The following is a 50,580-nucleotide window of genomic DNA, read 5'->3' on the forward strand; positions in this document are numbered from 1 at the left end:
ATTTCGGTTCTTAAGCTTAAAAAATTTATATTGAAATTATTATAATTATAAAAGTGAAACATCTAACTTCATTTATCTTAGTGTTATTTTGTTATTTGTTTTATTGATGAAAGCATGAAAATGATAGATAAAAAAATAATTTTAACGTTTTAGTTTTATTTTTGATAATGGTGAATGACATCATCATTGGCAGGTCATAGTTGGTTGTTGTGGATGAGCAAGGAGAACAACGACGAGAGTAAGACAAAGGGAGAAAGAAGAGGTTGATGTAGATGTTGGCGCTCGACGTTTTTGTCAGCATTGATGTAGATGTCGAGCAATACTTTCGAGCAATGTTGATACAAATGCAAAGCAACGAAAGGGTCGTTCGGCAATTGCATCGACGTCGTTCCGTAACTCCATCCTTCGGCTCCAACTAAGCAAGACAGCCTCTATCCTCTCCTCAATCATCTTGCATCGTCGTTTTGTGCTCGTTCGTCGAGGATTTGTGAGGTTCTTCGCTTAAGGCATCGCTATGGACTTGGAGGTGAAGAGACAATAGCTAGAGGACGAAGAGGCCATAAAGTGCAAATGGAGGATAATAGGATCGAAATCGTAAAAAGTGCAAAGGGGGTGGACTCGTCACGGACCTGCGCTAGAGACACAGGAGCTAGCGTTAGGGGAATGGTAAGCTGCACAAGTTACCTAGTGGACATAGTGAGCCATGAGAAAGTTGATGCTATGGGCGGATGCATCGTAAGCCCAATAAAAGAAGGTTGCGTCCAGCTCGCTATAGACCATCGTTGATGCTATGGGCGGATGCATCGTAAGCCCAATAAAAGAAGGTTGCGTCCAGCTCGCTATAGACCATCGCTTTTTCGTCGCTCTGCTGCATTGATGCCTACATAGTTGTCGAGTGGCACCAATGCATATGCAGAGCATCCGCATCTACGTCGCCCTCGAAAGCATAATTACTTTTATCATTCGTCATCATCGAAAACATAATTCGGATGTTAAAATTACTTTTTTGTCTATTGTTTTCGTGCTTTCGTCGATAAAATCATTAGCATTAAAATAAATAGAACTATATGTTTAACTTTTCGTAACTATAGAAATTTCAATATAAATTTTTAAGTTTAAAAATCGAGATTCTAAATCAGTCTAACTACATAAGAAATTTTATAATTAGCCTGCTAATATTCTTAGTAATAATATTTAAGAGGATATATTTAACTGGTAACTATCAAATTTTGATTGTCTAATATGATTGGGTATTAGAGTGTCTTATGTTAAGATGATGTCAGGAGAGTGAAATGTTTTGTCAAAATCTTACCAGAACTACATCGGGGGTATTAACCCGATAAGATCCCTTTCGATTAAGTTAGTTTAGGTTCGAAGGATTTCATCCAGTGTTGAGTTTTAGAGGATAATTAATCCAAGAGAATAAGATGTCTAACAGCATAATTGTGGTCCTATATATAGTGTGGAACGCGATAGTCAGGTAAAAATTATGATTAATATATGAATAATTATGCACATCGTTTAGTCATAAATGGGACTATGAAGTCATGCACTAAGTCCGGAGGCATACGAGTAATGGTGTATCAGTTCAGCCTTTCATTGATGCCACGTGGTCGATTAAGTTACCCTCCTTGGTGTCATGCTTCCTGTTTTATACGTTCTGCCCCCTATGTGCCACGCCGACAGAGAGGGGGCGAAGCATCGACTGCAGTAATCACATGTCAACTAACAATAAGATGTTGTAAGTGTTGGACAGATGAGGAGGACACGATGATAGCTGTCCACGTGTCATGACCCGTATCAATACGCTCTTGCAAGTTTACTCTCATGAACGATAAACATCTCCAATTATTCCATATTTTCCTTCTATGCATTTCTCTCTGTCTACTTATATTTATCTATATTCTTTCATTATTTTTCTATTCATTTAACATCTATTTTGATTTTCATATTGTGGTGAAACCCGGAATAGTACTTACTGTATAGAAATCGCACTCTAATGTCATATATATACTCTCTCGGACCGGCAACAACCAAAAGTTGACCTTCTCAAGTATAGAAATTTCCATTCCCTTTGCCTAGGAGAAATAAACATCGAATTCTTAATACAACTAGGAATTGACCTTCTCAAATCACCCTGCCACCTTCACCAACCCTTTGTTGGAGATCTACCAAATAAGGGAGGTTGAATCTTCTGCCCGGTGGAGAGAGAGACCGGTAGACAGCATTCTGACCTTCATCAGTAGTCGTATACCTGAGCCATTTAGGACCAACATTGATACCTCTGCTCCGTTGGCTGAAGTAGCACGAGAGTTAGTAACTGCCGTCGGCTTTAGTAGTGTGTAAAAGATCTCCATGCAAGCCTTCTATAATCAACCCATACAATCCGAGTCAAGATCATAAACACCCCGGCAAACATTTGTGTGACCACGTTGCTCCGCTTCTGACGGACAGGAGAGCAGCCTCACGCCGGCGTTAATTTTAGTGCGCACCTGAATTTTCCGGGAAAGTACATCTTTCCTCATTGTTGGACTATCCACCAGTGATTAAAATGAAAGGCCAAAGTAGATCGCCTGTTAAAACAGAACAATAGCACATTGACCATGCAAGATTACTTTGGCCTTCTCGAAACAAAACGAAGGCCGAATCCCTAACCGTTACCACGGCAGTTCTGTTAATGCAAATCACATAAATTGGGTAGCTGAACCACCCATTTACAATCCTCTACAAAAGGAACACAGCCTTTGCCCTTGTTGCTCCATGGATTAATTACCTCTTGGTTCGGATGGAGATGTAGAGGAATATCCACAGTGGCCAACAGCATCTGTTAACTAGAAGGACATAAATTAGGGCTTGACCTGCCTTTCCAATACAAACCTAGAACGTCGACAAAGCAAAGACAAGATGTTCAAAGAGAGTTACTACTGAATCATTCTACAGAACTGATTTCTGTGGCTATGGACCCATTAATTGTTGTCAGTACCATCAATTTTCCAGGAAGACTTGTTGCTCAGATCCTTTTGAGGCATGTTTTCCTGAGTGTTTGATTGCTCTAGGTTCCTGCTTTAGCGGGGTATGATAAAAGAGTTATCTGACTTGTCCACATATATAATGAAGTAGAATCTGATGTTTACATATTAAAGGAAGCCTTTTGTATCGTCTATGGATGTGGTAATTGGCCTTTTTACATATATTATCAATGTTGAGGTACCTGAACCTGTTGGAGAAGTTCCTCAAGTTCAACAGTAATTTCTGAGAATGTAGGCCGTTTAGCAGGATTTGCCTCCCAGCATCTCTGCATCAAGTCCAGCAATGTAGGATGTGTTTTCTGGGGAAGCACAGGACGAAGCCCCTGATATTGGAAGTAAACACGATATAAGCTTCTACATGACAGAACACCCGCAATCAACAGCATATTTACGTTGTCCAATACCAACTTCTAAATAATTTTTTAAACCATGTAAAACATATGGGCGCTTCAAAACAATTACAGAAATTTATTACAGAAAAAAGGGAGAGATTATATTGATGTTGCATGGATATGGACTTGCAAATTGGCTTTGGACATTTAATATATCTCATTTGGCAAAAGATTGATGACCTATGGATACTAGAAAATTTGCTTGCCATAAAGGGATTATGTTCTGATTCTGAAGAAAATACAAGTCCATGAGAGCTTCAACCAAGAAAACACATGAGCTTCAGCCAAATAGTCCTGACCTGGTTGGCAACAAATCTCCCTTAGTCCATGTTTCATTTTTTATAGTGTTTGAGTATATGAATACTCTTCTCTAAAAGACAAATGGGTCAATTTTAATTGTCATTACTAATGATGCTAAACCCATAGATGATAAATTTGGTATGTGACAACCCCAATATTAAGACATATCGGGCATAATTTTTGGTATCCAATTCAAGAATACAGGACACATTGCCAAATTTTCAATAATTCAATATTACTTGCATGACAAAAACCACTTATTCCTAGATAAATCACATGAGTTAATCTGGTTTTATTTATTAAAATACAGACCTGCCTCACTCCTAGGGCAGCTTGCAGAGGCGACATGGACTCATATGGGATCTGTACATCAACACAATTATAACAATACCTCAATAAATCAGATGGTATGACCCTCGATTGACGTTGCCTAAGAAGTAAGTTTAACTGGGAAAACTTTAGTGCACCTTTGATGTTGCGAGCTCCCAGAGCACGATCGCAAAACTGAATACATCTGCTTTCTGATCATATGGTTGATGATTTATGACCTAGAGAGATACATAGAGAAATATATGAATCACAAAAGAATATGGACCAAATATTTGAAGTAGTACAACAGGAAGAAATAAGAGAACTATGCATATTTTAGAAAAGCAAAATGCTGACATGTATAACAGCCATTTTTGACCTGAAAAGGGGAACATATATAATATTCCAGATCTCAATCACTATGAAAGTTTATTATCTCCATTACTTCTATGACACAAGACAGGCTTATATACTCTGATATATGAAGTACAATATGCAATTTCCCCTCTTTTTAAGTTTTTATATTACCAAATACCTTTGTTTTTTTAATGTTAAATAATCTTCAGTCTCCACATAATTAATCGCATTCTTCCTTATATGACATCCTTCAAAATAAATTCCATTTAATTATGAAAATCAAAGGACAACAATTGCAATGCCCGCCACATTCATCTTTAAAGGATTCTCCATAGACACTATATGTTTCAGAACCACTATCACCTGATATATATTACATAAATAACAATAAAATTGGCATTAAAATTTTAGGTAAATGGAATTGTTGTTCATTTTTTTACATTGTTCTTCTAAGTTCCATCTTCATTCTTCCTGAGCTTTTGGGACCGATGAGATGGGCACCCAGTGTGTGTGTGAGAGAGAGAGTCTGAGTGAGAGAGAGAGAGAATGAAGAATGATGCTAAAAAAATGCTTAATTTATTGAAGAACCACCATGAGAAACGAAATCAATGTTTGCACTTATTTCTAGGCCAATGTGTAAATAGTGCAATTGGACATTTATTCGCTATCATATTTAGAAGTTCTAGTTTCTCCTAGTTCTTCTATTTCACAAATTCAAATGTAAAAGCAGAACTTGTAGCAGCATATGATAGAAAAAGCGAATGGTGAGAAGTGATTGCATCATTAGTTATCCACCCACATCCAACCATAACCGAAAGTCTTGTTCCGGAATACTTGCAGACCCAAAATTGGTAACCATGATAAATGAAAATTATGATTATGCAGATGAATGTTTATAAATTAAAAGTTGTGTATTGAATAGCACTGAGACTGGGCATGAATGGAATTTTAGTGACACTAAGAGAAAAAATTTCGAAGTATAATTCTAATAGTGCCATGCAAGGAATATGTAAGAGATGAGAATACTGAGATGGATGTACAGACTTATTACATAACATAGAAACAAAATTTTTCACTTATGAATCATTAGATCTAGCCCCAATAGAGGATAAAACAAGTTCTAAAATAATATGAATGTTATGACTTGATGAATTCTTTTTATTGCAACAAGTTGTAAAGCATATCAGAAGAATTAGAAAATTGCGTACTCAAAATTAGTCGGAACATTATTACACCCTGATAGAGATGAGAACATTATTACGTAACCAAAATTAGTTGGAACATTATGACTTGATGTTGTTGTTGTGGTCATGATACATAAAATCTGAAGAATCAGAAAATCAAACATCTAGTTCTTGAATGCATATCATCTTTGAAATTATGATATTTTCCATTACACAATCTAAGTTTAGGCAGAAAAAGACTAAAGACACACCTCAGGTGCCATCCATCTATATGTTCCAGTTTCTGCTGTCATAATTCCTCCTTGATTCAGAATTCGAGCAACACCAAAGTCTGCCACTTTCACAACCTAAATGACCAATAGGTAGAAAGAAATTTTAATGAATAAAAGGACTACTTCATAGCACCTGTTGGTCAAAGAAAGCATCACATGTTTGTGAACATGTGCTTGCCGCATGAACACCAACATGAACATATTGCGGAAAGGAATAATAGATTTCAAATAATTAGATTTTCATTTTTTAAATGTAACTGAAATTTTTTTTAGCCATGAAATAAGGTTCTATTTTGATTGCTGAGAATTAAAGAACAAAGAAAACTGGAGTACAGACAAAAAAGGAAAGTAACCTTTTATTTGCCTACATGTGAATGGAGAAAAAGCAGATATATCATTAAGCATTAGCATTACAACTAAGTTAAATAAAAGAAGCATCACAGCTCTCTGAGAAAATGCAGCATGAAAAATAATAAGCAGCCTTAGATTTTAACGTCATGGAGTAAGACACATGGACTTTTGTCCATCATTAAGTTCTACTAATATCACTAGTCAAACTAAGAAACAGCAAATCCATTTCTACAATTTGTAATAAAGTCCCTTTAGTTATTCCAACGATTTATTGGTTCATCTATGATCTAACCAACATGATCTCACAACTTGAGACCTGTCTAGATTTTAGAAGACCAGTGTACTCTGTATTTATGCTCTTTACAAATCCAAGGACTAAATCACTTGCAGGATACAACATAGAGACAATATGCCTTCTGAAACCCTTAATGAAATCATTAAAATTAAGACTTAAAAACAAAGGCCATAAAGTAATATTAAATTTCTTATACAAGAAGTGCAGTTGTCAGGCACACAAGAACCTACTAAAAGGGCATACCTAGTGCACGAGGCTCCTACGAAAATGAGATATAGGGAGAATCAATATATACAGTCTTACTTTAAATACTTAAAGAGGTTGTTTCCATGACTCAAACCCTGGTCTCCTAGGTCATAGAGCAATCTTACCGTTGTACCAAGGCCTACCCTCAACATTAAAAGTAAAAGATAAAATTATATATATATATATATATATATATATATATTTGTGTGTGTGTGTGTGTGTGTACCCTCAACATTAAAAGTAAAAGATAAAATGATATATATATATATATATATATATATATATATATATATATTTGCCTGTTAAACAGCTTTTTCCGAAGGTTTAACCTAAACGAATCTGAATCCAAGATCATATATCAGCAATAACAGTACCGAATTTAATGGTTTAGGTCTGTTGAATAATGTTTGTCATATTAGCTCCAGTATTCCTCACATATTTCCTATGCTGGTTTACTTGTTTCTGTTCTTTATTAACCTACCAAAGAAACAAACTTCTTAGATATCTCATATCATGTATATCAACCCTCCCTAGACTTTGCATTGATAAGAACCTTGTTCACACTTGACAGTACCATCCTTTTGGTGTAATACCAGAGCTGATTGTTCAACACAATGTGCAGACAAATGGCACTTACAGTTGTTGCCACAAATTATTTATTGCAAAGATTAGATATCTACCAACACTGTTAAACTTGATCAAAGACTGAATTCATATAAGGGAAACACATTTAGACAATTGTGAAAAATTACAATTGACCAGAATGAAGACCATATTCTGGGAAATTATAGCACAAAGAGCTGAGTACATACAAGATTGCTATCCATAAGGAGGTTGGCTGTCTTTAGATCTCTATGAATAATGTCATTTTGATGTAAATAGTCCATTCCCTTGCAAACATCAATCGCAAACCTCAGCAACATAGAGAGCTCAAGGATGTTATGATGCTTATGCAAATAGTCATACAGGTTTCCTCCATGCATGTACTCTGAAACAAAAATTCAATATGCAACAGTATAAGCACAACGCAAAATACAAAGAGAATAAGCATAAAAATAAGACACTGAAAGTAGTTCTGCTAAAATGAAAGAAACATGAGAATGAGAACAAACTTCTAACAATGGCTCATTAACGGATACTCCAAGATAAAACAAACTCATAATAATTAAGGAAGTTTCTTAAGTTTACTGATCTGCTAGATGCAGCCTTTTGAAGATGACCAGAAAGTGTGCAAAAATGAATCCACAATCAAGAAATCGATGAACTTCTGCATTTGAATACAATTAATTATTATAGACAATGATATGTTTTAGCAACATAACCTACACTGTTTACATTTCAGTTACAGAAATATACCCTGAGGAACTAATAGGGCAAAGGGCATTTCTATATGACTAACCCTAGTGATTGTGCTTCTATAACAGAAATACCAGAATGAAAAAGGGAGATGACAAAACTCGTGACTGACCTCAAATTCCATGAGCTTTCTATTTGATTAAAGTTTTTTTTTTATTTTCTTTTGCATTACCTAATATTTCACTCGCATAGTGGCTACTAGGGGTGTTCAAAGATGTTTGAACCAAACCATTAATAAGGGTCAAACCAAACCAAATTGAAAAAACAGTTTGGTTCGGTTAAAGCAAGGTACTTTGAACCATAACCATTTTGGACCTACCAAACTGAACTGGTTCAAAACTGATTAATCTGGTTTGGTTAACCAGTAATCCAATTTTTTGTTTTAAATAATTATATATATATAAACAAATGAATTGGTTTGGTTCAATGAACTAGTTCAGTTTAATTGAACCAAACTAGAATTTTGATCCAATTGGACTTACATTCTCATAAAGTTTATACCACAAATATCATTCTAAACATTCTAAACAATTGAACATATGCACAAGTGGTTTTTTATTTTTTTTACTGAAAGATGTCATAAAGGAATAATGACTACATATGCAATCCTTTTTTGTTGATGATGAGGATATGCAGTGATGCATACAAATCAACAAAAGGATTGTTAACAAAAATGATGATAAAAAAATAGGGTTCATACCTGATACGAGAGAGCAAGACTAAGAAAGGGACAAGGAGGAAGAGCCACAGAGACGAAGGAAGAGCAGTGAACTCACCAAGTCTAGGAAGGGATTTAGGGTTTTGGGGCCTTTGGGTTGAGTTGGTATTTTTTAAATTAAAATTGGTTCGATTCGGTTTGAACCGGTTAATCAAACCAAAGAAGAATACCACCACAAACTAGAACCATTTATAGCCTTCAAAATCGAATTATTCATGAACTGATTCGGACGAAACTAGTTTGGAACGGTACAATTCAGATATGGTTCGGTTCCGTTCAATTTAAACACCCATAGTGGCTACAAACCAGGGCTACAATGAAATTTGTCGCTAATCTTTGTCATGGCATATACATAATAGTGCTTTACAAAAGCAATTCCTTTGTATGATATGATACTAGATATGCGATGTCTGTTTTTAGACAAACAGTTCCCCATTTTTGTTCATTATTTTTATATCTTTTTTCATGTCAATGTTGTAGGTCCCATGGAAGTGAGAATTTTATGAAAAAATTTGATCTAGCCAAACCTAGTCATACTGTCCCTAGCCAATCCCAGTATCAAAAACTGACCTTGTGAATTATTCTTTGTTCAACCAATGGTTTTATGATATTGATTCAACTAGACGTGAAATTAAACATTTTATATTCTTCTTACTTTCTTATTACAGAAACGTTACATGTAAAAAAAACCTTATATTGTTTAAAAGTGAAAACTTAAAGCAAAAAAACAGAAGTAACAAGGTGAAATGTCAATGAATAACAGTTTAAGAAAACACTCCTGAAGTGGAAGTCCTTAGAGAGAACAGATCATATATAGGCCAGGATAAATTAGTCTGGATGATTCAATACCTATTTCAAGAAATAGCAAAGTCGGAAAAAAAGAGCAAGTTAATATAGCAAAAAATCTTCCACTTTCAGGTTTTTCTTGAAAGACAGAACAATCATTTACAGTAATGAGATACTCAAGCTCCCATGAGATGTGCTGGCCATATATACTGATTAACCATTCAGAATACTGAATTGACACCAATAGACAATTACCTGTTACTATGCAAAACTGTGAGGGCTTTGTGCATGCACCAATAAAACGAACAACATTTTCATATTGGATTTTCCTGAAAAGATTCACAATTATCATAAGAACCTTGGCCAAGAAAGCATCACAACAGCATATAGAATGAGCACTAGAAGAATAGATCAAGTGATGTGTGGGATTAGCAAAGGATAGCGAAGAACCAAAAAAAGCAATTTAATTGTTGTGATAGAATTACTGTCTATCAGAGAATGCAATGGTAAGTTGCTACACCCAGTAGCATGTTACCAGACTACAGGACATGATAAAATTTCCATGGGCAGAGATATAGCATTTACTTTAAAATGGACACTTCCTGATGGAACTCTAGGAGAAGAGGTTCATTTAAATGATCAGATCTAATAGCTTTAATCGCAACATCCTGATCCAAGTAGCTGCCATGGTACCTGTAACAATAAATAATAATAGTAATAACATATCAATACAAGTGCACTTCTGGCCCATCATATAAACTTCAGAAAAATACAGTATGTTATTTGACTTACAGTTCTCCACAGGATCCAGATGTAATTTTCTCTCCCATTTTCAACAATCTTCTGTCAATTTCCCACTCATCAGCTTTCAACTGCACAGCAAGCATCCTCTCTGTATCTGAAGAATGAGATGAATCTGACCAGGAACCCTGTAAAACTCAAAAAGGAAAAACCAAGATGAAAACTGTTCTCACCACAAATTAAGATGAAGCCTCAAAGAAGCAAGCATAGCTATCAAGTACCCACGATTATTAGCGCATCTAAAGGACAAACATGGACATGGACTAAATTTCATAGAAATAACAAGCTATCACTGAAGCAAAGACCAGAGAAAGAGATTTAAAAATCAATAAACTTATAGCAATGCAAATAATGCTATACACCTATTTTTCCAATCATAATCCTGTTATATACCCTATCATCAAGGACTAAAGTTTGCTCTTTTTTGTTGGCACTGAAATGCAAATAATGCTTTAACTAGCATAGTTTAATTGTTAGGAACTAACACAGAATATATTCCATAATTAAACATCATTTATCCACTTCAGGTTTGATATCACTGTCACATAAGAACACACCAACAAAATGTTTTCCAAATAATTGTCAACTTATAGCAAAACCTCAAAATTCTTAGTAGACAAACAACACTTATGATAGACAAGAACCTCAGTGGACCTACATCTTATTTGCAAAAGCAAGACATACCTTATCAATCAGTTATACAACCAAAAAAGCAGTTACATAAAGATTCCAATAAACCCTTAGCACAATAAAAGACAAGGTTGGAGGACCATTCATTTGATGCAAAGAGCTTCCATCATCTCCAAGGCCCAAAGGAGTTCAAAATTCTGTAATAAAAAAGAAAAAGGAGCCAAGAATCTTGAAAACAGAACACATCAAGGATTGTCTTATCAGTTGCACACTCTGTGCCAATCAATTTCATTGCGTATCTGGTAGGATTGGTGTATTAACCATGCTCCAGGTCAGCACAAGACATCAGTTCAGTAGCAGCCATTACCAGCCAATGTGTCATTCATGCATATTGTATGACATGTTGTTTATTGTATTCAGGGTCACAAAAGCTAAATAAAAAACATGCTCATGGAAAAATATGCAGGATGAAAACAAAAGAGAAACCTAGATGAAAGAACGAGAGAGAAATGGGGAGGGACAGTTTTGTAAGGAACCAATGAGAGAGAGACACAGAAGGACGCTTCTAAAGAAAGAGAACTGACAGTGTGAGAGAATGCTGTTCAATTTCTCATAGATTGGACTTTCTCATCTGTTTGAAGCAACCTGGTGATGTGAAAGCAGGTCATAGCTTTAAATGGATGGTGCTTTATCAATAGTTACATTAAAGTATAAATTCTCTAATATCTGGAAGTCTCTAATTTTTTGTACGCACTTTAAGATCATTTCATTATAACAAGTGAAGTCACAAGTGAAAGAGAGGACAAACCATGCCATAAATAAACAAGGACAAATGTACACTAAATCAGAGCTAGTTTCAAGCCTTTTCTTTATATAGTGCATAAAAGTACTTCCACATTAGAACATCAAAACTTTATCAATCTAAAACCACAACATATCTCCGATGACCCAATATATGCTGTAGATTTTCAGAAAGAAAAGATGTAAGCTAATTAAGAATTAAAAAAAAAACATTGCAACAGTTCTTCAAAGCTTAGATAACATATTTAATCAGGGAAAGAACAGAAAGCAAGTACCAGCACCTGATATAAGTTTTTATAAGAAATAAAACTATGACAGATATAGCAAAAATAATTTATTTATTTATTTGATGGAAAACAAGACAATAGTAACAGTAATTAAAAAAAGGAAGGAGCTATATACCTCATTTCTATTAAGTGCTGTCTCAATCTCCTTGTGCAAATCATCTGTTTGCTGAGCACAGTATTGCAAAATCATCAATTCTAAACAAAAAGGGGAAAAATAGCATAGAATAAAGGAAATAAGAATCATGATGCCACTTATTTATCTAGATATGTCAAAATGATATGGCTGCCAACTAGAGAACAGAGAAATGTTCATTGGTCCAATGGCTACGAAGCACAAGGATTGCATAATTTTAGCAAGACAACAAGAGAAGGAGAGAGAGAGAGAGAGAGAGAGAGAGAGAGAGAGAGAGAGAGAGAGAGAGAGAGAGACGTAGTTTAGTTAGTATCATAGAAGCTCTTTTTTTCATCTTAGCAAGAGAAAATCATTGACGGTATTGGATAAGTTCAAACTGAATATTAGGTTTGCTAGGATTGGATCACACCATCATCAAAGATTTGAAGACAAATAAGACAAAGGTCATCTTCAGAGGACTGTACAGTTAATCATCATTCACTCCTCTAGAAGAGGCTTATTTTTCACAAGTTTTGATGGAGTCAACCCATCACATTGGCCTCATTCAACAGATCTTACTAACATTTTGCCAAATTGGCAGAAACTACTAAATCATCCAAAACAAGATTCCAAAAGGAGTTTCATATCATAACTGGCAGCCAATTTTTAAGTGCCAAAATTAAGTGCTTTTAGTAAGATGAAAAAGCGCAAAATCTTCTCAATAGTCAAAGCACATCAACAGAAAGTCAAAGATGACCAAAATTATCACCATCACAACAGGACAGGCATTGGATTAAATGGACAAACTAAGTGGCTTCCAGTGTTCATCGTGATGCAGCACTTTCAGTTTAGTTTACACAGCTACAAGATGCACGGAGTAGGCTGACCCTGTCTAGTCCAGGTGTATGCTATCCTTCAGTCAGCTTTAAAAATTGTCGCCTTCTCAAAATTTCTTTCCATACAAAGACATGTCTGGGCATAAAAAAAAACAAATATGAATCTGACAGACGGATTTTCAATAAAAGCCTACCTCTTCAGACCATCCATCAACAACAAATACATCCAAAGAATATCCATCTGTTGTTGAAAAGACATGAGCCTCCCGGATATTGAGTCCAATTTCAGACAGCAATGTGGAAAGCTAAAAAGATGAAGTTGCAGTTAGAATGCGTTGGATGGTTAATGAAGAAAAAAACTATATACACCTATTATAGTATCCAAAAAAATCAACTAATGTACTAAAACTTCGAAAGTATATTTTTTTTATGAACCGGTAATTCACAGGAAAAAGATGCACCTATCTTTAGCACCAAATATCAATGGTTATAATTACAAGGTAGTGAGTGGCAGGCTGGCACACAGTCAAAAGCATGTGCTCAGACGCTCTCATACACAAGAAGTTAGTCAGGAGAAACGACTAAATTATGAATTCCATATGAATAGTTCATTGCTCTGCAGCCAATTCCAAACATGGCAAAATGAGGATTGCTTAAGAGGAAGGTTTCGATACAGGTGAAAAAGGAATAAAATCCCAGTGTTCATATTGATAATGGTTGGCATCCAGGCCAGTACAGTACTGCTACAAACCTCATGGTGATTTGATATGATTCAATCCAGCTGGTTCCTGTTCCGAGCCTAGTTAAAATGATTAATAGAAGATTGAAATGTTTCTAAGATCTTCTGAAACCCATACGTCAAGAAACTTATAAAATCGCTGGAGTAGGCACATTATGCATGTATTACAATTATATAGTTGAAATCTTGAAACAATTATAAACGTGTGGCCAAGTCAAAAGCATACATGTAAATACCTAACATCACCAAACAATCATGACAGTAGAGTGGGAGGTAGGTCCAGCTCGGTTGTTGATCAATATTATATTGTGAAGAACTTACGTGTGATATTACTCTCTTTACGTTTGATTCTAGTACACTGTGTGATACTGACAAGGTAAATAACAAAACACACGGTTTCCTGATTATACACATGGTTTCCTGATTATACAGTACAGCTAAGGTAGTTGCCAGAATGGAGATTCAACTTAGGCTAGTGCAAAGTGGGGCTGGGGAAAGTACAGCTACGTTGACTGTTGAGCAATAAAATTGTCACCACTGGCACTGCCGCACTGTACTAGTGGCATAAGCTCTATGAACCCTCTGATATGATAAACTGGGACCAATCATCAACATCATACAATGGCCCATAAAATCCATACTTATAAGCTCCTACACAAGCTATCTCTCATCTCCTCAAGATCAACAACTTACCATTGTCTTTACAACCATAAATATAGTAGATGATCTGAGGCTATGACCATCATCTTGTGTATATGTAAAAGTTTCTTTTTCTCCACACTCCACCTCTGTGTCTGTTTATTGGGAACGTAAGATCCATAATGTCAGCCACCATCATTTGCAAATATGCTATCATCTGTCTCATTGTCATCGTTGAGGACCTCACAAAGACCATAATCAAATGGAGAAGTTTTGTCATTGAAATCATTTCTTGCTCAGCAATAGCATCCAAGGCGTCAATGTACCAACATGGCATAATAACTGAGGACAGCAATGGACGACTGACAGTCAGTAATCTGATCACATCCCAACATCAGGCTCTATTCTTAATAGCGAACAGTCTCATCTTCTCGACCCTCCATGGACAAGATGGACCTCTTGTATCATTAACAAGTGGATCATCCTGGTTATCTGCCATATGTACTTAATGTATCATCAAATCCAAATTATCCTAATAGTAGTCTATCAAATTGATCTTGTTGGGGGGTTTTCATATCTTTGCCCATTCCAGTCAATGCAACCTCAGATGCATTTGATATTGAACATAAATCAGATTCTCCAACCATTTTTATGAAAGTCAGATTGCGAACTGCAATATATATTAAAAAAAGAAACTTGTAATTGCTAGATGATGCAATCTGTCATAGGATCCACACTGTAATTTTCCTCAAGTGAGAAACAAACCTCTATATTGTAGTAACCAGTCAGCTACCAATTTTCAATTAAATCATCATGTTCAATAATAGTTTTAACTGAGCTAAAGATAGGAGGAGCTTTCTTGATACATCAAACTATATCCATGATGCTAAATAGATGGAAGATTACTATGTGATCCAGAGGTGCCAAACAGTAGAGTAAACTTTAGGGCCAGTGAACAATTAATGGAGATGTCAACACCGTACTGACCTAATGATGGACATTAGTAATATACCATTGGTAAAGAAGATAGTGAGCAAGGCAAAAGACTGCCTGTTTTATTTGCAACAATCGTAGGGTATAATTCTTAACGAGAAATTAGATCAAAGGTGAGCTCTTGGTGCCTAGGGTGGCAAGATCTACCATCAACCATCACCTCGAGTCCATCCAACAAAGGAAAATAGGTCTCAAGGCAAGCTTTGCTTTGCTTAAGTTGGAAGCATATAAATATTTTCTCTAAGACAATGGATGAAACTGCTTCTAATCTTGATCTTCATAAGATTTGGAATAATGATACGATGTTAATAGATGCAATAACGATGGCCATGTAGACATGGCATTAGGACAAAGATCATGACCTTGAGTAAATATCATTTGCCCAAGACAATCCAAAAAGGTTTATGAGAGGAAGGAAAAGGGCATGAAAAAGTAGATCATGACCTTGAGCACATAAGGAAGAGCATTGCCGAGATTCAGCCTGGTAGAAGTTTGTAATTGTAATTACCTTCTTACTGGCATGGGTTGCATGGATCAAAGCATGACAATAACCCATGGTCTCAATTTGTTCGAGCCAGAGGATCCTATTGGCCACATAGCCATCATTTAAATGACATATACCACAAGACCTCCATTCACTTTTATGGGATAGAAACCCATATGATATAATGAAAATAGAGATCGTCTACCAAATTGATTATCAAACTATTGCAGATAATACATATAAGTTCCTAAGGTAGGAGCAATATCACATGTTTTTGACTCGTACAATGTTGACCTCCAATCACAAGCAGCTTCCAAGACAATGCAAACTCCTCCTGGTATTAGGACAATAGGATATGTATGTTGTTGACACCAAAGTTTGTGATGTTTTATGATTGAACTTATGTTTGGCATTTGAGTATATGCTGATGTTGTGTGCAGTTCTATGTATTTAGTTACTTCCATTTATCTTTTCCATAGCAGGATTGATTACAAGTCATACGAATAGAGAGGAAGAGCAAAAAAAAGTTCTACAAATATCAAAGAAGATGAAACGATTGATTCATTATAATACCAGGTGAGCCAGTCTATACAAATCAACACTCAGTCATTCTGACATTCCAAAATGGTGGGTATCAGTATGGCACCAACCTGTCCCAAGGTTGGTACTGATATTGGACCAGTATTAAAAACCTCATTACTACAGTTTTATTATTAACTAGGAAGAGAGGAAAAAGTTGCTTATCCAATGCTCGACCTAGCTCTCCACTTAAATTAACTCACTTTATTATTTTTATCATATCTCAATATCACTTGTATATGAGGTTGCCTAGAAAGTTAAAACTCATTGTATGGATAGAATTTTCAGAAGGGGCAAGTGCATCTCCCTGTCTTGTGTAAGTTGCTACAATATATCATAAACACAGTTGCTAGTACTAAGTTCTTTTATAGAAGTCACTAACAGAAATTCAAGCAAGATACTTCGTAGAATTTTCTTAAATATATATGATAAACAATCTAACATTAAGCTTATATTCTGTTCGACAGCACACACATCAAATACATAATTTTGGGAATAAAGCAATGTACTCAAGTAGTTTTTAACAAACGCAACCCACTGCAGATTTTAAAGAGGACCAAATGTGCATACACTTAACCCCTGCATATTCGGAGTTCAAACCCGTGATGGCAGTGAAACATAACCGCTCCACCAAGTCCTGCCATCTTAAGTAATAAAATGACAGTATCATATGATTTTATTACAATAAAATCCTGAATCAACAAGAAGAATAAATGCTTCATCAACTGTCAAACAAATTTCATAAAGAAATGTATAAGTTTACAAGTTCTTAGCCTTAAGACATGAATGAATATTAATGACATAAAATAGTTGGCCAAGCAGGTAATCATTTGCTTAGCTACTTATCCAAAGTGATTGGCCATATTTACCAATCTAAAAGCATGCTTCAAGCATGTAATACGAAAAAAAATGTTCCATTAAGCTCCAATGAACAAAATTTATAAATATGCATCTCAAGTACCTCACTAAGTAGCTTTGGTTTGTCGATTGTGGAAAAGATAATTTCATGAACCACGACACATGTAACATCACGCCTGCAAATTTGGATGTGCAAAATAGTCAGTTCCTATTCTATGAAAGTTAGTGTATGACTTCAACTTTACACACTTAAAATGGACAATTGGATGCATGAGGCTCCTGCCATTGCAGTCTGGGAGGGTCAGTGTACAACCTGACCCTTGCAAGCAATAAGGTTGTTTCCATGACTTTAACCCTAGTCACTCAAGTTTCATAACTGCAATTTTTACACATATATAGCTATCATAGAGAAGTACCAATTATTCCATGTAACCTAATGAAGCTCTTCAAGTTTCCTTCTTGTCGAGGTCAATTAAATTCCAAAAGAATACAAGAAATCCATTGATATAGTTCCAATAAGCTATAAAAATAGGATAAGGGCATCTCTTGCTGGCATGTAAAAGGATATTAACCCATTCTCATTTTTTAACACATAGGGAAGATCCAATCCTGTTCACCTAGCATGCATCTGAAAATAAACAGAACTCATTTGTTGATTCCTTGCATTGACACAAGAAGAGAACCATCATCATGAATTCTTCAAAAATAAATATACATCAGTCCTACAGATAAACCAGTTAATTCTTCATCCTCTACTTAATTTGCATATAGGATTGAGCCATATGACACTTAGCTATTTTATCTCTTTATGCAAGATCAACTATAAAACTCACTGTTAATTGTAAAATTGTAGCTGATAACTTATAGATCTATATCAAAGTAAAATTTAGATAAACCTCGAAAAACTGAGGACATGGAAAACTAGCAAAACTTGCAAAAATGATTAAAGCATAGTTCCAGCTAGAACATGACTTAGTCATAATAATACTTATTGAGTTTATGCAAGTTGATCAAAATCTGATTCACAAAGAGGAAATTCAAGGATCATCTACTTGTGTAGTTCACCTGTCTAAAGGTGAACAACACAAGTAGATGGCTTATCATTAGCAAGTAACCTTAAACAAGTTCAAATGGGTTTTCAATAGGATTCACATTGATTGCAACTTGAGATTCATGCTCATGACCATGCAGTTTGTAACCAATATCATTGAATTGAAAAATTCCTTGGAAACTAAGACTGGGTAGACACCTTGCGGAAAGAGCATCTCCAAACTCAGATTCGTCTTCAGTGTCGTCACTGTCCATTATCATGTCCAAATTCTGTTCCTCTAGCTTTGAGCAAGTTTCAAAATTAATTCCACAATCCCCACTTCTAATCACATAAGTAAGTAAATTTTATAAATGCATAGACAAGTCAAATAAGCACTTACAATGAACACAAAGGACATAGTAAGTTGGAACTAAATAGAGAAGCCAAGAACAAGATGCAACTAAAACTTGTAGTTTGACACTACTTATGGTCAAATCAAATATTAGATGGAAATGTTAAACCTAAATACTGCATTTACATGATTTCAACTCATACAGGGAAAGAAAAATAGTCAGGGAAGGAATTTCCCAATGTATAATAAAATAGTAAGGTGTTTTTGAAGCACCTAAGTTGAAAAAGAAATACAATGTGATCCATAAAATTAACAGCCACTAGTAGTAGGTGCTTCCAAGATTTGCAAGTAACATAATAGACAACTATCTTACCCCCAAAAGCAGCCTATAATAGTTGGTAGATGCAAAAATTCCCTTTGCAAGATTAATAAGCTATAATTGTAGATTACATCAATGAGAGTTCTCGAGTATGGAAAGGACTAGGAGTCTGCAATCATCATCTGTTTAGCTCATCAATAAGACTGAAGGGTATGGTATGCGCAGAGAAACAATTTTGCAGTTGAGTATTTATAGTGAAATTTTGAGCTTCCCATTCTCTCTTTCTCCATCTATCTTATATATCTCTCTTTTTTGTGTTATATGTTCTCTTTTAATCAAGATAATCTCCACTGGTAGAATGGACTAGCAGTTGTATATCACATAATTGATCCTATCAGTATCAGTCAGAAATAATTTTTCTGTTACTAGTTCAATATGAAAGCTTTAGAAATCGTACATGAGGGAAGCCTGAGAAATCAGGTTAATTTATTTGATGCTTTGTGAATTTATATCAAATAGAGTAAAACTTATATATCAAATAGAGTGTAACTTATACCTACCTAGATTTATATCTTTGCAGAATTTATATTCATAAGCTTAGCTTCAAGATATAACCAAACCCATCAAACATTTCACCCTCCCCACTCTCCTCAAGTGATAATCGTTCAAACAGAAAGCTATTATTGCAGTAATGCAGCATCGAGCAAGCAGAAAATCAAGAAAAGATCCCTAAAATTTTATGGACCATAAATAAATTCAATTTTCTTTTCCTTGATGAGACTCCACTAGAAATGATGCCTAAAGGTAATAAGTAAGAGCAGACCTTACAAGAGCATTCAACAATTCTTTCAACTGATTTATGTCTTATATGTCTAAAATCACAAAATACTCGGGGAGACATTATACTTATCAATCATACATCATGAAAAACTGAAGCAGAAGAGGGGACATCAAGAATTTTCCCAAATCTCAATGTTCTTACCCGGTAACAAACTCCAATATTAAGTTGCAAAATGTGGGATCTGCCATTATGATCTTAACACAACTTTTTAGCCAAAGAAACTGAAATTTTCTAATGAGCTAAATTGTAGGTAAAGCATAACCAAAAGCTAAATAGCCATTATAGTACATTAAGTACCTAAGGCATAGGTCATATATCAAGAACTGTAACACCACAACCATTCTAATCAGAATTTCTGAACACAACTAATGAAGACTTCGTTTGAACGGGTACCTTCAGGAAACGAACATGGAAAACTGGCCGCTTGTCTGGGTCCTTGGCTTCTTCCAGAATTTTTTTATGTATCAGAACATCTTCTGCTCTTTCAACATCCAAGTCCAGCTTGTAGCTGCATAGAAGTGCAAAATCAATCACAATTTATGAACAAGCAAGGAGTATAAATCCATATAAAGGACCAAAAAATCCCTTGATTGTGTGTAACGAAATACCACCATTCTTTTGGATATCTACTGAGAATCAAGGACAAATAACCACGAATAATTGCGAAACCCAATTACAGGAAGCTCAAATAATTCGAAGGTTAAGACACATCAGAAGTGACCAATCCACCCGAGCACAAAGCAACATACCAACTCCGCACCCAGAACCCTAAGAAAACCGAAAAGGCACCCGAGATCGACGATCCTATGAACATCACCTAGCCGGCAACCGGTTGAAATGGGCATCGAAGTGCTCCTTGAAGTAGGGATTCGACCGCGCCTCCTCGTACCCGCTCGCTACAAGCCTCTCGTAGATTTCGTTCTTGATGTCATACGCCGCCTGAGCTCCGGCCCCCCTCGAAGGCGACGAGCTCTCCCCGACCTCCTCGATCGGCTCGGCCGCTCCGCCGTCCATTCCCTGCTCCTCCCCTCGATACGATTCAAAAGCGCCGCCCGGTCGCCATCCGTCGCGAGCAAGCTCGAAGCGAGACAGCAGCTAGGGTTTCGAGGGCGAGAGTAACCGCGGGGGGAACAAGCGAGAAGGACCTTACGGTATCCGGCGAAGGGTTACGAGGAGAAATAAGGCGAAGATGTAAGAGCAGAATGGTCTTTTGGACCCAAGTAAAACAGGGTGGGGTAAGCGCCAAACGGTTTCAACTCGCATAAAGTTTTGGGCGTATAATAGAGGACGATTTCGCTCGAAATTACCAGAGGTTGTTGACATCGCTGTCCCATTTTATATTTTCTGCATAGCCTCCTCGCCTTGCCATATTTGGAGCGCCATGCGGAAAATTCGAAAGGGAATACGATCCATAAACGGGGAAAATATGATTCTGGATAAATGAAAAGAAAAAAATAATAAATCGGCCAGGCCGGTTGATTCGTACGCGCAGATAGGATAGTTCAGGAGGAGCACACATCGTTGATCCTACTCATCTATATCACGCCACGTGGGGAATACGTGGTCCCGCCGATCCGGTCAACGTTGCTGCACCGTCTGATCAACCGCAACCCTCTGGTTCATAGAACTCAATACGTAAGAAACCGGTCGGCTCAACGGGACCGAACTATGCGGGTGTAGGAACGCGGCCGGTCCACCTGGTTTCAGGCTGAACCGGTAGACAACTGAACCGCTGCCTTGACTTGGAGACATCGACTCGGTATTGAAATATAAGCAAAAGAAAAGAAAATAAAGTATGTGACATATAAACGTGTAAAATGCGAAATATAAATTTGTCTGATAGACGATGACGCAGAAGGTTCAACTACTGCAACTTGCGACCGAACCGAAATCTAAATCATTCGATGGCTTGTGAACAGTATCTCCCATCGCGACAGATATGTATTTTCTATGCTTAAAAGAACATGTCTGCTGAAACCGAAACCAAACCGACCCATTCTTTTAAAGAACCGTCGGCTCGTCCACGTCAGCATGTCAGAGAAACTAATGAGCCGATAGATGCGTTATGCTTAATAAAGCAGACCGCGTTAAAGTGGAGCATAAGATGACAAGAGTTTGTGTTGTTGTTGTCGTCGTCGTAAGGTGGAAGAAAGCTTGCGAAGTTGTAGTCGCTGCAAGATTCCTTCTTTCAGAGGGCAAAGGACAGTGCTATGCCGGTTTCGTCAACTGTGCGACGCATCGTTGAGGATTATCATGGATTTTACGAATGCTGTAATTTTTTTTTTCGAAAAAGTGGACCATTAAGAAATCATACATCGTATATATACAGCAGAACAATAGAGATACTATAAAATTAAGAATACGGACTGAATAGATAAAACATATATAAACACCTAATTATATATTTATGATAAAAATAATAAATATACAATAATAACATTATAAACGTAGTCCTACTTCACATGTATATCATGAGAAGGTTATATGTTATATATAATACGAAAAAAAATTTATGTCAAGATTAAAATCAAATAATATTAGATTGAACTCACGATATGTAATTTTTGATAATATCTGAAAAAATCTCTGTGTGATATGCAAAACCACTATCCCCAAATCCAAATATCACATATCTACAAGAATTGTACACTTATCTTTTTATAAGATCACTTATATTATTGGATTACGAAGGTTGAGAAAGAAACTATAATCTTTCGTTTATGTCTTTTATGAGATGCATCATTTAGCCTCTAGAAATCATATTAATTTATAGGTAAAAGCAAATGATTTAGGATAAATGATTAGGAGAGTTCCTTCCATGGCATCCCTTAAGAAAACCTATTGTAACATAAACTTATTTTTTATTTAGTAATATAAATCTAATTAATTTTATTATATATCTTATTCAATTATATAGGATCATATAATCTAACACATATAAAACTTAAGATCAAGATTATAATGCAACTGTATCATTTGGTGGCACTTATAAAAATCCATGTGGTTTCCCTGCATCAACTTTTGTTCGCTTAAATTTTGCTATCTACGAATTACTGGTGGTTTAGTATCTTTGCGAGAAGCCTATCGAGATGATGGCCTACACGGAAGCATGTATCTAGACGGACCTAATGGCCTGTGTTCATGAGATTACGAGGCCCAACCCAAATAATCGAGTTGGGCTCATCAGGCTATTAGGCCATACGTAATCCAAATTATGAAGACGAAGATGAAGCCACAGTTTTACGCTTTGAGCGTAACGCTACACAAGCTCTCGCATAACGCTCACTGCACAATTGCAGTCCATCCCATCACCGATCAATGTCTCTGCGTGACCTGCGTAACGCTCTTGTCCTCGATGTCTCCCAGATCGGTCGATCGGTCGACCCCACTGTTGCGCTCAATGTTAGAGCACCGTTTCCACGTTGCCTGCCGCTGGCGATTCATGTTATCAGCATATCATGCACGCGCGTTGGAAGTCTTCCGATAAGTTGCAAGAATCTCTCTCTCCTCTGCGAGAGAGAGCGAGAGAGCGAGCGAGAAAGGAGGAGGATCTGTGGTGATGATCTCCTCCTCCTCCTCTCTTTTATTTTCCTGCATCTCCGTGTATCCATTGCCACTTCCCCCTCTGTTTTCCGTTGTTTTTAAGTAGATTTTTCATTTCGCTGATTCTTGTTGAATCCGGTGGCCTAGTTTCCGATCTAGTTGTTGGAAAAGCCGCCGCAGGATTGGGTCAATTTTCTTGAGGCAGAGATGGTGGGGAGCGTGGGGAATGGCTTGATGGATCTGAGGGAGAAGGAGAAGGTGGAGCCGTTGCCCAGGGAGTTCGATCCCGAGGAGATCGTCCACCCGAAGCCGCCGCTAGAGACGGAGGGAGTTGGAGGAGTGGAGGGGAGCGGGAAGAGCAGGGAGATCGTGCTCGGGAGGAACGTGCACACAATGTGCTTCGCCATTAAGGAGCCGGAGGCCGATGACGAGGTCACCGGGGAGAGGGAGGCTTACATGGCCAGTGTCTTGGCGAGGTACCGGAGATCCCTCATCGACAGAACCAAACACCATTTGGGTATACTTTGAGCTTCTTCTTTTACTAATTTTTTTCAGGAAATTTCACATATTGACTGCATGAGAATGTTGTCCGCTTTTTCGTTAACAAACAAATCAACGGACCCGACTTGACGATCTATTTCTTTAATAGATCCCATTATTCTTGTTCGGTGGTGGTGCGATCGTTGGAAGCTGCAGATTATCGGATTTCTCATCGTTCATGTCTATTATGATTCAAATGCAAAACTAAGCTGATTGTGGATCACATAATGTCTTTTACTTCTCTTTCTTTTTTTTTTTTTGGGCAAAGATCTGATCCCATTTCTTCCACCATTGCTTTTGTTTTGTGTTCTACCAATTCTGCACTATCTTGTGATGAAACTATCTATACGGTGTTCTGTTCAGATATTTCATTAGTGGAATATCTGAATACTTGACGTTTAACAGAGTTAGATTTCTCATATTAATGTTTGCTTATCTTTTATAGGTTACCCGTACAATCTGGACTTTGACTATGGTGCTCTAGGGCAGCTGCAACACTTTTCCATCAACAATCTAGGTGACCCCTTCATCGAGAGCAACTATGGCGTCCATTCTAGGCAGTTTGAAGTTGGGGTGTTGGATTGGTTTGCTCGGCTTTGGGAATTGGAAAAGAATGAATACTGGGGTTATATCACCAATTGTGGTACCGAAGGGAATTTGCATGGTATTCTTGTTGGGTTAGTGCCTTTTTCCCATTAAAACTCACTATGACTGTGAACTTGCTTTGGGATATTTACTTATGTAAAAACAATGAAAATTCTGCAAGATTTCATCATAGCAATAATTTGAAGTGTTTGAAATTGGTTTGCCAGTAGGGAAGTGTTTCCAGATGGTGTTTTGTATGCCTCGAGGGAATCTCACTACTCAATTTTCAAAGCAGCAAGGATGTATAGGATGGAGTGTGTGAAGGTTGACACTTTGGTCTCTGGTGAGATCGATTGCACCCACTTTAAAGCTAGTTTACTCCAGAACATGGAGAGACCGGCCATTGTCAATGTCAACATTGGTGAGACATTTTCTGTACTGACTCTCTTCCACTCTTTGCCTAAAGGTAGAAGTTGTTGATCTCTAACTATTATCTCATGTAGGAACCACCGTAAAGGGAGCAGTTGATGATCTTGACATGGTAATAAAAACACTTGAAGAAAATGGCTTTAAAGATCGATTCTACATTCATTGTGATGGAGCTCTCTTTGGGCTCATGATGCCATTTGTCAAACGTGTATGTTCCTCTTATGTTTCATTTTTTGCACTAGTTTCCCATTCAAGTTTTCATATAGTTGCAACTATGCTAATGCTGCTTCAAAAAGGTTTATATTTCAATCGAAATATCTTCATCTCAGATCATTTACAATTATCATTCTTCTTTTGTTTATGTTGGCATTTTCATTCCGGTGCTAAAGTTTCCAACACTGTCTATACTCGACAGGCACCTAAAGTGACATTTAAAAAGCCTATTGGAAGTGTGAGTGTGTCGGGTCACAAGTTTGTGGGTTGCCCTATGCCTTGTGGTGTGCAAATAACAAGGTCGAAGCACATCAATGTCCTTTCAAGTAATGTCGAGTATCTTGCTTCCAGGGATGCCACCATCATGGGGAGCCGAAATGGCCATGCCCCGATCTTCCTCTGGTACACCCTGAACCGAAAAGGTTACAGAGGGTTTCAGAAGGAAGTTCAGAAATGCTTAAGAAATGCACACTACTTGAAAGACCGTCTGAAAGAAGCAGGAATCAGTGTGATGCTTAACGAACTTAGTAGCACTGTGGTCTTTGAGAGACCCAAAGACGAAGAGTTTGTCCGGCAGTGGCAGCTTGCTTGTGAGGGAAACATTGCTCATGTTGTAGTGATGCCCAATGTCACCATCGATAAGCTTGATAGTTTCTTGAATGAACTACTTCGGCACCGTTCATGCTGGTACCAGGAAGGAAATATCTCACCTCCCTGTATCGCTGCAGATATAGGCGAGGAGAACTGTTGCTGTGCTTTGCATAAAAGATAACGTTTTCCTCTACCACAGTCTTCCTTGGAGATTGTTGCTTGAAATATTTTGGTTGCTTATCTTAGCCGGAAAATAACATTTGACACTTGTGATACATATGATTTGCTATTAGCGTGATATAAGTGTTCTGTTTTGTTCATTGGTTCGCATTCTTATCTTTGTTTGGTTGATTTGATTTCTCCATATAAATTTATATGAAGATCCCTCACCGTAATTGTATCTCTGATTCCAAAGTTTATCATGATTATTATAATGAAAGCATGATTCTCCATGTTCTTACTTCTTTGAGGTCCGCATGAATTGTAACCTTAATATCTTTAGTAGTAGCAGCACAGCAGCAGCAATAATCTTCCAATATAAACACGACCAATCATAATTAATTTGCATGTCGTAGTGCTTTGCAGGCGAAGTGTGGGGGGCCCGCGAGCTAAAAGGACTTGGAAATGGAAGATGGACTCTCTGCCAATGGAGGTATCTATCAGTGTTCACAAATTACTCTCAAAATGATATGATTACAGCCACATTTGCAATGTGATGTCCAAAGCCTCCATCACATCTGAAATCTAAAATAAACAATTAGAAAAAGGTCAGTTATCTTTCACATCCTCTCTCCTTATGTATACTGCTTTGGACACAATCCGACGGTAGTTCTCCGTCGGCACACCACACCAAAGAAGAACCCAACAGGCATGTCTTCCACTTCCACCCGCATCCAATCCCTTGTGCTCGAGATCTACTCCAGAAGACTCCTACTCCACACTGCACTCCCCTGGCAGCGCTCTCCGCCGACCCCCGGGATCGCCGACATCTCAGATTCGCAAGGAAGGGTCGTCGATCCCACCGCCGTCATCGTGGTCCTCACCGCCCTACTGTGCGCCCTGATATGTGCGCTGGGCCTCAAGTCCATCATCCGCTGCGCGCTCCGGTGGTCGAACCGGCCGGCACAGACCGGGCTCAGAAGGAAGGCCTTGCAGCGGCTGCCGAGGCTGGTCTACTCCGCCGGGGTGAGGCTCACCGGTGCAGTCCCCGAGTGCGCCATCTGCCTCTCGGAGTTCGTACCAGGTGAGCACATACGGGTCCTTCCTAGCTGCAACCATGGGTTTCACCTCAAGTGCATCGACCGGTGGCTGACGGCGCGGTCCTCCTGCCCGACCTGCCGCCGGTGCATGCTCGTGGCGAAGACCGCGGCTTGTGCCGGAGAAGGCCAACCGGGTCCGCAGCCGGTTCATGCAGTCCTCGTGCCCTTGGAACCCGAAGGTCTCGCCACGACCCACCACTCCTAAGAAGTGTTATTGGCCATTTCGGTTTCCGTCTGCCAACTACACGGCGTGGTCTGTACATAATTCACCTTCCGAAGGATAATCCAGTGAAGTCGATGTGGTTTCCACTAATCTTTTTGGGCACTTTTCATGTTCTTCTCCGCATCTCGAAGCCCTCGAGGTCAAGAAGTGGCCTCCAACTACGAGTCAGTGGCAATGGAATCAAAGCGAAGTCCACCAAGATTTCTCTAAGTGTATATATCCAACGTGCACCAGTAGCAGAGTAAGTGAGCCGAGTCGAAGCATGACGTATCACCGCCTCATCTGTTTTTGTTTTCTGTTTCGAGTTGCAGAAAACAAAAGCTCGAGACTTCCATTTTAGGACACAGAAAAAGCTTTCGAAGAGTTGATGGCACAAAAAAAAAACGTTTTGCTTTTAGAACGCTTCTCCCCCTCCTTTTTTTTTCTGCTTTCAGAAAGCTAAAAGGAAACTTGGGAAACACTTTTTTGTTCTTAAATCATCAGAAAACAGAAAAGTCAGCGATCTATCCTTCCCTTTCCTTTCCTTTCCTTTCCTTTCAATTTGTTTTGAACAGAAGAAGACACGTCTTGATTTCTCATAAAAGACTTTGACCGGAAATATTTTGAGATGATTCACAACAATATCAGCCAGCAAGCTTCTCTGCAAATGCTTCCATCTTAAGTTCAAAATCTCCACTTTTAGATCAATGATAGCCCGATTAAAATATTATCCATATTGACACTATCACACATATAACCAATATTGTATATTTTCTTAAGTTATTGCGACTATCAATTAGAATATTATAATAAACCTCGATATCCATAAAGCGAATCAAAAGATAACCTTAATCCATTATCCTGACTTTCTGAGAGTAAGGGAGATAAAGCGAACTTATGAGCTCCAAAAGACGTTTTTGAGGGTAAAGGAGACCCAACGAACTTATGAGTTATTGGTTCCCATACTCCTTAATTAATATAGGACTAAATGATCTTATCATATATTATGAAGAAGAAAAAATCAACTCGACCTTTATTACAACATAGAGTTATAATTTAAATTAATACGATTTTAAAATCGTATTCTTAAAAAATAGGATTTTTTTTTACAGTTCCCCTCGATTAATAAATAAGTCACTTATAATTATTTTTTTAAGATAATCAATATGAATAAGAGTTTCAATTCGAGATGACATTGGTTTTTAAATAATAAATTTAAATATGATATAAAAAAATGAGACAATTCGATAACAAAACGTATATTATATACAATAAAAAGGATACCGTGCATCGACTATTTGTTAAAACATTATGGTAATCCCACATAAGTATTATTTCGAGGACTGAAATCCCCTCAAATTACCAAGTTCAACGAGTCAACAAAGTTAGATCAACAAGACAACCAATGCATTCGAAATCACATAATTGGTGAAGAATCAATCGGAAGAATCTCATTGCTTTGTCATCCAACACGTTCTTTACATATTAAAACAGTGCGTAGAAAAATATAACTCGTTGGTCACACATTCCCATGGATGTTGTCGAGTAGCAGATCCCAATGGGGACGGAGAATTAAGTTGTTGGTTGCACATGGGACGCTCGACTTCTCTTGATCCCGCGTACCACGTGACAGCGAAGACTTATGGTTCAGTGCTGTCATTCGCCAATAGTGATCTGCCACGTTATCGCTTTCTTTGTGGATGGGCCGGCCTTAAATTGCGAGATGGGCCGGTCCTAAATTGTGAGATGGGCCGAGTCCAATTGACGGAGTAAAAAAGAACATAAACAAGAAAAAGAAACGGAAATCTCCGCTTCGCCAGCTAATGACGAGTGGCTGATGGGCTGGCGTGGGCGCACGCCCGCCTCCGCTCCTTCACCTTTGCGCACCGCACGTTATGCCGGGCCCGATCCGACGGACCACATCGCTTTGATCCGACCCACATGGAAGACCGCCGGGATCCTGTGTCTGAAGCACGGGAAAAAGAACAGAATAGACTCCTTTCATTGGATATCAGTTGGGGCTGAACTCATCGTTCGGTGGGTTCCACGTTGGTTAAGCCAATAGAACTCATATATAGTCTGTTTTGTCGCTTTTACGAGACACAGGAACCACATCGACGAGCACTTCTTCTTTTAGTCTCGCGACCCCAATGATGCCCGCAAAATTTTAGTGGCATACAATTAAGTGGAAACCCATTTCGAATTCGCCCTATTTAAAAACCCCCATCCGCTCTCTCTCCCTCTCTCGTCGTCTCTCCGCCCCCCGTTCTCTCTCCCTTCATCCTCGGAATCGTGGACAGGCCGCGGTGTAAGGTCAGTCGATCTCTTTTTCATCTTCTTCGCTAGAATCCCATCGGTTTTGGTGGATGCTTACGTTTTTCTGAGTCATCTTTTAGAATCTACGACGTCGTAGATGTGTGCTTTGTTATGTGATCTTGAAGATTGTTGTTGTTGTTTGGTACCGTCTAATTGTGTATCGAGCGAAGATTCGGTAAGTCATCGGCCTTCGATGTTCTCAGTTGATGTGGATGCCGAAGCGTCTCTTTTCCTGCCTTCTCTGCATCGCGATCGGTTTTGGATTTGCCTAATTTCTTGGCATGTGATGGTAAATAGTGCGCTTGGGTATCAGATCTGAAGGGTTATTAAAGGCATAAGTCTAGTGCTTTAGACGATCTTAATGTTTAAATAAATCGATTACGGTTTCCTTCTTAGGTTTCTTGTCCTGCAATAATTTGATGCTCTCAGTGCTTTGTTAGATTTTCTCGTTCGTTACAAATAGAAGATTACGTTGAAGTTGAAAGCATGTAAAGAGCTCATGTCAAATTGCATTTTGCAGATCTTCTGAAATGGCCGACGGTGAGGATATCCAGCCCCTTGTTTGTGACAATGGTACTGGAATGGTCAAGGTTAGTCATCCTGATCCCATCCCATGTTCCAAATTTCTTCTTGCACTCATAATGTTGTGAATAACACGATGGTCCTCCTGCAGGCCGGTTTCGCCGGAGATGATGCACCTAGGGCTGTGTTCCCTAGCATCGTGGGCCGACCTCGTCACACCGGTGTCATGGTTGGAATGGGCCAGAAAGATGCCTATGTTGGTGACGAGGCTCAATCGAAGAGAGGTATTTTGACCTTGAAGTATCCTATTGAGCACGGTATCGTTAGCAACTGGGATGACATGGAGAAGATCTGGCATCACACCTTCTACAACGAGCTCCGTGTTGCCCCCGAGGAGCACCCTATATTGCTCACCGAAGCCCCTCTCAATCCTAAGGCAAACAGAGAGAAGATGACCCAGATCATGTTCGAAACCTTCAATGTCCCGGCCATGTATGTTGCAATCCAGGCAGTTCTTTCCCTGTATGCCAGTGGTCGTACAACCGGTATGTCTGGCTTAAACGTAATTGTAATTGATGTCTCATGCATCGAATGTAAATGCTGATCTGTGGCACCCCTTTTAATAGGTATCGTGCTTGATTCTGGTGATGGTGTGAGCCACACTGTCCCTATATATGAAGGATATGCCCTCCCTCATGCCATCCTTCGTTTGGACCTTGCTGGTCGTGATCTCACGGATGCCTTGATGAAGATTCTTACTGAGAGAGGTTATTCCTTCACGACCACTGCTGAGCGAGAAATTGTCAGGGATATCAAGGAGAAGCTTGCATATGTTGCCCTGGACTATGAGCAGGAGCTCGAGAGCGCTAAGACCAGCTCCTCCGTGGAAAAGAGCTATGAGCTGCCAGATGGACAGGTAATCACGATCGGTGCAGAGAGATTCCGATGCCCAGAGGTTCTCTTCCAGCCATCTCTGATTGGTATGGAAGCCGCTGGTATCCATGAGACGACTTACAACTCGATCATGAAGTGTGATGTGGATATCAGAAAAGACCTGTATGGCAATATAGTTCTCAGTGGTGGAACGACTATGTTCCCTGGAATTGCTGACCGCATGAGCAAGGAGATCACGGCCCTTGCACCAAGCAGCATGAAGATCAAGGTGGTTGCTCCACCAGAGCGGAAGTACAGTGTCTGGATTGGAGGCTCCATCCTGGCTTCCCTCAGCACATTCCAGCAGGTAATGTCTCGATCAGTAGTGTCTGATTGCTATCTCATGCATATCTCTATGTTACATTATGTGTTTATAAATATATCTGACTTGATTTGCCCGAGTCTATGCATGGTAGTAATGGTTTTTTTTTTTCTTTTCTTTTTGTGACTAATGACAGATGTGGATTTCCAAGGGTGAATATGAAGAATCTGGTCCGTCGATTGTCCACAGGAAGTGCTTCTGAGCTTCATGGGTCCTCAAATTATGTTTACTCTTCAGACTGTTTTTTGAATCTAAGTTATGTAAGTTTATTTTCCAAATTGATGTGGTTTTAATCTGGGGGACATGTTGGGTTTGATCGAGTTACATTTGTACTCTAGATACCATGAACATATATGCAATGACTACCCATTTATCATAAGATAAATAATTTGGTCTGTGTTGTGTGTCTAATGAAATGTGAAATGTATTTTTTGTTATATTAATTGCTTAGTAGTAGATATCCTATATGGAAGTTTTCAATATATCTTTTGGAGAACTAGCATTTGCAGCAGCTACTTTTGATCTTCAGAGAGAGAGCTTTTAGATGTATTGTTGAAATCTGAAACAAGTGGAGGAATGGGTTATGGGATTCAAAAATGCTGTCAACCATGTGAGATTCCAGGCCACTTTTGTTCGTGGGGAGACTGGAGGAGGCCTCCAGGCTGTGGCTAAAGGCCTCTCGGTAGACAAGGTAATGGAATGGTTACTTCAAAAACCAGGGGTCACATGTTCCATGAGAATCTCCATCATCGCTCCTTGCGTGGTATATACTCCTTCTAACTTTAAAGATTGTTGTTGAAGTAACTCACATGTGTACTTTTTTATGCTAAAGCTGCTGTTGTCTGGAGCAAATATCTTAGTCGTTTATAAGATGTTATGTTATACGATTAATCGTGTGTGTTATAGGAAGTCTCAAGAGGATTAGACATTGATCCATGTAGATATAATATGTTTCGAGTCTAATATTCATAGGTGTGCGTACATGCTTGCGCTCCTGTGTGTATATATATACATATAAACCATTCCCATTCAAACTTTTGCAAGATGTGTATGAAACCATTGGGTGTATATTCATGTAAAATAGTTATGATATTCTAACCTAGATTTTGTACATTTGAAAAACACATAGTATGCTAACTCTCTCTCTCTCTCTCTCTCTCTCTCTCTCTAAAAATCTTGTGGGTCGAGGAACTCATTGGAAGTTTACTGTATAGTTCTGCAGCATAGGCTTGTATTTCGGATTACATCCTTCTCTCTCCCCACTTCATAAAGACTTATCTAGCAAAGGTTGTTGATTATTGATATCGGAGATTGTTGGTTTGCATGGTCTCGAGGAGAGAGATGCAGGCATGCCAGGCATGGCTTGCCATTAAAGGTCTATTGCGTGTTGCAGCTTCATCCAGCTGTTCATTTACATGAGCTCCTCTTTCTTACTGCACCTTTTCTGTGAAGCCTAGACAGCTGAGAGACACGAGTCCTTTCGCCGAAACATCATGACAAGCCATCATCCATCTTCTTTTTATCCTTCTTAATAACTTGGAAAACAATTGCAAACAAATATTCAATTGGTTTGACTTGAGAAAGATCAAATTTTCCTCTTTTTATCCTTTCGTGCTTTTTTAACCCATCAGGTGGCTAAGGAATGTGTTCGACAATTGGTTTGACTTAATTGTGTACTACAATAATTTCCTTTCGTCCGCCCCAACAGTTATCATATTAGAAACATAATCCTGTTGAGTTTGAGATCAAAATTAATATATATATTAAACTGAATATCAATTCACCTACTCGTTCGATGAGTTGTCATCGTCTTTATTTGAGCTGCCAACGCAAGCAAAGTCATTAATGTCTTTACTCCAATAGTCATGCAAGTTGTTTCTTCTCGTAGCGAGAGTAACATCAGCAAATCCAGTCCATAGTCGTCCATTGTTTTCTAGAAAATCAAGAGATTGTTGAATTAATGCTGATTTCTGTTATTTGATCCTCTTTGCGTATAAATATTGATCCCAAATCTTGTCATTTACCATCATCATCATTCAAAAATTTCAAGATATGTGATTTTGTTTGATAGGTTCTATTACGACCAAAAGTAATTGATTCTATCAACTATTATTGTTTTTGATTCGATACTGTTTTTTGAAAACGAACATAGCAATAATGATTTATTAAATTAAATAAAAACAAGTAAATAATATTAGTTTTTCTTGTTTAATTCACTAAATTAAATATTAACTATTATTGTTTTTGATTCATTTTATCACGATACTGTTTTTTTTGAAAATGAACATAGTAATAATGATTTATTAAATTAAATAAAAAAAATAAGTAAATAATATTAGTTTTCTTGTTTAATTTACTAAATTAAATATCAGTGTTAGAGTTGATAGGTAGTACATCACTAGTCAAATATCATCTGACATATGATCAACTCATCCCTTATGATCATTAACGAGTTATAGAGGTTGAAAAACTCAATCCGCTCCTCCGCCCAAGCTATAGAGGTCGGGAAACCCAATCCCCTCCTCCGCTCAAGCCGTAATGATTCGAAAACTCAACCCTTGTCTTCGCCGAAGGCATGGAGGTCGAGAAACTCACAAGGGTGATTGTTTCTTGTCATTGAAGAAACCCTTCGATTGAACTTAAGTTTGTATTCCCTTAAGTCAAAAATGATGTTCATCTTAAGATTGGAGCTAAAGGATTCCTTTCGGGCATGAAGCCCAAGCGGAACAGGTTAAAGTAGTAGTTAAGTCTTTTTCCTCAGTTTTGATAAGTGAGACAAATTTCGCTTGAAGCATGAGTAGATCCCATCCCCCTACATAATAAAAAAAATGGTAGATTCAAAGGCACAAGGTCCTATCCCCCTCTCCTCCTCTCTCCAACGATCGAGAAACCTGGTCTTCTCTGCGCCTATGGTCATTGCCAAGGAAAGCATTGAGGTTAATCAACCCAATCCCCTTCTTTGCTTGAGTAATGGTAGTCGACAAACCTGACCAGGTGGGGAAAAGACATGGAGGTCAGGAAGTTTAACCTTGTTTGACCAAGGTGTATCATTTGATGATAGGGGGGGTAGGTAAGTGATGGATCGCTACCGTCAGTGCTCATGCCCCTCACCTGTAGTCCTCCGCACTCAAAGGAGGGCAATTCACGTTGACAGAGATTGATCCTCTATCGATGAGGGTTCGTCGACGAGGATCGACCCCTTGTCGGGGGACAGGAGTCATCAATTCAAGATGCGAATGCCCTTTGACCCTGTCAGTGTTCGCCTAATTCGCGAAGTTAGAGAACCAATAAAAAAGACATAAGCTTGATGTCTCAGAGGAACTATATGTTGTACTTCAGATCCCTTTCACGAGAGTCCCAAAACACGCATTGGGGACACAAAATGATAGATATCACATTATCAGCTAATCATCATCCAATATGTGACAATCATGTAGTGTTTATAGTGAAAGGAGAAGACTGAGACCACCCTCTATCCATCTGCCCGCATAGGCAAAGGTTCAAGATAGGTATTTATAGACCTTTATTGCCCATATTGATAAGAGACTAAGGGGAGGCGACCTCCTCTCAGTAGTATATTGTCTATTTACGACTAAGTATAAAAATACATCTTCAATACAATAAAAGAGAGAAGAGATTACTTTTCGACCACTTACCTCCACATTCGTTTATATTAGGTTACTAACATTGATATTTTCACTTTGGAAGTATCCCGGATAATCGTGTGCACACGATAATTAGTTAAAATTAAAGAACTCTATTGTCTAAATTTATTTCAGATAAAAATCAATGACTTAATTAGAACGTAGAACACACTTACGGCCCGTCGATGCACAACTGCCGTTGCGTAACGGGCAAAAAGTCAAAGGTCGATTTTGACCGATGCGATACTCGCAAAAATTACACTTACTTGTATATTACAAGTACCTTTTCTTCTCGTAAAAACTCTAACTCGCTTCGTCGAGCATGTGGGCCCGACAGAAGAGCCATGACGAGTCTGCGACGAGCACATGGGTAGATGGAGAAACCGAGTAATAAATATGTCTATTATCTTTTTCACACGTCCCTTTGAGCCCATCGAGCGAAAGAAAAAAAGGAAAGGAGGAAAGTGTAGTCGGAACCCGGCGACAGAGGGGGGAAGGGATCGGAAGTGAGATCGGGTGGCACTTAGATCTGGTGATGCAGAAGTAACAGATACCGATGACGGAGGACTACTTTCCCTTTTCCATTTTGGAGTGCGGTGGGGTTATAAGCGCTCGTTCCTGAGGCACTTTGGGTTGGTTTCCTCTTCGATTTAAGAGGTTCGTTGTAAATTTGCGATGCTTCTCCATTTCCTGATGATTTCTATTGTTTTGATACGTTTTCATGGGTTTTCCGTAGGATCTGTCTTTTTTGGGCCGTTGAGTTTCCATAGATTTACTTTTTGTTTGGTGTGGATCTATCTATTTTATCTGGAAGGGTTGGAATTTGCACGGGATCTTCTGTCTTGAAATTGGAAGGGGAGATGGAAAAGGCGTCCTTTTTTGTGCTTGATTAACAGTACTCCTTTGCTGACCTAATGCGAAGGTTCTCTTTATGTGATTGTGTGGTTGAAGCATTTCGTCGTGAAGAGGAAGAACTTGACCTTTTCAGCGTTTGTGCCCTTCTGGTTGTCGTCTTTTGCCTCGGAAACTATCTCTCTCCAACCACGAGATCCGATATGTGTAGTCAACACTTGATCCTAAAGTGTTATGTTGATGAGATCCTCACTTTTTTAATACCTTTGTCTGTTTTCAGTTTAAGCGTAGCATGAAAATTTATTACGAAGGTTTAGCTCGAAACAATATGCGACGGCATGTAGAAAATCAGAGCTTGATTCGCAACAGTGAATTTTTGGTTAGTTAGATCAGGTTCTGTGCTTCTGACATCTCTTATGATAGAATGGTTTGATGGTTCTGTGATTGGCTTATTCAAAGAAGTGTCCGCCACAGCACTTTGTTGTTTCATTCAGATTAAAGATGTCGCTTTATCAAGTATATTGCTCCTTTTGTCTTTGTTCTGCATTTTCTACAGATTAATCATATAGTCTTCTGCAGCCGCTAATTTTTTCTATGGTGCAACGGCTTGGTTGAAGGTTCCCAGGGTGTGACAAGGTAATGAAAGTTGTGTCAAAAGCAGAAATGTTGCTTTGTAGTACTTACGAAGCTTACTTCAATATATGGGCCTATAAATTGTCTGAGAGGCATTTCTCAAATGAGGTCTTTTATGTTTTGTGCAGCTCATTGTTTATGTCTGGGTGACTGCCATTGGTATAGTAGTGTTTGGCCTTTGTGCCTCTTCGGAGGATCTACATTCGGCCTTGGGCTGCCTAAATGTCGTTCCGCAGTATTGTTCGTGATGTGAGAGATAGTTTTGGGAGTTTATCTCGGCGTGGTTTTGAGGCACGGCTCTCAGGCCATCACAGGGGAAAATCTCAGGGTGCAGTGCATGAAGTGCTCGACCAATGTCTGGTGGTTCAGGATAGCTGCTGGGCTAGTCTTCCTCCTGAGCTTCTCCGTGATGTGATCACCAGGTTGGAAGCTAGCGAAAGCACATGGCCTTCACGTACAAATGTAGTGGTTTGTGCAGGTGTTTGCAGGTCATGGAGGGAAATGTGTAAAGAGATTGTCAAGAGTCCCGAGTTCTCTGGAAAGCTCACCTTTCCAGTCTCCCTGAAGCAGGTGATCCTCATATTCTTTATTTTTATTCTGTTAAAAAATAGTTTGTTGCTTTTGGATCATAGAAAGATATTGGTGTTATCTTCTCCTGTTGTTATCATATGTGGTAAAGCAGACTGTTAGAGACCACAAAACTAAGTTGCCTTGTACGCGAAGTACTATACAAACTATATGTTCCATATTTGCTTGTAATTTAAACTAAAAGTGTTTTGCATTTTTCAGCCTGGTCCACGGGATGGTTCCATCCAATGCTTTATTAAGAGGGACAAATCAGCTCTTACTTATCATCTTTACCTGTGTCTTAGCCCAGGCAAGCTCACTTTCCTCTCAGTTTTTGTTATTAATGCTTTCATCTTATCATTTTGGACTTTTAGCTCAAGTGGTCATTTATTTTCTTGAATTTGGTTCATGTGAATGCAAGATGAAGTTGAAACAAAATTTCTGGATAGCTTGAGGCTCGAGCATTATCAATGAAGTTATAGCAAGATTTACATGTTCCCCTGATTAATTGACAGTTTTAGTATTGGGTTCCTTCTGATTCGTTCAGCATTTTGTTCTTGATATTCTATTTTACGTCTATGTCAACCAGGGAGGATGTTTTCACTCTTGAACTTGCTATTTGATTTTTAACTGTAAGATAATACTTAAGGTGATTGTTTGCATAGTAAGATCGTGAGGGTCGGATCTCAAAATATTTGCTTCAGATGAGTCTCATGGTTCATTAAGTTGGGCCTCAAAGTAAATGTCATTAGCTTTTCTAATAAGTTTGGTGCCTTAAAGGTGCACATTTGTAATGTTTTATGTCATTGCATGGACTCAGTGTGATGGGATTGGTCAATGAGAAGCTATTTGTGTGGCTCTTTTTTATTCATTCTTGCCCAGCATACCAAGACATCAACCAACATGGGAAAAAGCAGGTAACTTTCCTACAAGACAAGGTGAACATACTAAAGAGATCACTAAAATAGATCCCCATGGGGAGCTTCTGATCTCCAAGTCAACCAAGGGGTGAAGAAAACAAAAGGATCTAGGGAAGTAGAGAGCAACTGCAGAAGGTAGCTAAGGGTGTGGATCCTGTACCTTGGGTAGTTGTGAGGGCCCCAGCAAGCCCAAAATAGTACCGTGTCAGTAAGCATCAGGAAACAAGCCCAAAATTTGATCACCTATGAACCTGACATATATTATAGTTTATAGGGTGCCAGGGTGTGATGGTAACACTGTGCACTAGAAAAAGGCTCATATCTGGCAGGTGATTGAACCTCCAAAGACTCCAAGATGGAGAACTAGGGTGGTTGTCAATTGCTTTGCAGGCAGTACTTGGTAATTGGTCCTCTGTCTTTTATGGAGCCATGTCGGAAACCTTGGATCCTGTGGCAGAGGACATGATTGTCATGTTGGACCACCCTACAGCATTGTACATATTTTATTAGGTTTTTTTTTAATGCTTACCATGATATTTGTACATTTTAAGGGATCAAATTAGATTTATTTGTGAAAGTGACGAAATTTTATTTGTTTGAGAGATTGGAAAAATTATTAAACAATATAAAAGCTTTTTTCCTCCCAAACAGAAGGAAATTGGATACTTCATTTTGGAATACCAACTTTCCTCCTCTTTCTTCCTTATTTCTTTTCTGTTTGTTACTTTTTTTTTTAATTCCATCCGTTGCTTCCATCTCTTTTCACTTACTTACTTGTGCTGTGTTTTGTAATTAATATAACACTCTATCCTTTGAGTTAATGATTTTTATTTCTTATTATTAGAAAATATTGAGTGACAATTATATCTTAGTTTTAAGTTCATTTCATATTCAAATTTAACTTTCATAAGTTAGTCAAGTATTTTTGCCTTGCTTCAATAAGTGGCACACCTTGTTTCGCCATACATATCATGCATCGGCTTCGAGATATCTAGACATGTTATTTTTCCATGAACCTTCAACAATTCTGAAATTAGTTCATTCAGCGTTTTGCTTATGTTGATGTACATTGATATCAGTCTTACTTCATGCACCTTGCTCTTGTTGATGTACATTGATTACTATAATTGTGAAGATTCTCTAGAGTGATGTCTTTGTTGCTTCTGTTGCCTATGGTCATAAAGATGGAAGTGGTAAGGGTTGTTATTACTTCTTGGAAAAATTGCTTTCAAATGCTACTGGTCACTGGTAGTTTCTGCATTATGTATTTTGAGCTTAAGTGCAATGTTTGTTTTTCCTTGTTACTAATAATATTTTCTCTTCAAGTTCACTCATCGAGCTTTTAATCTGTAGCTGTGCTTGTTGAGAATGGGAAGTTCCTTTTATCAGCTAAGAGAATTCGTCGCGCAACTTGTACAGAATACATAATATCTACAAATGCTTGCAAGATAACCAGATCAAGTAACACTTATATTGGAAAACTGAGGTACTAAAAGTGATATGATTTGGAAGTTTCGTGTCCAACAGATGTTTGTCAACAACTAATATTCTATGTTTGCATCATAGGTCAAATTTCCTCGGTACGAAGTTTGTAATGTATGATACCCAACCGCCATATAATGGGACAGCTTCCTCCCAACCTGGCAAAATTAGCCAGAGATTTTACTCCAGAAAGGTCTCACCAAAAGTGCCAACTGGCAGCTACAATGTAGCCCAGGTGACATATGAGCTGAATGTGCTGGGAACAAGGGGCCCTAGGCGGATGCACTGTGTTATGCACTCCATTCCTGCCTCAGCGCTCGATGCTGGTGGAACAGTCCCCGGTCAACCAGAGAATCTGCTTCCCCGCTCTCTGGAGGATTCTTTTCGGAGCATATCGTTTGCCAAATCATCAATTATGGATCAATCCATGGATGTCAGCAGTTCACATTTCTCAGACATTACTGGAGGAGCTAGAGTGGCAGATGCTGAAGACGACGAGGCCAAGGAGAGGCCTCTGATTCTTCGTAACAAGGCTCCCAGGTGGCACGAACAGTTGCAGTGTTGGTGCCTAAATTTCCGGGGGCGTGTGACTGTGGCCTCAGTCAAAAACTTCCAGCTCATTGCTGCGATACAACCATCTGCAGGGGTTCCAACTCCATCACAGTCAGTGCCACCAGAGCATGACAAGGTCATTCTACAATTTGGAAAGGTTGCAAAGGACATGTTTACCATGGATTACCGGTACCCATTGTCAGCCTTCCAGGCCTTTGCCATCTGCTTGAGTAGCTTTGACACCAAATTGGCTTGTGAATAGAGAATGGCTTGGAAGAAGAACCAATATCTGGTACCAGATTAGGGGGCTCTGCTCTTAATGTATGTTATCTGTTCCTGCTTTTAATGCCATCACTCTGACTCAATTAACTGTTATCCATTCTCTGCTCATCTTTGTTTTTCTTTCCAAGTTTCAGCTTCTGTAACAGCCTTTCCATGTGGTAACCAAATGAATTTTATTGAGTTCACATGTTTATGGCTATGCCTTCTGTGGCCAGCCTTTTCCTATTCAATCCACAAATTTGTCTGGTCCCCTCTAATTTTTTCTTAATAGTTATCTTTTCTTAATCTGAAATGGCTGGTTGTTTGAGGGCCTGATGCTGACGCAAAGGCTGTCAATTATTAAATAGTTATCTTTTCCTGTCATTTCCCGGTTATTATAGAAACTGAGGCCGCAGTCAGGGCATCCATGATGAGAGAGATTGTACAGTATGGTGAAAGTGTTCTTGCAGCATGTATGAGAGAGATATATGTTTCTTCAACTCATCTTTGTTGAAACTGCTGATCATGTTATTTATAAAAAGCACAGGGAAATGAACTGTACATTCAACTTAAAAAGTATCAAAGTACATGACATGTGATTATGAGAAGAAGAATGGGCAACCTCAACATTTGCTACCTAAATTAGTCCAGGAAGAACAAGTGAGCTCCATATGCAATTGGTTTAACCTATTAAATCTCATTGGAGATTTAATAGGTTAAATCTCCACAGAAGAACATTGGAGAGAATCCAGCTGTCTTCCTTTACCCATTAGATCAAATCAAGCCAATCAAAATGAAACGGGAGTGATAGATAGAGAATTAAGTTGATCAAACAAATAAAGCATCTGGTTATCATAACTTGATCATCAAATCAAACATAGATCCACTAATCGCCTACTAAAAGTTTGAGCAGGATAGAAAGATCAAACAATTGGGGAACATGTGCCACTTTCTACCAAGTTGGTATGTTCACAGTAAAGAAAAGAATGAAGAAAACTGAGTTGGAGCAAAAACATGAACTATAATCAATGGAAGCATCATTTTAACAAGTCTGAACCTTTCTTTTTCTGTTGACAAGCAATCCTGAATCTATAAGATCCAGATCCATCATCATCAAGAACACCACACGGTGCATCATTACATGGAAGAATCTTTATGCAGCCAGCTTTGCGCTGAGCCCTCATGATTTGCCATCGCCCTCCCATGCCAGAAAGAACCATCGTTGCTTTGACAGAGACACAGAAGTGAGCACTGCCTCCCCTGTTGCATCTTCCTGGAGGTCAAAGATAACTTAAGTCAGGGCAAAGCAGCATGAGCAGATATAGGGAGAATTAGGTGGGACACATGGATCATGAGTCATGAGGCCAAATATATTTTTCATTGGTCTCGTCACAGAGTGCCATGGTGGGAAAAGCACTACTACGTTATCTGTGATATAATATTGCACTCATAATGTCCATTTGCTGCTCTTACGTTCTCCTCTTGTCGGCCATTAGCTGCTTCCTCACCCAACTCTGGCAATAATACATACATGAATAAAACCGCAGAATGAATATATCTACAACTATGTTTTTAGCTTCTCCCGAGTAACAAAGGCAAAAGCTAAATTACACCGTGTCAAATAGCCTCTCAATAATGAAAATACTATGGTAAATGAACAAAGCTCTTACAGCTCTCCAAGGAAGTCATCAAAAGAAGAGAGTTTACACCCCACAAGTCCCTCCTTATAAGCCTCTGCAGGCAGATTAGCTCCTTTAACCATGTGTGAGATATTGAAAGTGTGACAAATCTTCAGCACAGTTTATAGCATGCTGAAGTTGTAAACACTAGCAAGGACATCATGAGGCTTACGAAGAATTCATAACCTTGAAGGGTTCACACAATGAGAACCTCATAGAGACTTAAAAAACACAAGTTTTATGCCTCACCTTTTTGTTCTCTTTTGCACACCTGATAAAAAAAACATGTGCTATGGTGTAAGATGACTCAGTATTTCGTAGTATTGTATAAATCTTCATCGGACATTTTCGCATCCAAACTGAATGGTCAATTTCTAATAGAGTTCTATTATATGCCACAACCCAATATCTGTCTTAACATGATTGTGGAAATATCATGTTTCATCATATTTATTATTTATATTTACTTCAGTCAAGACGACACTTAAAACATATTTGGCTTGGTAAATATGTGTATATTTCATCTCAGCACGTCTTAGTGTCAAATTATTGGTCATATGGGTGAGTCGAATGTAAGTCTGGTGAGCACCGATGATATTACATAAAGCAAATGTTTCAAAGTGTGATATGCATCCATCTCTTGGTTGGTGTAAATGGATCAACCGCCATCAAATATGTTGCAACATATGATAAGATCACATCCTTTTTCGTCACTACAGTATTTCCTATGAATATGTTTTTGACATTGATACGCTTGGTTCTTCCATGATATTTAGGGTCCTTTTCATGAAAATTGCAGCTTGACTATTACAATGAGTAGTTACTAGTTTGTCAGCATCCTTAACTATTCCCAAGAGATCCTCCACCAAACTATTCTTTGCCCGAATTGAACAATATACAAAATTAGCTCTCATTGTTGCCAATATTATGAAATTTTATTTCTTGCAAAATTAGAACATGACATAATTATTAAGCAAAACAAGTAGATCTATGACTATCTAGGTCCCCTGTCCAATCCACATTTACATGTGTCACTAACTATAAATTGTTTCTTGATATTAAGAATATCTAGGATTTTTTTTTTTTATCACCTTCCAAAGCTTTGTTCCAGGGCTGGACTTATGGCAGTTAACTAATCTTATAACATAAGCTATAGCTGGCATTGTAGACATGGTAGCATATGTTCAAGTTTTAACAATACAAAGACAAGGTACTTTGCCATTTTATTCTTTCTTCTGGAGTCTTTGGACACATCTCAAAGCTTAGGAATTGATCTTTTTGCCACAGGAGTGTCAATGAGATTGCACTGTAACATTTATATGTGTTCTACTACTTTCCAGGTCTGACATTCATGTGAAAAGTTGATAATTTTTAAGAACAATCTGTTTAGATCTTTACACTAAAAATATATGCAACATTTTTCCAGTCTTTTATAATTTTGACAATTTGTTTATCATTCCAAACTTCTAATATGTCACTAATATACGGAGACAAGATGACAAATTTGTTCTCTTTGTATTTGATATCCACATAGTGATTCTCATTGATCATATCATGAACTTACAAGACATTATAGCTTATGTGAAATTCAAGATATTTGAAAATTTGATACGAAGTAAATAATCGCAATCTACAAATCCTAATTGAGAGTAGTTCAAAATGTCATGTACAGATCTTACGGAGAAGCGCTCACCGGAGTATGCCTCGAAGAGGCTTTGCGATTGAGGCTGGAGCTTTTATTACGATAAATTGCAGCATCGCAAATCCCTGCTTGCAAGTAAGGTGGCGATGACAAGACCGTCCGCACGTAGTCAGCTCACCCTCTTTCTTCCTTGATCTCATTGGCAACGACAGTAGTCTTGTGCCATGTAACCTCCTCATCCACCTCCGGCGGGAAGCCACCACCCATGGGCGGGGATCTCGTTCCACGGCCAGAGACCAACCTAGATATCAGTACCATTGGAAAAGGGTAAACCAGAGTTCGAAACTTCAGCCACAGATTACCAATACCCATGACGACACTACTAATTAGCGTACATGGCAGTTGCATTCGAAGCTAATGTTCAATAATTCTTTTCATCAATGTCTAAAACATAAATGAGCAAATGGAACCAACCAGATACCTGAATCTGATATCAGAGAATCGGATCGTACCTCTTGTAATTTGAAATAAAGGATCAATCTTTGGTTAATTCACTCTCAGATCTGTGTGTAATCGCCTCAGGAGAAGACACTGTTCGCCATAAATCACTCTCATATCTGTGTCTAATCAGTGTCGGACAACACACCTGTTAGCCACCACGCAAGACACCCCAAAGGGAAGAAGAAACCCCAAACAAGGGGAAGAGTTCAGCTCGTGTAGGGTTTCCCAAAAAACCATAGTCCGTGGGCGTATCCGACCCGTTAACCCGACAAATACTCATGACGTTTGATGTGGCCCTTCATCGAACTATCCAAATCTGGAGGCAGACCTATGAGCAGGTAAACAACTGGGTAGGAAAGGAGTTTTTATTACTTTCTTCGATAGATATCCTTTGCCATCTTTCCTACCCTACTCACCACTGACGTCTCCCATCCCCGTCTTGGGCCGGCTCTGTCAGATCCAAACAACCCAACGTAGGAATGGGGCGCAAGTAGTTCACCCTTCCCGCCGTGCAAGGCCGAATGCCAAGCCACAAGGCAGGTAGGGAAGGGCAACCCAATTGATTCACCCTTCCCCGTGCAAGTAGGTTTTCTACTTTTGTCATCTTTTCTGTTCGACGAAAGTTCTCTGAGACAGAAGGAAGGAAGCAAAGGAGGGGGGTGCTGCCGCCATGATGCTTCGCAATGATAACAAGGTCAGGTTCCTTGATTTGGGGCGACGGTGCTTGTCGAAGGTGGTGGATCTGGCACACCTGCCGACTCCAGTGGACCTGGGCCACCTCGACTCCGTCTGGTCGACGCCAGACCTGCTCGCGTCCTACACTGTTACACCTCCCGTCCGGCCTTGGCCCTCCCCGCTCACCAGTCGCCGCCTCGCCGCTCTCATCAGCCGCCTCAAAGACCCCCACCTCGCCCTCCGCGCCTTCCTTCACGCCGTCCGCTTCACCCCGGGATTCTCCCCCTCGTACCCTCCCTACCACTCCCTCATCCTCCGCCTCGCCTCCGCCCGCGCCTTCCCTCTCCTTCCTCCAGTCATCTCCGCCCTCCGGCGTTCCGGTCTGCGCCCTTCCGAGGACGCCTTCATCGCCCTCATCCGCGCCTACTCCCTCGCCAGCCGCCCCGCTGCCGCCCTCCGCTCCTTCCTTTCCATCCCCTCCTTCGGTCTCCGCGCGTCCGTCCGCTCCTTCAACGCCCTCCTGAACGCTATGGTCCAGAATCGCCGGCTCGACCTCGTCGCCCTCCTCTTCCGCAACTGTCGCTCTAAATTTGAGATCATCCCCAACGTCTGCACGGGCAACATCCTCCTCAAGGCCCTCTGCAAGCTTGGCGATGTACACCGCGCCCTCCGCGTCCTTGATGACATGCCCGAATGGGGCATTGTCCCCAACGTTGTCTCCTACACCACAATTCTCGCCTTCTACTGTGCCAAGGGCGACCTGCCCGCCGCCCAGGAGCTCTTTGATCGGATCATTGCCCGTGGCTGGACCCCAGATGTCACCACGTACACTGTCCTCATCGACGGATACTGCCGCCAGGGCCGCCTCGTCGATGCCACCAAATTGATGGATGAGATGGAGGCTGCAGGTATCACCTCAAACGACATCACCTATTCTGTTGTGATCGAGGCATGCTGCAAGGATAAAAGGTCAGGAGAAGCATTGAATTTACTCAATGACATGCTGCAAGGGAAGTACATACCAAGCTCATCATTGTGCTGTAAGGTGATTGACACATTGTGCGAGGATGGAAAGGTGGAAGATGCTTGTTGGATGTGGAGGAAGCTTTTGAAGAAGAACGTCACTCCTGATAATTCTATCTCCAGCACACTCATATATTGGCTATGCAAGGAAGGGAAGGTCTTGGAGGCAAGGAAGCTATTCGACGAGTTTGAGAGGCGGTTTATCCCGAGCTTACTGACGTATAACACTCTCATTTCTGGAATGTGTGAGAACGGGGAGCTGCAGGAGGCAGGGAGGTTATGGGATGACATGGTCGAGAGGAGATGTTCACCTAATGTGTTCACCTACAACATGCTTATAAAAGGGTTTTGCAAAGCACGGAACGTAAGGGAGGGGGTTAGGATCTTGGATGAAATGTTGGAGAAAGGATGCCTGCCAAATAAGTCCACATTTGGAATGTTGGTTGATGGACTTCCTGATTCTGGTGATGAGGAAGAACTTGATAGGATTCTTCAAATTGTCGATTCAAGTAGAAGAAATGTTTTTGATGAGGATGTTTGGGATATATTTGTAAGGAAAGTTGTCACTGGTTCTGAGAATGTCAGAGAGCATATTACTGCAGTACTGAAGACATAATCATTGAATCGGGCCGTTTTCTTTTCTTTGAAAAGCTTTAGGTGGCATTCTATTTTGTGGCCAAACATGAGGAAATGTTTCAGTTGGTAACACAAATTTGATGTAGAAAGGGGTATCTGAAGACATTAGATCATGGGAGTATGCTAGATTTCTTCATAATCTGTCAATTCGAGTCAACAATAGTCATGAAAAATCCCATGAGGAGCCATCTACTGGAATGGTACCCATCACCGTGGAGATTTCTTCCCAGCAGACCTTCGATCGGACCATGATCAAGAGGTGATTCATGGATGGGAATATGACTTGCCTCTGACCTTGACCATTCTCAATATTGGGTTCTTTCAGCCTAACATCATGTGTAAGAAGTTCATTTAGTGGAAAGAGTGGAAAAACATCATAAATACCTCTTCAATAAAATCTTTGGTTTGGGCTATTAGGAGTTGCTAAGTAGCTTGTCCCAGCTGCAGGAGCTCTGTGAGGAGAAATATGGTGATGGAGGATTACTTGTTGCTTGGAAGTACTAGTTCAGACATAAGGGAACATGACTTGTGGCTTCTTCAATTATTGGCAAAAGATAGTGATGACAACAATATAAACTTTTGTTAATTATAACTCTGTGGTTGTCCTTTTAATAGTTAATACAATATGACAGTACTGGGTAGGCTGGATGTCGAGATGCCTCTTTTCCTTTTGTTTCAGTAAGCATTTCTCCTTTGTATTGTACATATATACTGATAGTGGCTGCTAGTTAGGTGGTAGCAGCTCTTGAGGTCATGTAGAATAAATTTTTTTGACAGTTTGAGAATCGCAAAAGTGAAAATGCTGCTGAATCCATTGTGAGATCTCTTGAATGATGTTGGAGCTATTAAAAAAAGGTAAATTTTGTTGCAGCATTGGTAAGGTACAATGACTGTATTTCTTTGTTAGTGACAATTTCAAACGGGGACAACTGCCAAGATGTTATTGATGCTAGAGAGCTTTTGGAGGATCTTATGTTTATAAAGGAGAGCTATGCAGATGGAAAAGGTTGATTATTTTGACCACTGATCCAATGTCTCAACTCAGGTGCTTTTTTCTTATATCCTTTTCTGGCTAAATTAGCCTTAATATTATTATTATTTTTTACTTCTTTAAACTAACTCTTTCATCTAGGAAAGAATGGTTATGACACAATTTTGTTCCTGTTCCAATAATACTTCTGCATGCATATTATTTTTTGTGTGATAAAGTTACTACTGTGCTTGAATCAGCGATTTATTTGTTGCCTTTGTATTGAGTTCAGATGAAATATAAATTGATTTTTTAAAGTGCCAGAATAGTTCTTTATCGTCTTTTTTGGAACTTAAGACAGTCAATTTGTTCGGATGATATTGCATGGCAACTATGTGCTATTATTCTGTGCCTCTGATTTTTTCAAGTTCCTTATGAAGAAGATTCTTCTAATCTTATATAAAACTATGTTGTTTGAGTCCTCTGTCTTGTTAAGATTCAGAAGCTCTTTTAGTACCTTGAGCTTATATTTGAGGAAGAGGTTGGCCAGGGTATGAAATTCCCATCAATGTGGAGTTCGAGGAGGGCTAACTATTCCCATGAGCAGAGTCTAACTCCATAGTTGAATTCTCTTCACCCAAGTCATATAAGAGCAATCCTAGCATCACACCAATTAAAGAATTTTCAGAAGAGCAGGGTCATCATGGATGGCCACACAAGAAGTCAGGATTATAGTGTGCTTTGGTTCTCTCTGTTTGACTGTATATATGCACATTTTGGTGGAGCATTGTCTAGAAAAGGAGTCTGAATAAGATTTAACAATGTTGCTCCTAACTCTGTAATCATGCTAAGGTCTGTTTTATTGGCATTTTATTGCCAAAACATATATGAAACCAACATAGACTCTTGATTTCACAGCTATACACATTGTTTTTTCACTTTATTGTTAATTTTGTTGCATCATTAGAAAAATTGTCATTATTCTCTAACTGCATCAAATTTGAAGAATGCTATTAGAAATGGAAGCTATGAGTAGTATCTTCTAGACTGATTCATTCCATTTGTTGTTTTGAATATTTTGTACAAATGTCTGTAGATTATTATTTTGTGTTTAGTTGGTTTATATTTAATTAAGTGATATACTATTTTCTTAAATGATGTAAACCATATTAAATACTGTATTAGCAACACATACATCCAGCTTATATTAAGGTACTTTCAAATATTTAGTAAAATTTTCAAAATATAATCTCATTTTCAGATTTTTTTTTTGTTTGCATATTTTGATTATAAAATGTGTCAAAATATAGTCAATTTTTTTAAAAAATAATATTTAATTCTATTATGGTGTGAAAAGTATTATGGGAAATGACTCATTTTGGTTATATATTTCTCTAAAAGTGGTATAACTGGTCTGTATTTTTTTTAAATTAATTTGTATTAAATAGTTGTTATTTAGCAATATATATATATATATATATATATATATATAATTTGTAAAAAATGATTTCCTAATTAAATCATTTTAGGTCTCGAAAAGTTTAAAATATCATCTGCTGTTCATTTATAATAAAAGATTTATGTGTTTTGATTGATTCACTTATTCAACCAATGAATCAATGACGCAAGGATCGATTGGACTAATTTTCAGATCGAGTTTGATCATCACGAGAAGTCTACGAGTCCCTCGAGTTTGTCCCTATGATGAGAAAAGTCTACTCGAGTTGCTATCGATAGAAAAAAATTCAAGCTACGACTATAATTTGTAGAGTTTAGTTAGATAAAAGCTAAAGAGAGCACCTTTCGTGAAGTATTCGAATATTGAAAATAATTTATATCGTATACTGAAATTTAATAGGTAAAATATGTTGCTTTTCCACAGATATATAGAATTTTCTTTATTTTTGGATCCCACGTCTGATGTATGGGATCCTCACATGGATTTCGTCGTCGTTGGGTCAACATAAATAATTCTTGATAAATATTTCTATATATATATATATATATCATAATTCGAAATTTATATTGATATTATGTTTATTTTTATTTCCTAGCATTGAAGTATTTGTGGATGGCAGTTTGGTGAATATCGACAAGGCTTGGGTCAGTTTCTCAAAGGGATCTTTATATAGTTGTTAGACTCACCATTGCGGCTAGGGTTTAGGTTTATGTCTTTTGGTTTCTTCCTCCCTCTCCTGCCGCAGTTTTTGTTTCTTCGTTTCTCCGTCGTATCTAATTTCATTTTCTGAAGAGCCAGATTTTGATCATCACATTCTATATTTGATTCCATTCTTGTTCTAAAAGTAAAGAAAATTGTTTTTGTGGTTATGGCATGACTTGTTTACGTATTTATCTAGAAATTTTAGGATCCATTTACAAATGGATTTCGTGAATAGGTTCCACTAGATTTGATGTGGTTTTGATTCTTTTCTCCCGCTTCTTATACATTTTCGTTGATGTGGCTCTTGTTCTTCTTTTGTCCTAAAAAATAAAGAAAAACATGTTATTTTCTTGGTTATTGCTTGATTTGTTTGTGTGTTTATCTACAAGTTTTGTGATTCATCACTCAATGGATTCTTCGAATAAGTTTTAATAGATTCTGTTGATGTGACTTTCGATTCTTTTTGCTAATATCTTTTTTCCATTTCTATTGATGCCCGATGATGGAAAATCTAATAATCTTTAGAGGCTTGTGTGGGTTTTCAGTGTTGAGCATCGACGCATGTCGCTTCGTCACCTCATTGTTTTTGTTGACGATGATCGTTATCATCATCATCATCATCTCCTTCTTCTTCTTCTTCTTCTTCTCCTCTTTCTCCCTTTATGCGTGCGTGCGAAGGTGCTCCATATGAAAAGCCATTCATTGAGCCAGTGAATGCAAAAAGCTATGAGATCTGAGGGCTATTAAGCACCTAAATGATTTTTTACATTAGCAAAGATTATTTCTCGGAAAATTGTAGTGCTGCCTGTTGTACTTTAATTTCAGCAAGGTCTGCTTCTTTTTCAAGCAAACTGCTCTGAAAATGACAGTATGATTTGTAATATGCGTTAGGCAGTCCGATCATGGCTTTACCTGTTCTCTTGTTTGTTTGTCTGAGGCAGCTTCTGGATCGCTATTGTATCCCTTTGTTCTTATCCTGTTAATAGCATTGACGTCGGATTGGTAAGAACATGACTGCTCTGTTCCTCTTA

General features: G+C 38.6%; 6 protein-coding genes and 1 long non-coding RNA gene across 12 annotated transcripts; 5 read left to right on the top strand and 2 right to left on the bottom strand.

Moving 5' to 3' along the window:
* Nucleotides 1-2,040: 2,040 nt before the first annotated feature.
* LOC103997420 (serine/threonine-protein kinase STY46) lies at nt 2,041-21,154 on the bottom strand. Of its 3 annotated transcripts, XM_018818584.2 has the most exons (15): nt 20,714-21,154; nt 20,290-20,404; nt 18,604-18,686; nt 17,458-17,530; nt 13,257-13,367; nt 12,230-12,280; nt 10,388-10,524; nt 10,181-10,288; nt 9,851-9,924; nt 7,548-7,723; nt 5,823-5,918; nt 4,189-4,269; nt 4,034-4,084; nt 3,212-3,352; nt 2,041-3,060 (listed from the first exon to the last, which is right to left on the bottom strand). In XM_018818584.2, exons 1-15 carry the CDS (start codon nt 20,908-20,910, stop codon nt 2,986-2,988), a joined length of 1,569 nt encoding a protein of 522 aa, XP_018674129.2. In that variant the 5' UTR covers nt 20,911-21,154; the 3' UTR covers nt 2,041-2,985. The 3 variants fall into 3 exon arrangements, with proteins under 3 accessions (XP_018674129.2, XP_018674131.2, XP_018674130.2); XM_018818586.2 differs by lacking the exon at nt 20,714-21,154 and having other exon boundaries at nt 18,604-18,682; XM_018818585.2 differs by lacking the exon at nt 20,714-21,154 and having other exon boundaries at nt 18,604-18,726.
* Nucleotides 21,155-23,197: 2,043 nt separating this feature from the next.
* LOC103997419 (serine decarboxylase 1) lies at nt 23,198-26,115 on the top strand. The gene is made up of 6 exons (XM_018831254.2): nt 23,198-23,452; nt 23,587-23,956; nt 24,425-24,656; nt 24,792-24,985; nt 25,068-25,201; nt 25,409-26,115. Exons 2-6 carry the CDS (start codon nt 23,647-23,649, stop codon nt 25,976-25,978), a joined length of 1,440 nt encoding a protein of 479 aa, XP_018686799.2. The 5' UTR covers nt 23,198-23,452; nt 23,587-23,646; the 3' UTR covers nt 25,979-26,115.
* Nucleotides 26,116-26,511: 396 nt separating this feature from the next.
* On the top strand, nt 26,512-27,369 carry LOC135592724 (RING-H2 finger protein ATL78-like). The gene has a single exon (XM_065082358.1). The coding sequence runs from the start codon at nt 26,668-26,670 to the stop codon at nt 27,259-27,261; it is 594 nt and encodes a 197-aa protein (XP_064938430.1). The 5' UTR covers nt 26,512-26,667; the 3' UTR covers nt 27,262-27,369.
* Nucleotides 27,370-29,451: 2,082 nt separating this feature from the next.
* Nucleotides 29,452-31,746, top strand: LOC135592725 (actin-3). The gene is made up of 5 exons (XM_065082359.1): nt 29,452-29,571; nt 30,095-30,164; nt 30,248-30,641; nt 30,723-31,336; nt 31,488-31,746. The coding sequence occupies exons 2-5, from the start codon at nt 30,105-30,107 to the stop codon at nt 31,551-31,553; spliced, it is 1,134 nt and encodes a 377-aa protein (XP_064938431.1). The 5' UTR covers nt 29,452-29,571; nt 30,095-30,104; the 3' UTR covers nt 31,554-31,746.
* Nucleotides 31,747-35,409: 3,663 nt separating this feature from the next.
* On the top strand, nt 35,410-40,513 carry LOC135592726 (tubby-like F-box protein 8). Of its 2 annotated transcripts, none has more exons than XM_065082360.1 (6): nt 35,410-35,652; nt 36,427-36,483; nt 36,609-37,050; nt 37,270-37,357; nt 39,321-39,453; nt 39,534-40,513. In XM_065082360.1, exons 3-6 carry the CDS (start codon nt 36,703-36,705, stop codon nt 40,261-40,263), a joined length of 1,299 nt encoding a protein of 432 aa, XP_064938432.1. In that variant the 5' UTR covers nt 35,410-35,652; nt 36,427-36,483; nt 36,609-36,702; the 3' UTR covers nt 40,264-40,513. The 2 variants fall into 2 exon arrangements, with proteins under 2 accessions (XP_064938432.1, XP_064938433.1); XM_065082361.1 differs by having other exon boundaries at nt 36,465-36,483.
* A 595-nt stretch (nt 40,514-41,108) lies between these two features.
* On the bottom strand, nt 41,109-44,431 carry LOC135592728 (uncharacterized). 3 transcript variants are annotated; one of them, XR_010479209.1, is made up of 4 exons: nt 44,096-44,431; nt 43,635-43,884; nt 41,933-41,996; nt 41,109-41,776 (listed from the first exon to the last, which is right to left on the bottom strand). It is a non-coding gene; the product is annotated as an uncharacterized LOC135592728 (long non-coding RNA). The 3 variants fall into 3 exon arrangements; XR_010479210.1 differs by lacking the exon at nt 41,933-41,996 and having other exon boundaries at nt 44,096-44,414; XR_010479208.1 differs by lacking the exon at nt 41,933-41,996 and having other exon boundaries at nt 41,109-41,535; nt 44,096-44,403.
* Nucleotides 44,432-44,469: 38 nt separating this feature from the next.
* Nucleotides 44,470-47,240, top strand: LOC103997413 (pentatricopeptide repeat-containing protein At5g16420, mitochondrial). Its single transcript, XM_009418620.3, has one exon. The coding sequence runs from the start codon at nt 44,755-44,757 to the stop codon at nt 46,396-46,398; it is 1,644 nt and encodes a 547-aa protein (XP_009416895.2). The 5' UTR covers nt 44,470-44,754; the 3' UTR covers nt 46,399-47,240.
* Nucleotides 47,241-50,580: the final 3,340 nt, after the last annotated feature.

The sequence above is a fragment of the Musa acuminata genome, chromosome BXJ1-9 (genome assembly GCF_036884655.1).
Source record: "Musa acuminata AAA Group cultivar baxijiao chromosome BXJ1-9, Cavendish_Baxijiao_AAA, whole genome shotgun sequence".
NCBI classification, from domain to species: Eukaryota; Viridiplantae; Streptophyta; class Magnoliopsida; order Zingiberales; family Musaceae; genus Musa; species Musa acuminata.

Excerpts from the sequence above, each read along its gene's own strand:
- LOC103997413 (XM_009418620.3), top strand. The coding sequence starts at position 44,755 with ATGATGCTTCGCAATGATAACAAGGTCAGGTTCCTTGATTTGGGGCGA.
- LOC135592724 (XM_065082358.1), top strand. The coding sequence starts at position 26,668 with ATGTCTTCCACTTCCACCCGCATCCAATCCCTTGTGCTCGAGATCTAC.
- LOC135592726 (XM_065082360.1), top strand. The coding sequence starts at position 36,703 with ATGTCGTTCCGCAGTATTGTTCGTGATGTGAGAGATAGTTTTGGGAGT. Across the intron at positions 37,051-37,269 it reads TTCCAGTCTCCCTGAAGCAG|CCTGGTCCACGGGATGGTTC; the intron begins GTGATCCTCATA and ends TGCATTTTTCAG. Across the intron at positions 39,454-39,533 it reads ACTTATATTGGAAAACTGAG|GTCAAATTTCCTCGGTACGA; the intron begins GTACTAAAAGTG and ends TTTGCATCATAG.
- LOC103997420 (XM_018818584.2), bottom strand. The coding sequence starts at position 20,910 with ATGGACGGCGGAGCGGCCGAGCCGATCGAGGAGGTCGGGGAGAGCTCG. Across the intron at positions 17,531-18,603 it reads GGAGATGCTCTTTCCGCAAG|GCGTGATGTTACATGTGTCG; the intron begins GTGTCTACCCAG and ends CCAAATTTGCAG. Across the intron at positions 7,724-9,850 it reads ACAGTTTTGCATAGTAACAG|AGTACATGCATGGAGGAAAC; the intron begins GTAATTGTCTAT and ends TTTTTGTTTCAG.
- LOC103997419 (XM_018831254.2), top strand. The coding sequence starts at position 23,647 with ATGGTGGGGAGCGTGGGGAATGGCTTGATGGATCTGAGGGAGAAGGAG. Across the intron at positions 23,957-24,424 it reads CAGAACCAAACACCATTTGG|GTTACCCGTACAATCTGGAC; the intron begins GTATACTTTGAG and ends TATCTTTTATAG. Across the intron at positions 24,657-24,791 it reads TTGCATGGTATTCTTGTTGG|TAGGGAAGTGTTTCCAGATG; the intron begins GTTAGTGCCTTT and ends TTGGTTTGCCAG.
- LOC135592725 (XM_065082359.1), top strand. The coding sequence starts at position 30,105 with ATGGCCGACGGTGAGGATATCCAGCCCCTTGTTTGTGACAATGGTACT. Across the intron at positions 30,165-30,247 it reads ATGGTACTGGAATGGTCAAG|GCCGGTTTCGCCGGAGATGA; the intron begins GTTAGTCATCCT and ends GTCCTCCTGCAG. Across the intron at positions 31,337-31,487 it reads CCCTCAGCACATTCCAGCAG|ATGTGGATTTCCAAGGGTGA; the intron begins GTAATGTCTCGA and ends GACTAATGACAG.